Below are 72,089 nucleotides of genomic sequence, written 5' to 3'. Positions count from 1 at the left end.
CTCCCAGGACAGGTACAGCACGGGGTTAGATACAGAGTAAAGCTCCCTCTACACTGCCCCCATCAAACACTCCCAGGACAGGTACAGTACGGGTTTAGATACAGAGTAAAGCTCCCTCTACCCTGTCCCCATCAAACACTCCCAGGACAGGTACAGCACGGGGTTAGATACAGAGTAAAGCTCCCTCTACACTGTCCCCATCAAACCCTCCCAGGACAGGTAGAGCATGGGGTTAGATACAGAGTAAAGCTCCCTCTACACTGTTTCCATCAAACACTCCCAGGACAGGTACATCACGGGGTTAGATACAGAGTAAAGCTCCCTCTACACTGTCCCCATCAAACACTCCCAGGACAGGTACAGCACGGGGTTAGATACAGAGTAAAGCTCCCTCTACACTGTCCCCATCAAACACTCCCAGGACAGGTACAGCACGGGGTTAGATACAGAGTAAAGCTCCCTCTACACTGTCCCCATCAAACACTCCCAGGACAGGTACAGCACGGGGTTAGATACAGAGTAAAGCTCCCTCTACACTGTCCCCATCAAACACTCCCAGGACAGGTACAGCACGGGGTTAGATACAGAGTAAAGCTCCCTCTACACTGTCCCCATCAAACACTCCCAGGACAGGTACAGCACGGGGTTAGATACAGAGTAAAGCTCCCTCTACACTGTCCCCATCAAACACTCCCAGGACAGGTACAGCACGGGGTTAGATACAGAGTAAAGCTCCCTCTACACTGTCCCCATCAAACACTCCCAGGACAGGTACAGCATGGAGTGAGATACAGAGTAAAGCTTTCAGTACACTGTCCCCATCAAACACTCCCAGGACAGGTACAGCACGGTGTTAGATACAGAGTAAAGCTCCCTCTACACTGTCCCCATCAAACACTCCCAGGACAGGTACAGCACGGGGTTAGATACAGAGTACAGCTTCCTCTACACTGTCCCCATCAAACACTCCCAGGACAGGTACAGCACGGGGTTAGATACAGAGTAAAGCTCCCTCTACACTGTCCCCATCAAACACTCCCAGGACAGGTACAGCACGGGGTTAGATACAGAGTAAAGCTCCCTCTACACTGCCCCCATCAAACACTCCCAGGACAGGTACAGTACGGGTTAGATACAGAGTAAAGCTCCCTCTACCCTGTCCCCATCAAACACTCCCAGGACAGGTACAGCACGGGGTTAGATACAGAGTAAAGCTCCCTCTACACTGTCCCCATCAAACCCTCCCAGGACAGGTACAGCATGGGGTTAGATATAGAGTAAAGCTCCCTCTACACTGTTCCCATCAAACACTCCCAGGACAGGTACATCACGGGGTTAGATACAGAGTAAAGCTCCCTCTACACTGTCCCCATCAAACACTCCCAGGACAGGTACAGCAGGGGTTAGATACAGAGTAAAGCTCCCTCTCCATTGTCCCCATCAAACACTCCCAGGACAGGTACAGCACGGGGTTAGATACAGAGTAAAGCTCCCTCTACACTGTCCCCATCAAACACTCCCAGGACAGGTACAGCACGGGGTTAGATACAGAGTAAAGCTCCCTCTACACTGTCCCCATCAAACACTCCCAGGACAGGTACAGCAGGGGGTTAGATATAGAGTAAAGCTCCCCTACACTGTCCCCATCAAACACTCCCAGGACAGGGACAGCACGGGGTTAGATACAGAGTAAAGCTCCCTCTACTCTGTCCCCCATCAAACACTCCCAGGTCAGGTACAGCACGGAGTTAGATACAGAGTAAAGCTCCCTCTACACTGTCCCCATCAAACACTCCCAGGACAGGTACAGCACGGGGTTAGATACAGAGTAAAGATCCCTCTACACTGTCCCCATGAAACACTCCCCAGACAGGTACAGCACGGCGTTAAATACAGAGTAAAGCTCCCTCTACATTGTCCCCATCAAACACTCCCAGGACAGGTACATCACGGGGTTAGATACAGAGTAAAGCTTCCTCTACACTGTCCCCATCAAACACTCCCAGGACAGGTACAGCACGGTGTTAGATACAGAGTAAAGCTCCCTCTACACTGTCCCTATCAAACACTCCCAGGACAGGGACAGCACGGGGTTAGATACAGAGTACAGCTTCCTCTACACTGTCCCCATCAAACACTCCCAGGACAGGTACAGCACGGGGTTAGATACAGAGTAAAGCTCCCTCTACACTGTCCCCATCAAACACTCCCAGGACAGGTACAGCACGGGGTTAGATACAGAGTAAAGCTCCCTCTACACTGCCCCCATCAAACACTCCCAGGACAGGTACAGTACGGGTTTAGATACAGAGTAAAGCTCCCTCTACCCTGTCCCCATCAAACACTCCCAGGACAGGTACAGCACGGGGTTAGATACAGAGTAAAGCTCCCTCTACACTGTCCCCATCAAACCCTCCCAGGACAGGTACAGCATGGGGTTAGATACAGAGTAAAGCTCCCTCTACACTGTTTCCATCAAACACTTCCAGGACAGATACAGCACGGGGTTAGATACAGAGTAAAGCTTCTTGTACACTGTCCCCATCAAACACTCCCAGGACAGGTACAGCACGGGGTTAGAGAATAGAGAATAGAGAAATACAGCACAGAACAGGCCCTTCGGCCCACGATGTTGCGCCGAACTTTTGTCCTAGGTTAATCATAGAATTTTGGACAATTTTTCATGGCCAATCCACCCAACCTGCACATCTTTGGACTGTGGGAGGAAACCGGAGTACCCGGAGGAAACCCACGCAGTCACGGGGAGGATGTGCAGACTCCACACAGACAGTGACCCAAGTCGAAATCGAACTTGGGACCCTGGAGCTGTGAAGCAATTGTGCTATCCACAATGCTACCGTGCTGCCCTTAAGAAGTTAACCTACACTCCATTATTCTACCCTAATCCAAGTACCTATCCAATAGCCGCTTGAAGGTCCATAAATTTTCCGACTCAACTACTACCACAGGCAGTGCATTCCATGCCCCCACTACTCTCTGGGTAAAGAACCTACCTCTGACATCCCCTCTATATCTTCCACCATTTATCTTAAATTTATGTCCCCTTGTAATGGTGTGTTCCACCCGGGGAAAAAGTCTCTGACTGTCTACTCTATCTATTCCCCTGATCATCTTATAAACCTCTATCAAGTCTCCCCTCATCCTTCTCCGTTCTAATGAGAAAAGGCCTAGCACCCTCAACCTTTCCTCGTATGACCTACTCTCCATTCCAGGCAACATCCTGGTAAATCTCCTTTGCACCTTTTCCAAAGCTTCCACATCCTTCCTAAAATGAGGTGACCAGAACTGCACACAGTACTCCAAATGTGGCCTGACCAAGGTTTTGTACAGCTGCATCATCACCTCACGGCTCTTAAATTCAATCCCTCTGCTAATGAACGCTAGCACACCATAGGCCTTCTTCACAGCTCTATCCACTTGAGTGGCAACTTTCAAAGGGTCTATGAACATAGACCCCAAGATCTCTCTGCTCCTCCACATTGCCAAGAACCCTACCATTAACCCTGTATTCCGCATTCAGATTTGTCCTTCCAAAATGGACAACCTCACACTTGTCAGGGTTAAACTCCATCTGCCACTTCTCAGCCCAGCTCTGCATTCTATCTATGTCTCTTTGAAGCCGACAACAGCCCTCCTCACTATCCACAACTCCACCAATCTTCGTATCATCTGCAAATTTACTGACCCACCCTTCAACTCCCTCATCCAAGTCGTTAATGAAAATCACAAACAGCAGAGGACCCAGAACTGATCCCTGCAGTACGCCACTGATAACTGGGCTCCAGGCTGAATATTTGCCATCCACCACCACTCTCTGTCTTCTATCGGTTAGCCAGTTTGTTATCCAACTGGCCAAGTTTCCCACTATCCCATGCCTCCTTACTTTCTGCATAAGCCTACCATGGGAACCTTATCAAATGCCTTACTAAAATCCATGTACACTACATCCACTGCTTTACCTTCATCCACATGCTTGGTCACCTCCTCAAAGAAGTCAATAAGACTTGTAAGGCAAGACCTACCCCTCACAAATCCGTGCTGACTATCCCTAATCAAGCAATGCCTTTCCAGATACTCAGAAATCCTATCCCTCAGTGCCCTTTCCATTACTTTGCCTACCACCGAAGTAAGACTAACTGGCCTGTAATTCCCAGGGTTATCCCTATTCCCTTTTTTGAACAGGGGCACGACATTCGCCACTCTCCAATCCTCTGGTACCACCCCTGTTGACAGCGAGGACGAAAAGATCATTGCCAACGGCTCTGCAATTTCATGCTTCCCATAGAATCCTTGGATATATCCCGTCAGGCCCGGGGGACTTGTCTATCCTCAAGTTTTTCAAAACGCGCAACACATCTTCCTTCCTGACAAGTATCTCCTCAAGCTTATCAGTCTGCTTCACGCTATCCTCTCCAACAATATGGCCCCTCTCGTTTGTAAATACTGAAGAAAAATACTTGTTCAAGACCTCTCCTATCTCTTCAGCCTCAATACACAATCTCCCGCTACTGTCCTTAATCGGACCTACCCTCGCTCTAGTCATTCTCATATTTCTCACATATGTGTAAAAGGCCTTGGGGTTTTCCTTGATCCTACCCGCCAAAGATTTTTCATGCCCTCTCTTAGCTCTCCTAATCCCTTTCTTCAGTTCCCTCCTGGCTATCTTGTATCCCTCCAGCGCCCTGTCTGAACCTTGTTTCTTCAGCCTTACATAAGTCTCCTTCTTCCTCTTAACAAGACATTCAACCTCTCTTGTCAACCATGGTTCCCTCACTCGACCATCTCTTCCCTGCCTGACAGGGACATACATATCAAAGACACGCAGTACCTGTTCCTTGAACAAGTTCCACATTTCACTTGTGTCCTTCCCTGACAGCCTATGTTCCCAACTTCTGCACTTCAATTCTTGTCTGACAGCATTGTATTTACCCTTCCCCCAATTATAAACCTTGCCCTGTTGCTCGCACCTATCCCTCTCCATTACTAAAGTGAAAGTCACAGAATTGTGGTCACTACCTCCAAAATGCTCCCCCACTAACAAATCTATCACCTGCCCTGGTTCATTACCAAGTACTAAATCCAATATGGCCTCCCCTCTGGTCGGACAATCTACATACTGTGTTAGAAAAGCTTCCTGGACACACTGCACAAACACTACCCCATCCAAACTATTTGATCTAAAGAGTTTCCACTCAATGTTTGGGAAGTTGAAGTCACCCATGACTACTACCCTGTGACTTCTGCACCTTTCCAAAATCTGTTTCCCAATCTGTTCCTCCACATCTCTGCTGCTATTGGGGGGCCTATAGAAAACTCCCAACAAGGTGACTGCTCCTTTCCTATTTCTAACTTCAACCCATATTACCTCAGTAGGCAGATCCCCCTCGAACTGCCTTTCTGCAGCTGTTATACTATCTCTAATTAACAATGCCACCCCCACCCCCCCACCTCTTTTACCATCCTCCCTAATCTTGTTGAAACATCTATACCCAGGGACCTCCAACAACCATTTCTGCCCCTCTTCTATCCAAGTTTCCGTGATGGCCAGCACATCGTAGTCCCAAGTACAGATCCATGCCTTAAGTTCACCCACCTTATTCCTGATGCTTCTTGCATTAAAGTATACACACTTCAACCCATCTCCTTGCCTGCAAGTACTCTCCTTTGTCATTGTTACCTTCCCCACTGCATCACTATGTGCTTTGGCGTCCTGACTATCGTCTACCTTAGTTGCTGGACTACAGATCCGGTTCCCATTCCCCTGCCAAATTAGTTTAAACCCTCCCTTTACAGAGTAAAGCTTCTTGTACACTGTCCCCATCAAACACTCCCAGGACAGGTACAGCACGGGGTTAGATACAGAGTAAAGCTCCCTCTACTCTGTCCCCCATCAAACACTCCCAGGTCAGGTACAGCACGGAGTTAGATACAGAGTAAAGCTCCCTCTACACTGTCTCCATCAAACACTCCCAGGACAGGTACAGCACGGGGTTAGATACAGAGTAAAGATCCCTCTACACTGTCCCCATGAAACACTCCCCAGACAGGTACAGCACGGGGTTAATTACAGAGTAAAGCTCCCTCTACATTGTCCCCATCAAACACTCCCAGGACAGGTACATCACGGGGTTAGATACAGAGTAAAGCTCCCTCTACACTGTCCCCATCAAACACTCCCAGGACAGGTACAGCACGGGGTTAGATACAGAGTAAAGCTCCCTCTACATTGTCCCCATCAAACACTCCCAGGACAGGTACAACACGGGGTTAGATACAGAGTAAAGCTTCCTCTACACTGTCCCCATCAAACACTCCCAGGACAGGTACAGCACGGTGTTAGATACAGAGTAAAGCTCCCCTCTACACTGTCCCCATCAAACACTCCCAGGACAGGTACAGCAGGGGGTTAGATACAGAGTAAAGCTCCCTCTACACTGTCCCCATCAAACACTCCCAGGACAGGTACAGCACGGTGTTAGATACAGAGTAAAGCTTCCTCTACACTGTCCCCATCAAACACTCCCAGGACAGGTACAGCACGGGGTTAGATACAGAGTAAAGCTCCCTCTACACTGTCCCCATCAAACCCTCCCAGGACAGGTACAGCAGGGGGTTAGATACAGAGTAAAGCTCCCTCTACACTGTCCCCATCAAACACTCCCAGGACAGGTACAGCACGGGGTTAGGTACAGAGTAAAGCTCCCTCTACACTGTCCCCATCAAACACTCCCAGGACAGGTACAGCACGGGGTTAGGTACAGAGTAAAGCTCCCTCTACACTGTCCCCATCAAACACTCCCAGGACAGGTACAGCACGGGGTTAGATACAGAGTAAAGCTCCCTCGACACTGTCCTCATCAAACACTCCCAGGTCAGGTACAGCACGGGGTTAGATACAGAGTAAAGCTCCCTCTACACTGTCCCCATCAAACACTCCAGGACAGGTACAGCACAGGGTTAGATACAGAGTAAAGCTCCCTCTACACTGTCCCCATCAAACCCTCCCAGGACAGGTACAGCACGGGGTTAGATACAGAGTAAAGCTCCCTCTACACTGTCCCCATCAAACACTCCCAGGACAGGTACAGCAGGTGGTTAGATACAGAGTAAAGCTCCCTCTACACTGTCCCAATCAAACACTCCCAGGACAGGTACAGCACGGGGTTAGGTACAGAGTAAAGCTCCCTCTACACTGTCCCCAATCAAACACTTCCAGGACAGGTACAGCACGGGGTTAGATACAGAGTAAAGCTCCCTCTACACGGTCCCCATCAACCACTCGCAGGACAGATCGAGCACAATGTGGACTGACCCCCCCCCCCCCCCCCTGACTGTGCGGCGCTCCCTCTGCACTGGTGGCTCTACCTGTGGGCTCCAGTCGTTGGTGGGGGACCCGGACCCCAGATTGTGATTCAATATCAATACCAACTGATATCCGAAACAGCCCTTTCGGCCCAAACAGTACAATGGTGGTTGTTTATTGAACCAACCATCCAAACTGTATTTAAATGCTCACCAACTGCACAATCTCCTGACCTTCTGGGGAACACCAGGCACGGCGACCCGGGGCCGGGATTCGAACCCGGGTCCTTGGCGCCGTGAGGCAGCAGTGCTAAACACTGCGCCACCCCTGGGACCTTCATGAACGATCTCAGCCGGCACAGGGGAAATCGAACCCGGCCTCGATATGCGTCGCAAACCAGCTATCCCGCTCAACCGCACGCGCCGCCCACCCTTAGCTTCTGGATTTGTGAGCCGGTCGGCCTTGAACCCGCAAAAACATCTGAGTCAACAGGCCCAGTTTCTGCAAATCGAACAACAAAGGAAACAAGTCCTTGTGACTCCCCAGGAAAAAACAAAGCCATGTCTAGGTAACCCGTCTCGCCAGCTCGCCACCTTGTCCGGTGGGGGGGGGTAGGGGGGTAGTCTTTCCAACCCCGCCTCTCTCTTCCAAATCAAAACACACAACGCTAACGCATCATCGCCCCAATCAGAAAAATGCAAACACCATCAGACGTTGTGGCAGAGGGATCCTAGGACCCGGTCTGTCAACAGACCAGACACGTCGGGTCCATCTACACGGAGGCAAGTCGAATTTCAAAACCGTGCCCACCCCCCCCCCCTCCCTCAGAGAGAGGGCGAGGGGCACGAGGGCGAGGGACACGAGGGCGAGGGACACGAGGGCGAGGGACACGAGGGCGAGGGACACGAGAGCGAGGACTAAAGCCAACCACCCCCCCCCCCCCCGTACAAGTTTGAGGATAGACCCTGTAAAAGAGAAATTGTTATTGTTGGGAGGGGGAAAGAGTGAGAGGAGAGGGTACAAGCTCAAGAGAGGTAGGTACCAGAGGAAGGTTGGTCACTTCCCCTGGTTGATGTGTGAATAGAGGGACCAGGTCAGCAACACACACACACGCACACTAACCTTCCATTTGGGGGTCCTGTGGGTGATGGTAGTAGGAGGGGGGGGGGGGGAGATCCACACAGTTTGGGGGGGGGGGGGGGGGGTGGCACCTCTGAATGGCAACACAGAGAGGGAGTGAGGATAGGGAGGGAGAGGAGTGGGGATGGAGGGAGCCCCCTCCGTCAATTTCTCCCTGTGTTATTCTATTGAAACACGGAAATGCCCTGGGCATGACGTCACCGCCGGAAAGGAACCCTGCCGAATTGTTACAACGTTCGGCAACAATGTATCCACGTTCTACGTTCCACTCCGCTTCCCGCGCCGGGATTCCATTCAGAAAAATCAAATAAACCATTTGCTGCCCAGATCTGCCCCCCCCTCTCTTGCCCCCTACACCCCCTCCCCAGAGGGTGGGGCCAGGGGGCTGACTCAGCCAACATGTTCCAATTTTTCCCTCCAACAGGCAATGCCTTGCCAGGGTGGTAGCAAATGGTCCTGAGGCTAGAGGGCCAATCCTGGGAGGGGGGGTTCGAAACCCTCGCCATGGCGTCCGGGGGCTGGGGGGGGGGGTATTTATCCAGCGGATGGAGTCGGTACAAACCTCCCCCCCCCCCCACCTTGGTGGGGAGCAGGGAGGGGAGCCACGGCACCGCCGACTTGGACGACCTGCCCGGGTTCGATTCCAGCCTCCGGAGGGGATCACTGTCTGCGCGGAGTTTGCACACCCCCCTCTCCCCGCGCCCGCGTGGGTTTCCTCCAGGTGCTCCGGTTTCCCGCCAAGGATTAGGCGGATTGGCCGCGCTAAAATTGTCCGTCAGTGTCCAAAGACGTGCAGGTTAGGTGGATTGGCCGTGCTAAATTGCCCCTTAGTTGCCAAAGATGTGCAGGTTGGGTGGAATGGCCGTGCTAAATTGTCCCTTTGTGTCCAAAGATGTGCAGGTTAGGTGGATTGACCGCGCTAAATTGTCCCTTAGTGTCCAAAGATGTGCAGGTTAGGTGGATTGACCGCGCTAAATTGGCCCTTAGTGTCCAAAGATGTGCAGGTTAGGTGGATTGGCCGTGCTAAATTGTCCCTTAGTGCCCAAAGATGTGCAGGTTAGGTGGATTGGCCGTGCTAAATTGTCCCTTAGTGCCCAAAGATGTGCAGGTTAGGTGGATTGGCCGTGCTAAATTGTCCCCTAGTGCCCAAAGATGTGCAGGTTAGGTGGATTGGCCGTGCTAAATTGTCCCTTAGTGCCCAAAGATGGAAAATTATGAAAAAAGTTAGCGTGGAGAAGAACTCAGGAGGTGTTATGAATGGAGGTGCTATGATTCGAAAAGACGGTTCTAAAAACTAGCACAAGGACACTTTACCTGATAAATCATCGCATTCGAAACAAGATAAATCAGTTGACGGCACAAATCATCGCAAATGAGTCTGATTTTGTGGCCATTACAAAGAGATGGTTGCAGGGTGGTCATGACTGGGAGTTAATTATCCAGGCGTATCAGACTATTCAGAAGGACAGACAGGAAAGTAAGGGAGGTGGTGTAGCTCTGATATTTAAGGATGACATCAGGGCGGTAGTGAGGGATGATATAGGTTCTATCGAGAAAAAGGTTTGGGTGGAAATTAGAAATAGTAAGGAGAAAAGATCACATGGGAGTCGCCTATAGGTCAACAAATAATAACATCACGGTGGGATGGGCAACAAACAAAGAAATAACTGATGCATGTAAAAATGGTACGGCAATTATCATGGGGGTTTTTAAATCTACATGTCGATTGGTCAAACCAGGTCGGTCATAGAATGTATCCGTGATAGTTTCCTCGAACTGTATGAAATGGAACCTACAAGGGAGCAAGATATCCTAGATCTGGTCCCGTGCAATGAGACAGGATTGATTAATGATCTCATAGTTAGGGATCCTCTCGGAAGGAGCGATCACAGTATGGTTGAATTTTAAAAACAGATGGAGGTAAAATTCAATACCAGTGTCTTGTGCTTAAACAAAGGAGACTACAGTGGGATGAGGGAGGAGTTGGCAAAGGTAGATTGGGAGCAAAGGTAGTATTGGGCAAGCTAATGGGGCTAAAGGTGGACAAGTCTCCTGGCCCTGATGGAATGCATCCCAGGGTACTAAAAGAGATGGCTAGGGAAATTGCAAATGCATTCGTGATAATTTACCAAAACTCGCTGCACTCTGGGGCGGTCCCGGCATTTTGGAAAACAGCAAATGTGACGCCACTGTTTAAAAAAGGAGGTGGACAAAAGGCGGGTTACTATAGGCCAGTGAGCTTAACTTCTGTCGTGGGGACAATGCTTGAATCTATCATCAAGGAAGAAATAGCGAGGCATCTGGATAGAAAGCACGGTAGCATTGTGGATAGCACAATTGCTTCACAGCTCCAGGGTCCCAGGTTTGATTCCGGCTTGGGTCACTGTCTGTGCGGAGACTGCACATCCTCCCCGTGTGTGCGTGGGTTTCCTCCAGGTGCTCCGCTTTCCTCCCACAATCCAAAGATGTGCAGGTTAGGTGGATTGGCCATGATAAATTGCCCTTAGTGTCCAAAATTGCCCTTAGTGTTGGGTGGGGTTACTGGGTTATGGGGATAGGGTGGAGGTGTTGACCTCGGGTAGGGTGCTCACTCCAAGAGCCGGTGCAGACTCGATGGGCCGAGTGGCCTCCTTCTGCACTGTAAATTCTATGATAATCTATGATAAATTGTCCCATTGGGCAGACGCAGAATGAGATCATGAATGGCAGGCCATGTTTGACTAATTTACTGGAATTCTTTGAGGATATTACAAGTGAGGTTGACATCGGGGAACCGGTGGATGTGGTGCATCTGGATTTCCAGAAGGCATTCAACAAGGTGCCGCACAAAAGGCTGTTGCATAAGATAAAGGTGCATGGTGTTACGGGTAATGTATTAGCACGGATAGAGGATAGGTTAACTAACAGAAAGCAATGAATGAGGATTACTGGGTGATTTCTGTTAGGCGATCAGCGGCTAGTGGTGTGCCTCAGGGATCAGTGTTGGGACTGCAATTGTTTACAATTTCTATAGATGATTTGGAGTTGGGGACCAAGAGTAATGTGTCAAAGTTCGCAGATGACACTAAGATGAATGGTAGAGCAAAGTGTGTAGAGGACACTGAAAGTCTGTGGGATATAGACAGTTTAAGTGAGTGGGCTAAGGTCTGGCAGGTGTTGGTAAATGTGAGGTCACCATTTTGGTAGCAATAACAGCAAAATGGGCTATTATTTAAATGGTAAAAAATTGCAGCACACTGCAGTGCAGAGGGACCTGGGTGTCCTTGTGCATGAATCGCAAAAAGTTGGTTTGCAGATGCAGCAGGTAATTAAGAAGGCGAATGGAATTTTGTCCTTCATTGCTCGATAATAATAATCTTGATTGTCACACGTGGGCTTCCATTAACACTGCGATGAAGTTACTGTGAAAAGCCCCTAGTCGCCACATTCCGGCGCCTGTTCGGGTACACGGAGGGAGAATTCAGAATGTCCAATTCACCCGACAAGCACGTCTTTCGGGACTTGTGGGAGGAAACTGGAGGAAACCCCACGCAGGCACGGGGAGAACGTGCAGATTCCGCACAGACAGTGACCCAAGGTCCGCCGTTAACTCTTCTCCATTGCCTCTGTGTTCAGTCTTCGCTGAGGAGAATCTCTGGGTGTCCCTTCCCAACCCCCTTCTAGAGGTTTCCCTGGCCCTCAGCCAATGAGGTCACGGGGAGGGGGACGCAACACCCAATGGAGTTGCCGATCGTAACTCTGCCGGACACCAGGAACCCCCCCCCCCCCCCCCAGGAGCATTGCCCACACGTAACCGTATCCCATATAAAGTAATGGTGGGAAATCTGGGTGCCATAAAGTCTGGTTTCACCTGGGCAATCCCCAACAATCGATCCATGGGAATTGTGCCGATTATCTTCCGATGTAGGACAGGCCCAGACTTGCCCCGGCTGCCTGTCTCTATCCAGTGTATTCAAATTTGGCTGTTTGACTTCCCATCAGGCCTGTGGGACTGTGCCTTTAATGAAAGGGTTCAATTCTGTATCGGGCCTAAGATCCAGGCTGTTGGCCATTTTACCACAGTGGGTTACGAAGGTAGATTTGGATGGGGAAAGATGGGGGGGAGGCTGGGATGGGCTGGTCCTTGCCCTGAATGAACATCTGGACTTTCAGCAGGCGCTCGATAAAGTATCCCGTAACAGATTTATTTGGAAACCAGAGGCCTGTGGCTGGAAAAGGATGCCGATGGCCTGGGCACACAATTGGCTCAAGGCGAGTCAAGGTGGGAGGAATGAGAGGCGGAACATTCTGGAAAGGCTCGGCGGGTCTGGCGGTACCTGTGGGGAGAGAGAGAAGCGGAGTTAACCCCTTGTGTGGCTCTTCTCCATGGGGAAAGGATGCTTTCCTGACTGGAGCGATGCTTGCCGTGGGGTCGGCCAGGGGTGGCGGTCGGGACCATTGCCGTCCTTGACTCCATGGTCAGGCGTTGGCGCAATTTTGGAGTTTGGTAACCTTGCCGTTAGTGGGCAGGATAGGCGCAGACCCCTAGGGGGACACTGGCAGTCTGGTCAGATGGGCAGCCACACGGCTGACACAGTTTAGTGCAGATATCTGTGAACTCTGAGAACGTAGGGATGTCAGATACAGGGGTATATATATAGTGTGTGACATGCACTTGGTGCGGTAAGGGTTAAAATCCTGGGTTAGTGTGCGTATGACCGCTGCAGTCACGTTAAAAAAAAAAATCTTGTTTACAAGACCAGCAGATGCATTGGCTACAGAGGTGTAATTAAAGCATTGTAAAAATGAGATCATCATTCATTCCAACCATGGATATTGTTTGCAGAAGTTGGACTGATGGAATTTTGTTTGTATAAAGAAGGTTCCCTGGGGAATAGATAATTATGAAATGAAAAATGAAATGAAATGAAAATCGCTTATTGTCACAAGTAGGCTTCAAATGAAGTTACTGTGAAAAGCCCCTAGTCGCCACATTCCGGCGCCTGTTCGGGGAGGCTGGTACGGGACAAATCCAGTAAAAGTGCAGGGAGCAGCATCAACCTCTGTACTTGGCCTTCTTCGATCTCGCAAAGGCCTTCGACTCTGTCAACTGTGAGGGATTGTGGAATCCTCAGATTCGTCACAGGACATAGGAGCAGAATTAGGCCACTCAGCCCATCGAGTCTGCTCCTCCATTCAATCATGGCTGATACTTTCTCATCCCCATTCTCCTGCCTTCTCCCCATAACCCCCGACCCCCTTATTGATCAAGAACCCATCTATCTCTGTCTTAAAGACACTCAGTGATTTGGCCTCCACAGCCTTCTGCGGCAAAGAGTTCCACAGATTCACCACCCTCTGGCTGAAGAAATTCCTCCCCATCTCTGTTTTAAAGGATCGTCCCTTCAGTCTGAGATTGTGTCCTCTGCTTCTAGTTTTTCCGGCAAGTGGAGACATCCTCTCCACGTCCACTCTATCCAGGCCTCGCAGTATCCTGTAAGTTTCAATCAGATCCCCCCTCATCCTTCTAAACTCCCAACGAGTACAGACCCAGAGTCCTCAACCGTTCCTTATCCGACAAGTTCTTAGAGTACCCAATTTTTTTCCAATTAAGGGGCAATTTAGTTTGACCAATGCACCTACCCGGCACATCTTTGGGTTGTGGGGGCGAAACCCACGCAGACACGGGGAGAATGTGCAAACTCCACACGGACAGTGACCCAGAGCCGGGATCGAACCTGGGACCTCGGCGCCGTGAGGCAACAATGCTGACCACTGCGCCACCGTGCTGCCCCCAGGGATCATTCTTGTGAACTTCCTCTGGACCCTTTCCAAGGCCCCAGCGCATCCTTCCTTAGATACCAGAACCAAGACCACCCCGACCTCTGTCATCGAGCTGCCATACGCAGACGACGCCTGTGCACGCGCACATTCAGAGGCTGAGCTACAATCCATCACCGAGGCACATGAGAGAATGGGCCTCAGACGAAACATGCAGAAAACAAAGGTTCACTCCCAGCCCCGCTCCTGCCCCCTGACCATCAAGATCCACAGTGAGCGCCTGGACAACGCGGATCATTTCCCCGAGCTCGTGAGCCCTCCTCTCGACATTGACGACGAACTCCAGCACCGGCTCCAATGCGTCGGTGCAGTCTTCGGATGCCTGAGCAGCAGAGTGTCCGAAGAGCGAGACCTCAAACCCAGCACCAAGGTCACGGTGGACAGAGCAGCCGTGGTCCCCCCCCCCCCCCCCCCCCCCCCTGTATGCACCAGAAACATGAAACAACGTACAGCCTCAAATCCCCGGAGAGACATCACCGGCATTGCCTCCGCAGAATCTTGCAAATCCACTGGCAGGATAGGTGTAGTAATGTGAGAGTCCTCTCCCAGGTCAATATCCCCCAGTACCGAGGCACTGTGTAGCCACCTGGGGTGGCCACGTCCCGATTACAAAATGGACACTTTGCAGAGAATGATGGGAAAATGGACAATGCTGAAAAAGCAAGCAGGCGCGAGGTTTGTCTGTGGACTGGAGTTTGCAGCTCCCAGACAAGACCGATACTGCAAAGCCATTACCATACTAATGAGCCATCCCCGGGGACAAAGGAGAGACATTTAAGCAAACGATACCAAAGCAGACACCCCGGCGCCAGAGGAGACTAGAACAAAGCCGGCCAACGGCCACCTAGGGTCCGCCCAGCAATCAGGGCACCCAACCCTATATTGGAGGACATCGATACCAATGATTAGGAAATGGTCCAATTAATTGGGACCAAGTTCAAGGCCCGCCCAAAAGCGTGCAAAGCCCCCTTTGGGTATAAGAAGAAGCCCCCAAGAGAGAATCGCTCTCTTGGCCTTGGCTCTCAGCGACGAGAGGCCTGCCCAGAAGCTGCACCAGAACAAGTAAGCCCAAAGTCAACGCACGCTATGGGACAGACGCTCCTAGCTACTATTCCATACCAGCTCCACCCCAGCAGCCTCAGAACCGGACAACGGCCATTGTTCCTCTGACTGAGTGGGCGCCCGAAGCTAAGTATAGGCTTTAGCAGTAGTGATAGTTTAGTTGGTAGAGTTTTGCGCATGAGTATATTTGACTGTGTGTGTACATAAATGAGCATTGATTTCGAACTTACTAACTGGTGTATCGAGTCTTTGATCAGTATTCGGTTTTGAACCTTGTGGCGGTATCTAAAAGATACCTGGCGACTCTTGAGCAAAGGTAATTACAATTAAGGAAGGCGACCATATTAACCGCCGTAAACAGAGCCAATTAAAGAGAGAACACAACGGGCAACAACTGGTCATGCTTGACCAGCTGTGATGGGCATTGCCCGATACAAGACTCCGCGAAACAAGTGCTTCACTCCGAGCTCTGCAAGGGCAGAGGAAACGCTACAAGGACATTCTGCAAACCTCACTAAACAATTGCAACATCCCCACTGACATGTGGGAAAAAGCGTCAAGGGAGGCGCGAATCACCTCGGGCGTCGCAGGGCGGAGCTCGTGGGGGCCAAACTTAAAGCGGAAAGGGAGCGCAATATCCAGAGCGTCCCACCCACCCCACCTCATCAACACCCCCCCCCCCCCCCCGCCAAATCCTTAGCAGAGTCTGCAGATCCAGGATTGGACTATTCAGTCGCCATAGAACCCAGCACCCCAGAGTGGAAGCAAGTTACCCTTGACCCCGAGGGGCTTCCCAAGAGCAGAGAAGAGAGATTGTTTGTAGAAGTTGGGTTCACGGGATTTTGTTGATATGGAAAGGGTTTCCCAGGGTCAATTTCTGTGGTCGGAAACGAGACTCCCGAATGGTGTGGTGCACGGGTCAGGGATGTCTCAGATCGGCTGCAGGACATACTGAATGGGGAGGGAGAACAGCCAGTTGTCGTGGTGCATATAGGCGCCAACGATATAGGTAAAAAACGGGATGAGGTCCTACAATCAGAATTTAGGGAGTTAGGAGATAAGTTAAAAAGTAGGACCTCAAAGGTAGTAATCTCAGGATTGCTACCAGTGCCACGAGACAGTCAGAGTAGGAATTCAAGAGCAGTCAGAATGAATACATGGCTTGAGAGATGGTGCAGGAGGGAGGGGTTCAGATTTTTGGGACATTGGAACCGGTTCTGGGGGCGGTGGGACCATTACAAAACGGATGGTCTTCACCTGGGCAGGACTGGAACCAATGTCCTTGGGGGTGCTTTTGCTAACACTGTTGGAGAGGTTTTAAACTAATGGGGCAGGGGGTGGGAACCAGATTAGGAAGTTAGAGATCACTAAAGAGGCAGCAACTAAAGCCAGTAAGTTACTACATAATAAACTCAATGTGACTAAGGGGAAGAGTAGACAGGGAAGAGATGATGAACGCAAAGGGACAGATGGTCTGTGGTGCATTTGTTTTAATGCGAGAAGTGTAGCAGGTAAGGCAGATGAATTTAGGGCTTGGATCAGTACCTGGGAATATGATGCTATTGGTATTACTGAGACTTGGTTGATGGAAGGGCAAGACTGGCAATTAAATATCCCAGGGTATAGATGCTTCCGGAGGGATAGAGAGGGAGGTAAAAGGGGTGGAGGAGTTGCAATACTAGTCAGAGATGATATCACAGCTGTGATTAAGGAGGGCATGATGGAGGATTCGAGCACTGAGGCAATATGGGTAGAGCTAAGAAATAGGAAGGGTGCAGTAACATTGTTTTGACCTTACTACAGGCCTCCCAAAAGCGAGCATGAAGTAGAGGTACAAATATGTAGACAGATTATAGAAAAATGTAGGAGCAATAGGGTGGTTGTGATGGGAGATTTTAACTTCCCCAACATTGAATGGGATTCGTGTAGTGTTGGAGGCGTAGATGGAGCAGAATTTGTAAGGAGCATCCAGGAGAGTTTTTTAGAGCAGTATGTAAATAGTCCAACTCGGGAAGGGGCCATACTGGACCTGGAATTGGGGAATGATCCCGACCAGGTGGTTGATGTTTCAGTCGGTGATTACTTTGGGAATAGTGATCACAATGCCGTAAGTTTTAGAATACTCATGGACAAAGACGAGAGTGGTCCTAAAGGAAGAGTGCTAAATTGGGGAAATACAGAGTATAACAAAATTCAGCAGGAGCTCGGGAATGTGGATTGGGAGCAGCTGTTTAAGGGTAAATCCACATTTGAAATGTGGGAGTCTTTTAAGGAAAGGTTGATTAGAGTGCAGGACAGACATGTCCCTGTGAAAATGAGGGCTAGAAATGGCAAGATTAGGGAACCATGGATGACGGGTGGAATTGTGAGACTAGCTAAGATGAAAAAGGAAGCATACATAAGATCTAGGCGACTTAAAACTGATGAAGCTTTGGAGAAATATCGGGAAAGTAGGACAAATCTCAAATGCGCAATAAAGAGGGCTAAAAGGGGTCATGAAATATCTTTGGCTAACAGGGTTAAGGAAAATCCCAAAGCCTTTTATTCGTATATAAGGAGCAAGAGGGTAACTAGAGAAAGGATTGGCCCACTCAAAGACAAAAGAGGGAATTTATGCGTAGAGTCAGAGGAAATGGGTGAGATTCTTAATGAGTACTTTGCATCGGTATTCACAAAGGAGAGGGACATGACGGATGTTGAGGCTAGGGATGAATGTTTAAATACTCTCGGTCAAGGTCATACGGAAGGGGGAAGTTTTGGGTATTCTAAAAGGCATTAAGGTGGACAAGTCCCCAGGTCCGGATGGGATCTATCCCAGGTTACTGAGGGAAGCGAGGGACGAAATAGCTGGGGCCTTAACAGATATCTTTGCAGCATCCTTGAGCACGGGTGAGGTCCCAGAGGACTGGAGAATTTCTAATGTTGTCCCTTTGTTTAAGAAGGGTAGCAGGGATAATCCAGGGAATTACAGACCTGTGAGTTTGACGTCAGTGGTAGGAAAACTGTTGGAGAAGATACTGAGGGATAGGATCTATTCACATTTGGAAGAAAATAGACTTATCAGTGATAGGCAGCATGGTTTTGTGCAGGGAAGGTCATGTCTCACAAACCTTTTTAAAAAAATGTTTTTTTATTGAGTTTTCATATTTTATATACAACATATTACAAATTATTAGAGAAAAAAAAACAACACACGCAAAAATTAACATGTATATTTACAGGTAAGCATCTTCATAATAACAACTGTGGCCGCCCCTTTAGCCGGCATACATATTTTACATTCCCCAATATGGCCGAGGCACATGATTATAGGCATTTATTTATAGTTTGGTTTTGGGCCTTAGCTAGCCATCAAACCCCCATAACGACCCCCCCCCCCCCCCCCCCCCCCCCCCCCCCCGGCTACCTTCCCCCGATTCCCGTCCATTTTCCCCTGATTCTTGGCCACCCGACTATTCTTCCTCTTGTACGTTGGCCACAAACAGGTCCCGGAACAATTGCATGAATGGCTCCCACGTTCTGTGGAAGCCGTCGTCTGACCCTCGGATGGCGAATTTGATTTTCTCCATTTGGAGAGATTCCGAGACAGCCAGTCCGCAGCTCTGGGCGGTGCTGCTGACCGCCAGCCAAACAGGATTCTACGGCGGGCGATCAGGGTAGGCAAAGGCAAGGGCGTCCGCCCTCCTCCCCAGGAATAGATCTGGCTGGTCTGAAACCCCGAAGACCGCCACTATCGGGCATGGCTCCACCCTCACCCCCACCACTTTGGACATAGCCTCGAAGAAGGCTGTCCAGTACTCCACAAGTCTGGGGCAAGACCAGAACATGTGGGCGTGGTTGGCCGGGCCTCCTTGGCACCGTTCACATCTGTCCTCCACCTCCGGGAAGAACCTACTCATACGGTTTCTTGTTAAGTGGGCTATGTACCACTTTTAGTTGCGTCAGGCTGAGCCTTGCGCACGTGGAGGTGGAGTTGACCCTATGCAGTGCTTCGCTCCAGAGTCCCCACCCTATCTCCATCCCCAGGTCGTCCTCCCATTTCCTTCTTGTTGCGTCCAGTACGGTGTCGTCCCTTTCTACCAGTCGGTCATACATGTCACTACAGTTCCCTTTCTCTAGGATACTTGCGTCCAGTAGGTCTTCCAGTAGTGTCTGTCGTGGCGGTTGTGGGTACGTCCTTGTCTCCTTTCGTAGGAAGTTTTTGAGTTGCAGGTACCGTAGCTCGTTCCCCCCAGCTAGTCGAAATTTCTCTGTCAGTTCGTCCAGTGTTGCGATCCTGTCGTCCGTGTATAGGTCCCTGACTGTCAGTGTCCCTCTTTCCTGCCTCCACCTTTTGAAGGTGGCGTCAGTCAGTGCTGGTGTGAACCTATGGTTGTTGCAGATGGGAGCTTTGTCCGACATTTTGGTCAGGCCAAATTGCTGCCGCAGTTGGTTCCAGGATTGGAGGGTGGCTGCCACCACTGGGCTGCTGGAGTGTTTTTTGGGTGGGGATGGGAGTGCTGCCGTGGTGAGGGCCCGGAGGGAGGTCCCCATGCAGGAGGCCTCCTCCGCATGCACCCACTCGGCTTCTGGCTCCTGGATCCATCCCCTTACTCGCTCGGCTGTTGCCGCCCAGTGGTAGAATTGTAGATTCGGGAGGGCTAGCCCCCCCCTGGATTTTGTTTTTTGTAGGACCTTCTTTGGGATCCTAGCATTTTTACCCCCCCCCCCCCCCCACATACGAACGCCATGATAAGTTTGTCCAGCACTTTGAAAAAGGCCTTGGGGATGTAGATCGGAATGGATCTAAACAGGAAGAGGAACCTGGGCAGTACGTTCATTTTGATCGTCTGGACTCTCCCCGCGAGGGAGAGTGGGAGTGTGTTCCATCTTTGCAGGTCCTTTTTTACTTCCTCCGTCAGGCTGGTGAGGTTCCACTTGTGGATCCCTTTCCAGTCATGGGCTATTTGGATCCCCAGGTAGCGGAATTTATGTCGGGCTTGTTTGAACGGCAGCCCCTTTAGTGCTGCCCCCCCCTTGCGGGTGTACTGGGAAGATCTCGCTTTTGCTCATGTTGAGTTTGTAGCCCGAGAAGGCTCCAAACTCTTTCAGGAGCGCGATGATTCCGTCCATGCTGCTTTGTGGGTCCGAGATATAGAGGAGCAGATCATCTGCATAGAGTGAGACTCTGTGCTCTCTGCCTCCCCTTCGGATCCCCCTCCAATGTCTTACAAACCTAATAGAATTCTTTGAGGAAGTGACAAAGTTAATTGATGAGAGAAGAGCTGTGGATGTCTTATACATGGACTGCAGTAAGGCGTTTGATAAAGTTTCCCATGGCAGGTTGATGGAAAAAGTGAAGTCGTATGGGGTTCAGGGTGTACTAGCTAGATGGATAAAGAACTGGCTGGGTAACAGGAGACAGAGAGTAGTGGTGGAAGGGAGTGTCTCAAAATGGAGAAGGGTGACTAGTGGTGTTCCACAGGGATCCGTGCTCGGACCACTGTTGTTTGTGATCTACATAAATGACCTGGAGGAAGGTTTAGGTGGTCTGATGAGCAAGTTTGCAGATGATACTAAGGTTGGTGGAGTTGCAGATAGCAAGGAGGACTGTCAGAGAATACAGCAAAATATAGATAGATTGGAGAGTTGGGCAGAGAAATGGCAGATGGAGTTCAATCCAGGCAATGCGAGGTGATGCATTTTGGAAGATCTAATTCAAGAGCGGACTATACGGTCAATGGAAGAGTCCTGGGGAAAATTGATGTGCAGAGAGATCTGGGAGTTCAGGTCCATTGTACCCTGAAGATGGCAACGCAGGTCGATAGAGTGGTTAAGAAGGCATACAGCATGCTTGCCTTCATCGGACGGGGTATTGAGTACAAGAGTCGGCAGGTCATGTTACAGTTGTATAGGACTTTGGTTCGGCCACATTTGGAATACTGCGTGCAGTTCTGGTCGCCACATTACCAGAAGGATGTGGATGCTTTAGAGAGGGTGCAGAGGAGGTTCACCAGGATGTTGCCTGGTATGGAGGGTGCTAGCTATGATGAAAGGTTGAGTAGATTAGGATTGTTTTCGTTGGAAAGACGGAGGTTGAGGGGGGGGGACCTGATTGAGGTCTACAAAATTATGAGAGGAATGGACAGGGTGGATAGCAACAAGCTTTTCCCAAGAGTCAGTTACAAGGGGGTCACGATTTCAAGGTAAGAGGGGGAAAGTTTAAGGGAGGTGTGCGTGGAAAGTTTTTTACGCAGAGGGTGGTGGGTGCCTGGAACGCTTTACCAGCGGAGGTGGTAGAGGTGGGCACGATAGCATCATTTAAGATGCATCTAGACAGGTACATGAACGGGCGGGGAACAGAGGGAAGTAGATCCTTGGAAAATCGGCGACAGGTTTAGATAAAGGATCTGGATCGGCGCAGGCTGGGAGAGCCGAAGGGCCTGTTCCTGTGCTGTAATTTTCTTTGTTCTTAATTATCGCCTTTATAAGACGTGGTACCTGACCGTGGTACATGCTCACTCCAGATGTGGCCGGGCCGAGATTTCCTCGGATTGAAGCATCGCGACCTCCTTCCCATCGAATTGCCGATCACCCAACTTTGTGTGAATGGAGAGAGGCGGATACTCAGCGAGACCTTGGTGTCCTTGTGCATCAGTCGATGAAAGTAAGCGCGCAGGTACAGCAGGCGGTAAAGAAGGCCAATGGTGTGTTGGCCTTCATAGCGAGAGGATTCGAGTATAGGAATAGGGATGTGTTGCTGCAATTGTCTCGGGCATTGGTGAGGCCACACCTGGAGTATTGTGGGCAGTTTTGGTGTCCTTCTCTGAGGAAGGATGTTCTTGCTATGGAGGGAGGGCAGCGAAGGTTTACCAGGCTGATTCCTGGGATGGCGGGGCGGTAATATGAGGAGAGACTAAACCGGTCGGGATTATATTCATTGGAGTTTAGACGAGTGAGAGGGGATCTCGTAGAAACCTATAAAATTCTGACAGGATTGGACAGGGTAGATTCAGAAAGAATGTTCCCGATGGTGGGGGAGTCCAGAATAGGGGTCATAGTTCGAGGGTCAGGGGTTAACCGTTTAGGACTGAGGTGAGGAGAAATTTCTCCATCCAGAGAATTTGCTACCACAGGAAGTAGTTGAGGCCAAAACGTGGTGTAATTTCGAGAAGGAGTTGGATACAGCTCTTGGGGATAAAGGGATTGAGGGATATGGGTGAAGGCGGGATCAGGGTATTGAACTTGATGATCAGCCATGATCGTAAGGAATGGGAGCAGGCTCGATGGGCTGAATGGCCTCCTCCTGCTTCTATCTTCTGTGGATATTTCTGCGGCCCAGTCGCCTATCTCAGCCCGTCTTCGTTGGCTGACATTGGTTCCCGATCAAGCAACATCTTCAGCGCATCCCGCTCCTCCAACCCTCCAAGCTGGATTGATATCACCTCATGTAACCCGATATCAATCTAGGAACAGGAGTCAGGCCACTCGGCCCATCGAGCCCGCTCCACCACCCAATATGATCGTAGCCGAATGGACACTTCGCTGCCCTTTACACCCAGTGTCCCCATAACCCTTCCCATTATTGTCAATCAGACAACTACCATTGTCTGCTTTAGACACACTCCATAGAATCCCTACCGTGCAGAAGGAGGCCATTCGGCCCATCGAGTCTGCACCGACCCCTCTGAAAGAGCACCCTAACTCGGCCGCTCACTCCCCCCCTGCCCCATCCCCGTAACCTCACCTAACCTGCACATCACTGGACACTAAGGGGGCAATTTATCACGGCCAGTCCACCTAACCTGCAGATCTTTGGACTGTGGGAGGAAACCGGAGCACCCGGAGGAAACCCACGTAGCAAAGGGGGAGAAGGTGCAGACTCCGCACAGTCTCCCCCCCCCCCAAGGCCGGAATTGAACCCCGCTCCCTGGCGCCGTGAGGCAGCAGTGCTAACCCCTGTGACCTCCCCCTCAATGACTGAGTTTCCACAGCCCCCTGGCGATGGATAATCCCAAAGATTCGCAATCCTCTGCGTAATGGGAGTGACCCTTCATATTGTCCCTCAATTTATTAATTGCCCGAATGGTTTGCTCAAAGGACTACACACAAGTTGTTGTTCTATCTGAGTTCTCTCGCTGTGAAGACCTGCCTTCCCTGAACTTGTGAGGTTATCTTGTTAATATTAATCATCTGTTTCCCTGGTCTCCGAACTCCCTAATGGGGCCCCCCACCATCTCCAGCTCTTCCACGTGGAGGTCTGGATCAATTTTAGCCCACCTGCAGCCCATGTGGAGGGAGATAGAGAACATAGTGGTGAGGTGCAACGACAATAATCTCTCCCTCAATGTCAGGAGCTGGTCATCGACTTCAGGAAGCCAAGTGTCCTCCGCCCCCCCCCGTCTGCATCAACGGGGCCGAGGTGGAGATGGTCGACAGCTTAAACGTCCTGGGTGTGCACATCACCAACCATCTGTCCTGGTCCACCCACGTCGCGCTATCACCAAGAAAGCACAACAGCGCCTAGACTTCCTCAGGAAACTAAGGAAATTCGACACGTCCGCATTGACCCTTACCAACTTTTACAGATGCACCATAGAAAGCAGCCTATCGGGCTGCATCACAGCCTGGGTATGGCAACTGCTCGGCCCAGGACTGTAAGAAACTTCAGAGAGTCGTGAACACAGCCCAGTCCATCACACGAACCTGCCTCCCATCCATTGACTCTGTCCACACCTCCCGCTGCCTGGGGAAAGCGGGCGGTATAATCTTTTTTTTTCCCAATTAAGGGGCCATTTAGCGAGGCCAATCCACCTACCCTGCACATCTTTGGGTTGTGGGGGCGAAACCCACGCAGACACGGGGAGAATGTGCAAACTCCACACGGACAGTGACCCAGAGCCGGGATTCGAACCTGGGACCTCAGCGCCGTGAGGCAGCAGGGCTAACCCACTGCGCCACCGGGGCAGCATGATCAAAGACCCCTCCCACCCGGCTTACTCACTCTTCCAACTTCTTCCATCGGGCAGGACATAGAACATAGAACAGTACAGCACAGAACAGGCCCTTCGGCCCTCGATGTTGTGCCGAGCAATGATCACCCTACTTAAACCCACGTAACCCGTATACCCGTAACCCAACAATCCCCCCATTAACCTTACACTACGGGCAATTTAGCATGGCCAATCCACCTAACCCGCACATCTTTGGACTGTGGGAGGAAACCGGAGCACCCGGAGGAAACCCACGCACACACGGGGAGGACGTGCAGACTCCACACAGACAGTGACCCAGCCGGGAATCGAACCTGGGACCCTGGATCTGTGAAGCATTGATGCTAACCACCATGCTACCGTGAGGCCCCTAAGAAGTCTGAGAACACGCACGAACAGACTCAAAAACAGCTTCTTCCCCGCTGTCACCAGACTCCTAAACGACCCTCTTATGGACTGAACTGATCTCTCCACACATCGTCTCGACTGAGTAATACTACGTACGCTTCACCCGATGCCTGTGTCTCTGTATTTACATTGCGTATTTATCGTATGCCCTCTGTTTTTCATGTACGGAGCGATCTGCCTGGACTGTAATCAGAACAATCCTCTTCACCGTACCTCGGTGCCCGTGACAATAAATCTAAATCTCAACGTGCGAATGGACACTCCAGAGAACCACAAGGAGGCACGGGGAATGGTCATGTTCCATTTGGCCCTTTATTGAAATGGCGGTTTCGAGACTTTGGGGGGGGGGGGGGGTTTACAGGGCGGGAGGTCTCGCCGGTACTGACGGAAGGCTCAGTCGCAATCTGACCCACTGATCGCCTGAGCGAACCCAGCCTCCGCTTCGCCTGCTCACAGCTCCGAGCGATCGTCGGTGACTTGACACACCGCAGGGTCCACGCGGGTGAATACGTCCATTCCAGCCCTGTATCAAACACAGAGACAGAGAGAGAGAGACAAACCATTGAGAAGAAATGGACAGATATAGTTCACAGTCCTGTTCCAGGGTTCAATATTTCATCAATATTTTGGAGAGGCACAGATCAGACATTGTAATCTTACTCCCCAGACCATAATTTTAAAAGATTCCATCATCAAACACTCCCAGGACAGAGACAGCACAGGGTTAGATACAGAGTAAATCTCCCTCTACACTGTCCCCATCAAACACTCCCAGGACAGAGACAGCACGGGGTTAGATACAGAGTAAAGCTCCCTCTACACTGTCCCCATCAAACACTCCCAGGACAGAGACAGCACGGGGTTAGATACAGAGTAAAGCTCCCTCTACACTGTCCCCATCAAACACTCCCAGGACAGGTACAGCACAGGGTTAGATACAGAGTAAAGCTCCCTCTACACTGTCCCCATCAAACACTCCCAGGACAGGTACAGCACGGGGTTAGATACAGAGTAAAGCTCCCTCTACATTGTCCCCATCAAACACTCCCAGGACAGGTATAGCACGGGTTAGATAGATACAGAGTAAAGCTCCCTCTGCACTGTCCCCATCAAACACTCCCAGGACAGGTACAGCACGGGGTTAGATACAGAGTAAAGCTCCCTCTACACTGTCCCCATCAAACACTCCCAGGACAGGTACAGCACGGGGTTAGATACAGAGTAAAGCTCCCTCTACACTGTCCCTATCAAACACTCCCAGGACAGGTACAGCACGGGGTTAGATACAGGGTAAAGCTCCCTCTGCACTGTCCCCATCAAACACTCCCAGGACAGGTACAGCACGGGGTTAGATACAGAGTAAAGCTCCCTCTACACTGTCCCCATCAAACACTCCCAGGACAGGAACAGCACGGGGTTAGATACAGAGTAAAGCTCCCTCTACACTGTCCCCATCAAACACTCCCAGGTCAGGTACAGCCCGGGGTTAGATACAGAGTAAAGCTCCCTCTACACTGTCCCCATCAAACACTCCCAGGACAGGTACAGCACGGGGTTAGATACAGAGTAAAGCTCCCTCTACACTGTCCCCATCAAACACTCCCAGGACATGTACAGCCCGGGGTTAGATACAGAGTAAAGCTCCCTCTACACTGTCCCCATCAAACACTCCCAGGACAGGTACAGCACGGGGTTAGATACAGAGTAAAGCTCCCTCTACACTGTCCCCATCAAACACTCCCAGGACAGGTACAGCACGGGGTTAGATACAGAGTAAAGCTCCCTCTACACTGTCCCCATCAAACACTCCCAGGACAGGTACAGCACGGGGTTAGATACAGAGTAAAGCTCCCTCTACACTGTCCCCATCAAACACTCCCAGGACAGGTACAGCACGGGGTTAGATACAGAGTAAAGCTCCCTCTACACTGTCCCCATCAAACACTCCCAGGACATGTACAGCACGGGGTTAGATACAGAGTAAAGCTCCCTCTACACTGTCCCCATCAAACACTCCCAGGACAGGTACAGCACGGGGTTAGATACAGAGTAAAGCTCCCTCTACACTGTCCCCATCAAACACTCCCAGGACAGGTACAGCCGGGGTTAGATACAGAGTAAAGCTCCCTCTACACTGTCCCCATCAAACACTCCCAGGACAGGTACAGCACGGGGTTAGATACAGAGTAAAGCTCCCGCTACACTGTCCCCATCAAACACTCCCAGGACAGGTACAGCACGGGGTTAGATACAGAGTAAAGCTCCCTCTACACTGTCCCCATCAAACACTCCCAGGACAGGTACAGCACGGGGTTAGATACAGAGTAAAGCTCCCTCTACACTGTCCCCATCAAACACTCCCAGGACAGGTACACCACGGGGTTAGATACAGAGTAAAGCTCCCTCTACACTGTCCCCATCAAACACTCCCAGGACAGGTACAGCACGGGGTTAGATACAGAGTAAAGCTCCCGCTACACTGTCCCCATCAAACACTCCCAGGACAGGTACAGCACGGGGTTAGATACAGAGTAAAGCTCCCGCTACACTGTCCCCATCAAACACTCTGACCATGGACGGGATTCTCCGTTTCAGCCGCAGGTCAGCGCTCATTCCAGCCGAGGAAATGGCAGCCCCGCTTCGCCGACGCGGCGCTCGAGACCCTGAGACCCTGTAGGACGCCATGGAGGAAAGGCGGGACACCCTGTTCCCCGGGGTGGAACGGAGGCTCCCCCCCCCCCCAGCTGCCGTTCACCATGCCTGAGCGCAGGCCTCAAGAGGCCGTTATCCCCACTTTCAGCACTGCTGCCTCACGGCGCCGAGGTCCCAGGTTCGATCCCGGCTCTGGGTCACTGTCCGTGTGCGGAGTTTGCACATTCTCCCCGTGTCTGCGTGGGCTTCGACCCACAACCCAAAAACACGTGCATTTTTTAAAAAAGCAGTGCCGTAAAAATCGGCCCGGTCCCCTCGGGGCGGCCAGGGTGAGTAACCCAGCTCCGTACCCCCGCCACCAATCCCTCCCCACCCCCGCCAGAGGGGCAACCAAACCCCACATGCCGTCAGTCTACTCAAACCTCTTGGGTTGACAACGCGAGCTGTTAGAACAATGCCCTCCTTACAAAGTGGCCCCCCAGTTGTCCTTTGGATCTTGTCGGTTTAGTCGGAGTAACCACATGGTATTCAGCTGTTCTTTGCCTCCGCCGTTGTAGTACTGCCCAGCCCAAACTGTGACGCTGTCTGCAGGTGCTGAGGGAGGAAATTAGAAACAGCACGATTGTTAGGAGGAGGTGTAGCTCTGACCTCGCGCAGATCAAACCAAACACTGGGGGTTCCTGACTGGGGGTTTTCAATTGGGAAGCAGAGACGGTGACGTGAATTCATACCGCACCTCGGTTCCACCACACCTGGAGTTCCCGCAAACAGCCCCGGTCGCCATGTTATAGAAAGGACATGGAGGCACTGGAGAAGGTGCAACAGTGGGTGAGCACCGCTGCCTCACGGCGAGTTCGAATCCCGGCTCTGGGTCACTGTCCGTGTGGAGTTTGCACGTTCTCCCCGTGTCTGCGTGGGTTTCGCCCCCACAACCCAAAGATGTGCAGGGTAGGTGCATTGGCCACGCTAAATTGCCCCTTCATTGGGAAAAATGAATTGGGTACACTAAATTAAAAAAAAACCAAATGATTCGCTAGACAGGGACTTGTTTCTCCAGGAAGAGAAAGATTGACCTGGTGGAGGGCTTTGTCAGATCAGTCGGCAGGTCCTCTTGAGAGGGTGGTGGTCAGCGCCAGATTGTCGCTCCCCTCGTTGTGTTTTTACACAGCTCTGGAGCTTGGCCTGTGTGACCTGTTGTCGGAGCCCTTCCTCGCAAGCCAGGACTGAGAGGAGGGTAGGAACCAGCTCCTCTCCCAATGGCATTGTGGCGAACCTTCATCAAGTAGCAGACGGAAAAGCTCAGAGATATTAAAACAGCTTCTCCGCTTGGGGGCGAGTGAGGTAAGTGGGTAAGGCTGGCAGAGCGAGTGGAGCGACAGGGCGATGAGCTCAGGTCAGGTTGCGTGAGGGAGTGTCAGAGCACTGGGAGGGTCAGAAGGGGCTGGCGGGGTCCGGGGAGGTGTGAAGTTCAGTGTCGCGGAGCCTGCTCTACCCAAGACCGCAGGAAACTACAAAGAGATCGTGAATGTAGCCCAGTCCATCAGGCAAACCAGCCTCCCATCCATCGACTCTGTCTACAATTCCTGCTGCCTCGGGAAAGGGCAGCCAGCGTAATTAAGGGCCCCACGCACCCCGGACATACCTTCTTCCGTCAGGAAAAAGATACCAAAGTTTGAGGTCACGTACCGACCGACTCAGGAACAGCTTCTTCCCTCCTGCCGTCAGACTTTTGAATGGACCCACCTCGTATTGAGTTGATCTTTTCTCTACACCTTGCTATAACTGTAACATTATATTCTGCAGTCTCTCCTTCCTTCCCTATGGACGGTATCCATTATTTGTACAGCATGCAAGAAACAATACTTTTCACCGCATACTAATACATGTGACAATAATAAATCAAATCAAATCAAAGGGGGAGATCGGGTGTCTGAGGTGGACCAGGTGGGGAGTCGGGGAGGTCAGTTTCAGAATTACCCCGGAGTTGATACAATTTATGCCGATCTGACATTTCCAGGTGATTAAGACAGAACCGTTCGCAGTCTCTGACCAACTCAGAGTTATTATTATGCCTGTTTGCGTGTGTTTTTTTTGTGAAACGAAAAAGTATATTCACTGTGTGCATTTCTTAGTGGATGGTGCAAAAGTGAAAAACGAAACCATCTTGAAGTTGGTGGTTTATTTTTTTTTTCTTGGGGGGAGGTGTCATGTGAGAGTACCTTTAAGAATTGGATGTTTAAGAAATGTACCTTGAAGAAAGCTTGGGTGTGGCTGTGAGCTGCATTGCTGGTGACCTCTGCCATGAAGGACTATCTCTTAATCCTTTGGTGAAATCGGAATTGTAAAAAGGTCTCAGTATTGAATATAAATCTAATGTGCTTCTGTTTGAAGGATTTGTTCAGTCTTTTGGATGTGTAAAGGAACAGTTTGCAGGATTGGGTGGTGTTGTATTATTTTGGGGGTTATCTTTGAAGTAAGGGGTGTTAAGTGATCCAATGTTTATTTAAAAGGTTAATTTGAGTTCATGGAATAAACATTGTTTTGTTTTAAAAACCACGTGTCCATAATTGTAATACTACACCTGGGGAACAAGCCGTGTGCTTCAAAAGCAACAATACATTAAAGGTGGGGGTTGGTTGAACTTCATGATACATTTTGGGGACTCGTTCCCACAGGGAGTGGGGAGAATGTGGGACTCGCTCCCACGGGGAGTGGGGGAGAATGTGGGACTCGCTCCCACGGGGAGTGGGGGAGAATGTGGGACTCGCTCCCACGGGGAGTGGGGGAGAATGTGGGACTCGCTCCCACAGGGAGTGGGGAGAATGTGGGACTCGCTCCCACGGGGAGTGAGGGAGAAAGTGGGACTCGCTCCCACGGGGAGTGGGGGAGAATGTGGGACTCGCTCCCACGGGGAGTGGGGGAGAAAGTGGGACTCGCTCCCACGGGGAGTGGGGGAGAAAGTGGGACTCGCTCCCACGGGGAGTGGGGGAGAATGTGGGACTCGCTCCCACAGGGAGTGGGGGAGAATGTGGGACTCGCTCCCACAGGGAGTGGGGGAGAACGTGGGGCTCGCTCCCACAGGGAGTAGGGAGAATGTGGGACTTGCTCCCACAGGGAGTGGGGGAGAATGTGGGACTCGCTCCCACAGGGAGTGGGGCAGAATGTGGGACTCGCTCCCACGGGGAGTGGGGGAGAATGTGGGACTCGCTCCCACGGGGAGATAGAGGAATAGAAGGTCCTGGAGATGGGGGTGAGTCACTGTGCTCCCACTGGAGGAGAGGTTGGTGAAACGACCAGAGGGAAAGTTGGAAGGGGAGTGAGCCGGGGAGAGTTTGGAATGGCAGCAATCAGGAACACAGCCCTTCCGTTAAATAAATACTTTGCATTACCAGTGGCCCACTTCACCACAAACCCAAAGGTTGGTTGGGTGATATCCTGCTGGTATCCAACAATGTCTCCTCGTGAAACCTCTCCACTCACTGACGCTTTGGACGTGTAGGAACCTTCGAAACCCCCAGCGTCCATCACATTGATCCACACGATGGACCCGAGTTCGTTGGTCCAACATCCAGCCAGCGCCATGTCCTGACAGAGACACCACATTGTTAGCCACCATTAACTCGGCCGAGATAAAGGACGATCGGCGTTTGTAGAGCGCCTTCCGTGATCTCGGAGCCGCGCCCCCAAAAGTGCCCCGGAACCCCGGACGTACCTGCCTCAGAGAGCATCATGGGAAAACGCGGCAGCCCGTCTCCGCACAGCCAACTCCCACTAAAGGTCACGATGACCAGTTCTGAGCAAAGGGTCAGACCTGCTCGAGCAGCGTATCCCGTGTAGTCTGACGCCATGTTCCCGCAGATACTTTTTATAAATTTAGAGTACCCAATTATTTTTTCCAATTAAGGGGCAATTTAGCGCGGCCAATCCACCTACCCTGCACATCTTTGGGTTGTGGGGGCGAAACCCACGCAGACACGGGGAGAATGTGCAAACTCCACACGGACAGTGACCCAGAGCCGGGATCGAACCTGGGACCTCGGCGCCGCGAGGCGGTTGTGCTAACCACTAGGCCACCGTGCTGCCCCTTCCCGCAGATACTTTATTCCCTGTTCAAACCTCCCATCACCTGGTGACCCTCGATCAGAATACTGAGCTGTGACGGTCAGGCTGCACCTGAATGAGATTTTCCTTCTTTGTCTGAAGCCGGGGGCACCTTGCCCGAGATTTAAGCTCTCTGCGATCGGAAATCAGGCGGACTTCCCTCTCTATGTAACATCTCCCCTACCCCCCCCCCCCCCACACCCCCGTCTCCTCACCAAGGTACCAGACTGACCCCAGACGGGGCGCAACACTGCGGACCATTGTCCACATTAGCGACTCGCACCATTTGGGGGTCTCCCGCTTTTCAGTTGATCTTTAGCTCCATTTCGGCAGGGGTCAAGTCAGATTCATTCCCCCCCCCCGCACGTCGTTTCAAAACCTGGGATCACAGCACGGTGATCAGGAATCCTGTCCGATTCACCCTCTCTCTCTCTAACCCCGGGATCACAGGACAGTGATCAGGAATCCTGTCCGATTCACCCTCTCTCTCTCTAACCCAGGGATCACAGGACAGTGATCAGGAATCCTGTCCGATTCACTCTCTCTCTCTCTCTAACCCAGGGATCACAGGACAGTGATCAGGAATCCTGTCCGATTCACTCTCTCTCTCTCTAACCCAGGGATCACAGGACAGTGATCAGGAATCCTGTCCGATTCACCCTCTCCCTCTCTCTCTCTCTAACCCAGGGATCACAGGACAGTGATCAGGAATCCTGTCCGATTCACTCTCTCCCTCTCTCTCTAACCCAGGGATCACAGGACAGTGATCAGGAATCCTGTCCGATTCACCCTCTCCCTCTCCCTCTCTAACCCAGGGATCACAGGACTGTGATCAGGAATCCTGTCCGATTCACCCTCTCTCTCTCTCTCTAACCCAGGGATCACAGGACAGTGATCAGGAATCCTGTCCGATTCACCCTCTCTCTCTCTCTCTAACCCAGGGATCACAGGACAGTGATCAGGAATCCTGTCCGATTCACCCTCTCTCTCTCTCTCTAACCCAGGGATCACAGGACAGTGATCAGGAATCCTGTCCGATTCACTCTCTCTCTCTCTCTAACCCAGGGATCACAGGACAGTGATCAGGAATCCTGTCCGATTCACTCTCTCTCTCTCTCTCTAACCCAGGGATCACAGGACAGTGATCAGGAATCCTGTCCGATTCACCCTCTCTCCCTCTCTCTCTAACCCAGGGATCACAGGACAGTGATCAGGACCACAAGACCATCAGCTGCAAGTAGGCCATTCGGCCCATCGAGTCTGTTTTGCCATTCAATCACGGCTGCTCTGATATAATGCTCAACCCCACTTGTCCCGCCTTCTCCCCGTGATCCTCGATTCCCTTGAGCAGGAGCAGGAATCCTGGCCGAATTCTAACCGGCTAACTGTCCCTGCCCCCCCCCCCCCCCCCCCCCCCCCCCCCCCCCCCGTTCCCCCCCCCCCCCCCCCCGCCCCATCGTCCGCTTCCCTACAGGGACTAACTCTCCCTGGACTCACCAATCCTGCAGTCGATACGCCGACGATGGCACACACTGATAGCAAGGTAGCCAGCCGCAACATCCCGGCCTGCATGGTGCCAAGCTAGGTGCTGCTCCTCTCACTCTGCTGTCGGGCGTGGTGGTGGGGCTGTGCTTTAAAGAGCCCCGTTCCCTCGGATAGGCCGGCTCGAGGTCACGTTGGGCAAAGGTTGAGTCAGAGTATTTCCAAGAAAGGAACGAACTGCTGAGGACACGCAAAAACAGCCGGCTGTTGGCACATACCAGCCTCCCCGGTTTAACAGGGAAGATGCATTACCACAGGAAGTAGGTGATGGAACCATTAATTCACCAGACACATGTTTCCAATGTGAATCTAGGCTTTAATCGACTTACCTCAGAGCCAGCCTGTTACCCGTTGATGAACTCGTAGTGACCCAGGCTGACTCTGGACACGGATACTTAGACAGCTGCGCTACGGGGAGGAGTCGTGTGCGGAACCAAGGGTGGAGCCCAGTACAAGTTCCTAAGTGCTCCCAGGGCTACTCCCCCTAGTGGTAGGATGGCGCTACTGCGCTTACAATAACAGTGTGAATTAGTATATATACATTCATATATTACATTCACCACAGGAGGTGACACCAAAACTTGGAATATATTCAAGAGACGGCTAGATACGGCACTTGGGGAGAATGGGATCAAAGGCTATGGGGGGAAAGCAGGATTGGGCTATTGAGTTGGATGATCAGCCATGATGGTGATGAATGGCGGAGCAGGCTCGAAGGGCCAAAAGGCCTCCTCCTGCTCCTATCTTCTATGAATCATGTTCCCTCTTGTGGGAGAGTCCGGGACCACAGGTGACAATCTCAGGGTGAGGGGGCGTCCTGTTTGAGGCAGGGATGAGGAGGAATTTCTTCTCTCACAAGGCAGTGATTGTGTGGAGTTTTTGGTTCCACGGAGAGCTCGAGAGGCTGGGTCCTGGTATTCACGGCCGAGAGAGAGAGAGAGAGATCTTCAATCAGTGAGGGTGTCGGGGAAGAATGAGGGATAGTGGATTCGAGGATCAGTCACGGTCTCGTTGAACGGCAGGGCGGGGGGCAGTGTCGATGGGCTGAATGGCCCAATCCTGCTCAGTCAGGGTGACGCACAGTGGGAGGGGTCAGTACCTGTGTTTTTGTCCGCATGAACAACCTTTATTTTCTCTTTGTGGATTAAAGGCCAGGAATTTGCAGTGTACCAAATGGGGCCTCACGGTAGCATGGTGGTTAGCATCAATGCTTCACAGCTCCAGGGTCCCAGGTTCGATTCCCGGCTGGGTCACTGTCTGTGTGGAGTCTGCACGTCCTCCCTGTGTGTGCGTGGGTTTCCTCCGGGTGCTCCGGTTTCCTCCCACAGTCCAAAGATGTGCGGGTTAGGTGGATTGGCCATGCTAAATTGGTATACGGGTTACGTGGGTTTGAGTAGGGTGATCATTGCTCGGCACAACATCGAGGGCCGAAGGGCCTGTTCTGTACTGGACTGTTCTATGTTCTAAATCACCATGACAACACGTTCAGAGCGCAAGGCAAGTTGAAACTCGACGTGCGGGTTCCAGCTTCCAGGTAAAGTTAAAACAAACAAACAAAACCAGGTTCAAACCTAGATACTGTCACGGGGAGTGTCTCTCCGGGATGGAGCAGCGATCACACCAGCGATTTCGCAAACGTTTCCCCATAGCCCAGCACTAATAAAGGCAACTCTTGGCACAGGAAGAACATTCTAGAACGGCTGTAGTTATAATGGAAATGTTTTGGGCAGTGGTTAGCACTGCCGCCTCACAGCGTCGAGGTCCCAGGTTCGATCCCGGCTCTGGGTCACTGTCAGTGTGCAGTTTGCACATTCTCCCCGTGTCTACGCGCATTTCCTCCGGGTGCGCCGGTTTCCTCCCACAGTCCAAAGATGCACAGATGAGGTGGATTGGTCGTGCGAAATTGCCCTTCGTGTCCAAGGGTGTGTAGGTTAGGGGAGGTTACGGGGTTAGGGTGGGGGAGAGGACCAAGGGAAGGTACTGAGGGAGCTCCACCCTGTTGGAAGGGGATTATTGAGGGAGTGCTGCACTGTCAGAGGGTCAGTACTGAGGGAGTGCCGCACTGTCAGAGGGTCAGTACTGAGGGAGTGCCGCACTGTCAGAGGGTCAGTACTGAGGGAGCTCCGCTCTGTCAGAGGGTCAGTACTGAGGGAGCGCCGCACTGTCAGAGGGTCAGTACTGAGGGAGTGCTGCACTGTCAGAGGGTCAGTACTGAGGGAGAGCCGCACTGTCAGAGGGTCAGTACTGAGGGAGTGCCGCACTGTCAGAGGGTCAGTACTGAGGGAGTGCCGCACTGTCAGAGGGTCTGTACTGAGGGAGTGCCGCACTGTCAGAGGGTCAGTACTGAGGGAGTGCTGCACTGTCAGAGGGTCAGTACTGAGGGAGTGCTGCACTGTCAGAGGGTCAGTACTGAGGGAGTGCTGCACTGTCAGAGGGTCAGTACTGAGGGAGTGCCGCACTGTCAGGGGGTCAGTACTGAGGGAGTGCCGCACTGTCAGGGGGTCAGTACTGAGGGAGTGCCGCACTGTCAGAGGGTCAGTACTGAGGGAGTGTCACACTGTCAGAGGGTCAGTACTGAGGGAGTGCTGCACAGTCAGAGGGTCAGTACTGAGGGAGTGCCGCACTGTCAGAGGGTCAGTACTGAGGGAGTGCCGCACTGTCAGAGGGTCAGTACTGAGGGAGTGCCGCACTGTCAGAGGGTCAGTACTGAGGGAGTGCCGCACTGTCAGAGGGTCTGTACTGAGGGAGTGCCGCACTGTCAGAGGGTCAGTACTGAGGGAGTGCTGCACTGTCAGAGGGTCAGTACTGAGGGAGTGCTGCACTGTCAGAGGGTCAGTACTGAGGGAGTGCTGCACTGTCAGAGGGTCAGTACTGAGGGAGTGCCGCACTGTCAGGGGGTCAGTACTGAGGGAGTGCCGCACTGTCAGGGGGTCAGTACTGAGGGAGTGCCGCACTGTCAGAGGGTCAGTACTGAGGGAGTGTCACACTGTCAGAGGGTCAGTACTGAGGGAGTGCTGCACAGTCAGAGGGTCAGTACTGAGGGAGTGCCGCACTGTCAGAGGGTCAGTACTGAGGGAGTGCTGCACTGTCAGAGGGTCAGTACTGAGGGAGTGCCGCACTGTCAGAGGGTCAGTACTGAGGGAGTGCCGCACTGTCAGAGGGTCAGTACTGAGGGAGTGCTGCACTGTCAGAGGGTCAGTACTGAGGGAGTGCCGCACTGTCAGAGGGTCAGTACTGAGGGAGTGCCGCACTGTCAGAGGGTCAGTACTGAGGGAGTGCCGCACTGTCAGAGGGTCAGTACTGAGGGAGCGCCGCACTGTCACTCCGACAGTGCAACGCTCCCTCAATGAGCAAACGAGAAACGTTGTTTTCTATAATAATCATTGTGAAACTTTATTGTACTGTTGCTAATACAGCAAAACGTGAGGTAATTGAACGGAATGCATCAGAAAACCACAATCAAAATAACGGCGGAATCATTTCAAATGGCGCCGAATATATTCTCAGTCTAAGCTATGGCGGGGGGCCAGTTGCTTTTTCGAGGGGGGAGGGTGAAATTCAGGCGGAAGAGAAACGGTTTGCTTACTGTTCAAACAGAATTCTTGCGGCATTTCCCAATCTACGTGGGGCCCACAGGGCTGTCTGTCACTGGTCCCAGGATAAGGAGATGTTGGGGGAGGTGGGGTGGGGGGCCTGATAGACAAACTGGGGAATCAAATCAGCTAAAAAATTGGTCCGTCCCTTTCCCCAATCATCCTGGGAAAGGCCCAGGCTGAGGTCGCAGGTCAGGCCTGATTCCCCCCCCCCTCCCCTCCCCCGCACTCCTGCTAGGAAGAGGTCGCAAGCTGGGGTCGCCGGGTCAGCCGACAAGGCTGGGGCCCCCTCCGGTTTCTCGAGGCCTGAATTGTCCACTTTCGTCGCCCCCCCCCCACAGAACGCAAACAAACATTCACGAGGTTCCTCGTGGTCGGACCCACAGCTGCTCGGAGAGGCGCGCATTCAGGATCGGGCAGGTTCAAAGGTTGGCCGCGGGCGGGTCAGCTGACCTGCGGCCCGTTCCCGCGATTGGTCGGTCCCGCTCCTCCCACAGGGTCACGCCGTCGCACGAGCAGATCTTTTTCGGGTTCTGGAAGAGTCCGGCGGAGCGAGCGATAATTCCACAGGCCAAACTTTGTGGGAGAATAGGCAAGGAGAAGAGGTCAGATACAGCACGGGGTTAGATACAGAGTAAAGCTCCCTCTACACTGTCCCCATCAAACACTCCCAGGACAGAGACAGCACGGGGTTAAATACAGAGTAAAGCTCCCTCTACACTGTCCCCATCAAACACTCCCAGGACAGGTACAGCACGGGGTTAGATACAGAGTAAAGCTCCCTCTACACTGTCCCCATCAAACACTCCCAGGACAGGTACAGCACGGGGTTAGATACAGAGTAAAGCTCCCTCTACACTGTCCCCATCAAACACTCCCAGGACAGGTACAGCACGGGGTTAGATACAGAGTAAAGCTCCCTCTACACTGTCCCCATCAAACACTCCCAGGACAGGTACAGCACGGGGTTAGATACAGAGTAAAGCTCCCTCTACACTGTCCCCATCAAACACTCCCAGGACAGGTACAGCACGGGGTTAGATACAGAGTAAAGCTCCCTCTACACTGTCCCCATCAAACACTCCCAGGACAGGTACAGCACGGGGTTAGATACAGAGTAAAGCTCCCTCTACACTGTCCCCATCAAACACTCCCAGGACAGGTACAGCACGGGGTTAGATACAGAGTAAAGCTCCCTCTACACTGTCCCCATCAAAAACTCCCAGGACAGGTACAGCACGGGGTTTGATACAGAGTAAAGCTCCCTCTACACTGTCCCCATCAAACACTCCCAGGACAGGTACAGCACGGGGTTAGATACAGAGTAAAGCTCCCTCTACACTGTCCCCATCAAACACTCCCAGGGCTGGTACAGCACGGGGTTAGATACAGAGTAAAGCTCCCTCTACACTGTCCCCATCAAACACTCCCAGGACAGGTACAGCACGGGGTTAGATACAGAGTAAAGCTCTCTCTACACTGTCCCCATCAAACACTCCCAGGACAGGTACAGCACGGGGTTAGATACAGAGTAAAGCTCCCTCTACACTGTCCCCATCAAACACTCCCAGGACAGGTACAGCACGGGGTTAGATACAGAGTAAAGCTCCCTCTACACTGTCCCCATCAAACACTCCCAGGACAGGTACAGCACGGGGTTAGATACAGAGTAAAGCTCCCTCTACACTGTCCCCATCAAACACTCCCAGGACAGGTACAGCACGGGGTTAGATACAGAGTAAAGCTCCCTCTACACTGTCCCCATCAAACACTCCCAGGACAGGTACAGCACGGGGTTAGATACAGAGTAAAGCTCCCTCTACACTGTCCCCATCAAACACTCCCAGGACAGGTACAGCACGGGGTTAGATACAGAGTAAAGCTCCCTCTACACTGTCCCCATCAAACACTCCCAGGACAGGTACAGCACGGGGTTAGATACAGAGTAAAGCTCCCTCTACACTGTCCCCATCAAACACTCCCAGGACAGGTACAGCACGGGGTTAGATACAGAGTAAATCTCCCTCTACACTGTCCCCATCAAACACTCCCAGGACAGGTACAGCACGGGGTTAGATACAGAGTAAAGCTCCCTCTACACTGTCCCCATCAAACACTCCCAAGACAGGTCCAGCACGGGGTTAGATACAGAGGAAAGCTCCCTCTACACTGTCCCCATCAAATACTCCCAGGACAGGTACAGCACGGGGTTAGATACAGAGTAAAGCTCCCTCTACACTGTCCCCATCAAACACTCCCAGGACAGGTACAGCACGGGGTTAGATACAGAGTAAAGCTCCCTCTACACTGTCCCCATCAAATACTCCCAGGACAGGTACAGCACGGGGTTAGATACAGAGTAAAGCTCCCTCTACACTGTCCCCATCAAACACTCCCAGGACAGGTACAGCACGGGGTTAGATACAGAGTAAAGCTCCCTCTACACTGTCCCCATCAAACACTCCCAGGACAGGTACAGCACGGGGTTAGATACAGAGTAAAGCTCCCTCTGCATTGTCCCCATCAAACACTCCCAGGACAGGGACAGCACGGGGTTAGATACAGAGTAAAGCTCCCTCTACACTGTCCCCATCAAACACTCCCAGGACAGGTACAGCACGGGGTTAGATACAGAGTAAAGCTCCCTCTACACTGTCCCCATCAAACACTCCCAGGACAGGTACAGCACGGGGTTAGATACAGAGTAAAGCTCCCTCTACACTGTCCCCATCAAACACTCCCAGGACAGGTACAGCATGGAGTTAGATACAGAGTAAAGCTCCCTCTACACTGTCCCCATCAAACACTCCCAGGACAGGTACAGCACGGGGTTAGATACAGAGTAAAGCTCCCTCTACACTGTCCCCATCAAACACTCCCAGGACAGGTACAGCACAGGGTTAGATACAGAGTAAAGCTCCCTCTACACTGTCCCCATCAAACACTCCCAGGACAGGTACAGCATGGAGTTAGATACAGAGTAAAGCTCCCTCTACACTGTCCCCATCAAACACTCCCAGGACAGGTACAGCACGGGGTTAGATACAGAGTAAAGCTCCCTCTACACTGTCCCCATCAAACACTCCCAGGACAGGTACAGCACGGGGTTAGATACAGAGTAAAGCTCCCTCTACACTGTCCCCATCAAACACTCCCAGGACAGGTACAGCACGGGGTTAGATACAGAGTAAAGCTCCCTCTACACTGTCCCCATCAAACACTCCCAGGACAGGTACAGCACGGGGTTAGATACAGAGTAAAGCTCCCTCTGCACTGTCCCCATCAAACACTCCCAGGACAGGTACAGCACGGGGTTAGATACAGAGTAAAGCTCCCTCTACACTGTCCCCATCAAACACTCCCAGGACAGGTACAGCACGGGGTTAGATACAGAGTAAAGCTCCCTCTACACTGTCCCCATCAAACACTCCCAGGACAGGTACAGCACGGGGTTAGATACAGAGTAAAGCTCCCTCTACACTGTCCCCATCAAACACTCCCAGGACAGGTACAGCACGGGGTTAGATACAGAGTAAAGCTCCCTCTGCACTGTCCCCATCAAACACTCCCAGGACAGGTACAGCACGGGGTTAGATACAGAGTAAAGCTCCCTCTACACTGTCCCCATCAAACACTCCCAGGACAGGTACAGCACGGGGTTAGATACAGAGTAAAGCTCCCTCTACACTGTCCCCATCAAACACTCCCAGGACAGGGACAGCACGGGGTTAGATACAGAGTAAACCTCCCTCTACACTGTCCCCATCAAACACTCCCAGGACAGGGACAGCACGGGGTTAGATACAGAGTAAACCTCCCTCTACACTGTCCCCATCAAACACTCCCAGGACAGGTACAGCACAGGGTTAGATACAGAGTAAAGCTCCCTCTACACTGTCCCCATCAAACACTCCCAGGACAGGTACAGCACGGGGTTAGATACAGAGTAAAGCTCCCTCTACACTGTCCCCATCAAACACTCCCAGGACAGGTACAGCACGGGGTTAGATACAGAGTAAAGCTCCCTCTACACTGTCCCCATCAAACACTCCCAGGACAGGTACAGCACGGGGTTAGATACAGAGTAAAGCTCCCTCTACACTGTCCCCATCAAATATTTGACCCCAGCCACAGTGAAGGAACGGCCGATATATTTCCGAGTCGGGACGGCGAGCGGCTCGGAGGGAGGGGGGGGGGGGGGGGGGGAACTTGCAGGCGGGGGTGTTCCCCGTGCGTCTGCTGCTGCCCTCGTCCTTCTAGACGGTAGAGGTGGCGGGTTTGGAAGGTGCTGTCGAAGGAGCGAGTGGCTGCGGGGCGTCTTGTAGACGGTGCGCACGGCTGCCGCTGTGCGTCGGGGGGGTGGAGGGAGTGAATGTTTGTGGTCAGCGTGTCGATCGAGCGGGGCTGCTTTGTCCTGGATGGTGTCGAGCTTCTCGAGTGTCGTTGGGAGCCGCGCTCATCCAGGCGAGTGGAGAGTCCCTCACACTCCTGACTTGTGCCTTGTAGATGGTGGACAGGGGGGGGGGGGCACCGGCCCAAGCCCATGGGACTCCCGAGGGCCCGTGGGTCGCCAGGTCCCGCCCCGGGTGCAGGGTAAGCCACCCAATCCTCCTGCCTACCTACCGCTCTCCTGAGTTGCCTGTGCTTTGGGATAACGGGTGAGCACTCTTGCCCAAATCGTCCTCGCCACTATCAACCACCACCGATCGACCGATGATGTCCGTGACCTGTAAGGGGGAGGGGGGGGACATATTTAATGACAGACAGATGATTAACTCTTCCCCCCCCCCCCCCCCCCCCCAGCCCGCCAGGCGCCACCCCCTGCAGCCAACGGTCCCAGCCACCAAACCGTCCATTCACATCCCCTCACGCAGGCTCAGAGTGACGGCGGTGGATCGAATCTACCCCCCCCCCCGGGGTCGAGCGACAGGGAGACACAGAGAGGGCAACAGGGGGCACTGGCAGAGTTTGTGTGTGGGTGTGCATGAGTGTGTGTGGCTGTGTCTGTGTGTGTCTCTGCACGCGAGTGTGAGAGAGTGTGTGTCTGTGTGAGTGTGTGTGGCTGTGTGTGTCTCTGCACGCGAGTGTGAGAGAGTGTGCGTGTCTGTGTGAGTGTGTGTGGCTGTGTGTGTCTCTGCACGCGAGTGTGAGTGTGTGTGTGTCTGTGTGAGTGTGTGTGGCTGTGTGTGTCTCTGCACGCGAGTGTGAGAGAGTGTGTGTGTCTGTGTGGCTGTGTGTGTCTCTGCACGCGAGTGTGAGAGAGTGTGTGTGTCTGTGTGGCTGTGTGTGTCTCTGCACGCGAGTGTGAGAGTGTGTGTGTCTGTGTGAGTGTGTGTGGCTGTGTGTGTCTCTGCACGCGAGTGTGAGAGTGTGTGTGTGTCTGTGCGAGTGTGAGAGAAGCATGTGTGCAAGTGTGTCTGCGTGAGAGAGAAGCGTGTGCACGTGCGAGTGTGAGAGAGTGTGTGTGTGTGCCTGCGTGAGTGTGTGTGGCTGTGTGTGTCTCTACACGCGAGGGTGAGAGAGACTGTGCGTGTCTGCGTGAGCGTGAGGGAGAAGCGTGTGTGCGTGCGAGTGCGAGAGTCTTGTGTGTGGGTGTCTGTGTGAGTGTGCGAGTGAGAGAGAAGCGTGTGTGTGTCTGCGTGAGTGTGAGGGAGAAGCGTGTGTGGCTGTGTGTGTCTCTGCACGCGAGGGTGAGAGAGAGTGTGCGTGTCTGCGTGAGTGTGAGGGAGAAGCGTGTGTGCGTGCGAGAGAGTGTGTGCGGGTGTCTGTGTGCGTGTGAGTGTGCGCAGTGTCTGTGTGAGCGGCAAGAGTGTGTGTGTGACAGAGAGATTATGTGTGTCTGAGAGGTGCAAGTGTGAGGGAGAGAATGTGTGTGTGTGTGTGTGTGTCTGTAAGTGTGAGAAAGAGAGAGAATTTTTTTTATTGTCACAAGTAGGCTCACATTAACACTGCAATGAAATCCCCTCGTCGCCACATTCCGGCGCCTGTTCGGGTACACAGAGGGAGAATTCAGAATGTCCAATTCACCCAACAAGCACGTCTTTCGGGGACTTGTGGGAGGAAACCGGAGCACCCGGAGGAAACCCACGGAGACACGGGAGGGGAGAACGTGCAGACTCCGCGCAGACAGTGACCCGAGCTCGGGAATCGAACCCAGGTCCGTGGCGCTGTGAAGCAACAGTGCTACCTTGCCGTGTATTTGTGTGTGTGTGAGTGAGTGTGCGACAGAGAGACAGAGAGAGAGTGTGTGCGTGTGTGTGGACCTGGGCGGAGAATCTTTCACATCCCGCACCCCCTCCGATTGGGAGCCTCACCTTCAGACAGTCATCCTCAATGCGGAAGTTAGCTCTCCCAGCCTCGTCCGCTCGGATGTTTCCCAGGTCACCAGCGTGCTGCAAGAGAGGCAACGATAAGGGAATGTCGAGGGTCAGGAATCCGCAAGGTTCAGCAAACAAACGTGGCAGATCTCAGGACGACACGGGGTGAATGAGGTACAGCCTGGGATTCTGGCGACGAGGCCCAGAATAGATTACTCCCAGGAGAAAGTGAGTTAAAGACAGAAAGCGGATAGTGTGAGACTGACTGGGAATTTCAAAACAACATTTCCATCAAACACTCCCAGGACAGGTACAGCACGGGGTTAGATACAGAGTAAAGCTCCCTCCACACTGTCCCCATCAAACGCTCCCAGGACAGGTACAGCACGGGGTTAGATACAGAGTAAAGCCCCCTCTACACTGTCCCCATCAAACACTCCCAGGACAGGTACAGCACGGGGTTAGATACAGAGTAAAGCTTCCTCTACACTGTCCCCATCAAACACTCCCAGGACAGGTACAGCACGGGGTTAGATACAGAGTAAAGCTCCCTCTACACTGTCCCCATCAAACACTCCCAGGTCAGATACAGCACAGGGTTAGTTACAGAGTAAAGCTCCCTCTACACTGTCCCCATCAAACACTCCCAGGGCAGGTACAGCACGGGGTTAGATACAGAGTAAAGCTCCCTCTGCACTGTCCCCATCAAACACTCCCAGGACAGGTACAGCACGGGGTTAGATACAGAGTAAAGCTGCCTCTACACTGTCCCCATCAAACACTCCCAGGACAGGTACAGCACGGGTTAGATACAGAGTAAAGCTCCCTCTACACTATCCCCATCAAACACTCCCAGGACAGGTACAACACGGGGGTTAGATACAGACTAAAGCTCCCTCTACACTGTCCCCCATCAAACACTCCCAGGACAGGTACAGCACGGGGTTAGATACAGAGTAAAGCTCCCTCTACACTGTCCCCATCAAACACTCCCAGGACAGGGACAGCACGGGGTTAGATACAGAGTAAAGCTCCCTCTACACTGTCCCCATCAAACACTCCCAGGACAGGTACAGCACGGGGTTAGATACAGAGTAAAGCTCCCTCTACACTGTCCCCATCAAACACTCCCAGGACAGATACAGCACGGGGTTAGATACAGAGTAAAGCTCCCTCTGCATTGTCCCCATCAAACACTCTGGGGATTCCTGCAGGGTAAGCGGAGGATCCAGTTGAGTGACCCGGGCTCCCACTTACCCGGTCCCTGTCCCCCGGTCCGCCGTGCCTGTTCTTTCCCGGGTTGTAGTGGGAGCCGCAGCTGTGGAAAAAGAACAGGAGAGATTTGAACTGCCCCAAAAACGTCACCAAGCGGCTTAATCACAGCTCAGCAGGTAGAAAACCTGCCTCGCAGTCAGAGGACCCTGGGTGTGAGCCACTCCAGAGACTGCAGTGCATTACTGTATCCCCAGGTCAGTACTGAGGGAGTGCCGCACTGTCAGAGGGTCAGTACTGAGGGAGTGCTGCACTGTCAGAGGGTCAGTACTGAGGGAGAGCCGCACTGTCAGAGGGTCAGTACTGAGGGAGTGCTGCACTGTCAGAGGGTCAGTACTGAGGGCCCGCCGCACTGTCAGAGGGTCAGTACTGAGGGAGTGCTGCACTGTCAGAGGGTCAGTACTGAGGGAGTGCTGCACTGTCAGAGGGTCAGTACTGAGGGAGAGCCGCACTGTCAGAGGGTCAGTACTGAGGGAATGCCGCACTGTCAGAGGGTCAGTACTGAGGGAGCGCCGCACTGTCAGAGGGTCAGTACTGAGGGAGTGCCGCACTCCGCCGGCTGGCGTGAACGGCCTTTGGCGCCCCGCCAGCCGGGGCCGAAAGGACTTCGCCGGCCGGCGTAAGTCCGCGCATGCGCCGGAGCGTCAGCTGACGTCATACCGGCGCATGCGCAGGGGAGGGGGGTCACTTCCGCATGGCGGGGGGGGGGGGGGGGGGGGGGGGGGGGGGCGGAAGAAAAAGAGTTCCCCCACGGCAGAGGCCCGCCCGCCGGTCGGTGGGCCCCGATCGCAGGCCAGGCCTCCGTGGGGGCACCCCCCGGGGTCTGACTGCCTCCCTGGCTCTCCCCTCAACACTTTTCCAACCCCTGGTGCCCTTCATGCAACCCCAGGAGCGCCTGCGGAATCACAATCCCCTGCTTCCGCAGCGAAAATCCACTCGCGTCACTTAATTCTGCTGGAATATTGTGGGAAGGATCCTTTGGAAAATCCTGGAGCTCCTTTCTCACTTTCTGCAGGATAATGTCCGTGGCAGTCTCTTCTCAATTATTTTTTTGACTTGTCGAAATGCAGAGACCGTTTACGTGTGTCCTCATCGATAGGTCTGTGCTTTGGTTAATACATCTCACGTGCAGACAGATTATCATAAATTTTAGATTACCCAATTATTTTTTCCAGTTCAGGGGCAATTTAGCGCGGCCGATCCACCTACTCTGCACATTTTTTTGGGGTTGTGGGGGCGAAACCCACGCAGACACGGGGAGAATGTGCAAACTCCACACGGACAGTGACCCAGAGCCGGGATCGAACCCGGGTCCTCGGCGCCGTGAGGCAGCAGGGCTAACCCACTGCGCCACCGTGCTGCCCTTAGATCATCATAGAATTTACAGTGCAGAGGGAGGCCATTCGGCCCATCGAGTCTGCACCGGCTCTTGGAAAGAGCACCCTACCCAAGGTCAACACCTCCACCCTATCCCCATAACCCAGTAACCCCACCCAACACTAAGGGCAATTTTGGACACTGAGGGCAATTTATCACGGCCAATCCACCCTAACCTGCACATCTTTGGGCTGTGGGAGGAAACCGGAGCGCCCGGAGGAAACCCACGCACACACACGGGGAGGATGTGCAGACTCCGCACAGACAGTGACCCCAAGCCGGGAATCGAACCCGGGACCCTGGCGCTGTGAAGCGATTGTGCTACCCACAATGCTACCGTGCTGCCCCTACTGTGCTGCCCCTTTCGTGCCCCCGTTACCTAGGTTCAGTTGCCAGAAGCTTTGCGACGCGTTCGGTTTGCTGAAACAGGCTGCCCCTGCCATTTCACACATTAGGGGCTGGTTTAGCTCACTCAGCTAAATCGCTGGCTTTGAAAGCAGACCAAGGCAGGCCAGCAGCGAGGGTTCAATTCCCGTACCAGCCTCCCCGGACAGGCGCTGGAATGTGGCGACTAGGGGGCTTTTCACAGTAACTTCATTGAAGCCTACTCGTGACAATAAGCGATTTTCATTTCATTTCATTACCTCCTCCCTTTTTGGGATCGGGTAGTGTTCCTTTTCAATATTGGGATTCGAATCCTTCGGGTCTATGCAGATTCTCAAGTCTCCGTTGCGCTTCTTTGAACAGACCATGGAATGTCGGGACCTCAATACGCTTTAATGACACCCAAGGCAGTCATTCTCTCCAGCTCTGGTCCTTAGTTCATCCCTTAATGGCGGCGACGCATCTCTCGGCTCACGAATCACAGGCTCCGCATCGTCCGTCAACCGAATCTTGCACGTGGATGTTAACGTACCAAATTTCAGGGAAATCAAGTCAGTATGGAGTCTCCTCAGGAACGAGGGCCTGTTGCTGCACTGTCTGCACTGTAGACTCGTCGGACTAACTACAGCTCCTCGCTCGCCTCAACACCAAATAAAGACTCGCGGTCCACCAATTTCAATTTGTGAATTTTTTTTTTTACATCGAAATCAAGCTCCGAATGACGAGATTTCGTTGCCATGGTGATCTTTCAACTATACTGTTCTGGGGTGGCACGGTGGTTAGCACTGCTGCGTCACAGCGCTGAGGAGTGTAGCCACCTGGGGTGGCCACGTCCCGATTACAAAATGGACACTTTGCAAAGAATGATGGGAAAATGGACAATGCTGAGAAAGCAAGCAGGCGCGAGGTTTGTCTGTTGATTGGAGCTGGAGCTCCCAGACAAGACCGATACTGCAAAGCCATTACCATACTAATGAGCCATCTCCGGGGACTAAAGAGTAACATTTAAGTAAACAATACCAAAGCAGACACCCCGGCGCCAGAGGAGACTAGAACAAAGCCGGCCAATGGCCACCTAGGGCCTGCCCAGCAATCAGGACAGCCACCCCTTTATTGGAGGAAATCGATACCAATGATCAGGATACGGTCCAATTAATTGGGACCAAGTTCAAGGCCCGCTCAAAAGCACGTAAAGCCCCCTTTGGCTATAAGAAGCCCCCAAGAGAGAATCGCTCTTCTTGGTCTCGGCTCTCAGCGACGAGAGGCCTGCCCAGCAGCTGCACCAGAACAAGTAAGTCCAAAGTCAACGCACGCTACGGGACAGACGCTCCTAGCTACTATTCCGTACCAGCTCGATCCCAGCAGCCTCCAGAACCGGACAACAGTCATTGTTCCTCTGACTGAGTGGGCGCCCGAAGCTAAGTATAGGCTTCAGCAGTAGTGACAGTTTAGTTGGTAGAGTTTTGTGCATGAGTATATTTGACTGTGTGTGTACATAAATGAGCATTGATTGTGAACTCACTAACTGGTATATCGAGTCTTTGATCAGTATTCGGTTTTGAACCTTGTGGCGGTATCAGAAAGATACCTGGCAACTCTTGAGCAAACGTAATTAGAATCAAGGAAGGCGACCATATTAACCGCCATCAACAGAGCCAATTAGAGAGAGAAGACAACGAGCAACAGGACCCGGGTTCGATCCCGGCTCTGGGTCACTCTCCGTGTGGAGTTTGCACATTCTCCCCCGTGTCTGCGTGGGTTTCACCCCCACAACCCAAAAAAAAATGTACAGAGTAGGTGGATTGGTGCAGAAGGGACTTTAATTGGCGGATTAGTTGCCTTAATAACCTGTATTCATTTTAATCGGCTACTTGAATATATTTCGTGGAAATAGGCACTTGCAAAGCATGATGGATATTTAGCCTTATTTGTAGTCAAGACGTTCTGTATGAAACAGTCAGAAGGTCATACAATGTAAACAAGCGTACAGCTGCACACTGTTTTGCTGACAGCAGACAATTAGTATTTTTCTCAGGCGAAGAACTCAAGGCCTGTTATTAAACTCTTAACTCCGGCCTGCTCGATTTTCTGTCTTTTTGCTAATCTAAAGAATGCACTTTGTCCTAGATATTGCTCACTGTATCATATAAATTGCTTGCCTCACTTCTGCAAAGGGGGGACATTTGGAATGACTGTGGTCTCTCTAATCCCCCCACGAACTTTGTGTTAAATAAAGGGCCTTTAGCGAAAACTCAAAGTGCTGACTATTAATTTCTTCAACAATTGGCCACGCTAAATTGCCCCTTAATAAAAAAAACAATACCGTTCTATTAACTATTTTTGATTCAATTCGCAGCTTTCTTTTGTTTTAAAAACATTGGACCCGTTGATAAGGTTGACCCTCATACCGGTGTCGAGCACGACTGTTATCACTAAGCCATTTATCTTTTTTTAAAAATAAATTTAGAGTACCCAATTCATTTTTTTCCAATTAAGGGGCAATTTAGCGTGTTCAATCCACCTACCCTGCACATCTTTGGGTTGTGGGGATGAAACCCGCGCAGACACGGGGAGAATGTGCAAACTCCACACGGACAGTGTGGGTTCGAACACGGGTCCTCAGTGCTGTGAGACAACAGTGCTTAACCCGCTGCACCACTGTGCTGCTCCAAGCCATTTATCTTTAGTGCCACTGTCCACTTTTCCTTCTGATTATCTGCCTTCAATTCACTATTGCTGCAGATTGGTCCAAACACATGGTTATTTGGGCTGGCTTGATTCTCTTCGTCTTCACTGGAGATCACGTCGACGAAGAGTGTGGCCTCTAGGCGCGCATTATCAATAGCGCGGACACTCTTTTATTTGCTCAGGCCTTCTCCTGGAGTAACATTGAGTTGCAAAATGATTTCTGCCATTACAGATGCCATTAACCATAAGCAGGGCATTGCTGTGGTGAATGCCGTCTGCCACATAAAATGGAGGATCGGGCCGGCGCTCAAAATGGCCGCCCGCACTGGGAGCGCGTTTCTGATTCGGCTGCGTCACCGCACTAATGGCGTCTGCCGTCTCTTCCGCTTGCGCGCCACAATGCCGGAAACGTAAGGCGTCGAGCTGCTTTGCTGCAAGCTCGCTAACGGGAGATATTTGGGCCGCAGAGGTCGCCCGCGCACTTTATCGCCGGAGATCCCGAAAACTATCCAATCGGCGATCGTTGACGGCTGGAGTGGGCCGAGGTTGCACAACTGCGCCTCCAACCCGCAGGTCTGTGAGGAAGCTACGGAATGCCTCTCCCGCGTTCTGGTTGCGCGTGCGGAATATATCGCGCCCAAGGTGTCAGGGGAGTAACGCTGGTCGAATTGTTCAAGAACTTCGTCGAAGCTTTTGCTGTCTTCAAAGATAAAAGTGGTGAAGATCTCAATTGCTTGGGGACCTGCTACAGCGAGCAGCGACCCGATACGCCTCTCATAGAGCTGTGCCCGCAGACTAAGGGCTGAAACTTAAGAGTTTAAACTGTTGCTTAAATTGTTGCCAATTCTTCTCTACGTTACCGGTAACCCAAAGCTGTTGAGGGGCCTTGCATCCCAGGCTTCGGAGTTTTACCATGCGTTGAGCACCAGATCCCGGTAGCTTGCAAGGTTAGTAGCAAGGATACGTTTTCTTTCTTTTCCTTCAAATTTATCTTTAGTGGTTCGGATTTGTCCGTGCAGAATCTTCACGTTCCTTGTAAATCATCACTCCTGGTACCATGTCATGTTCTGCAGCGTGGCGAAGGGAACTACAGAACATCTAGTTTAAATAACTTATTATGGAATAACTGCGGGATAAAGATAACTAGGATGAACAAAATGATAAACTACTAACAGTGAGTAACTATTGTCGAGCCTCTGCAAAATGCGTTTATCCTCCAACACGATCGACTCCCAACTCCGCCGCCACAGGGTCAAGTGGTGGGTTTACACTGCCACCTTGTGGTTGAAGGTCGTGTGGAACATTATGTACAGAATTGCTTTATGCAGATCATCACATACTGCACCTCACTGTCTCCCTCACACCTCCACAGGCGGCCAACCTACCTCAGGCAGGAACTGGTCAGGTCTCCAAACTCATGCACATGCAGGCCGTGTAGTCCGGCTTTCAGTCCGTCGATCGTCCCCTCGATGAGGCACAGCTTCTCCGACAGCTGCAGGAACCGCACTGCCCCCTTGATGTTGCCCTCTGGGCCTAACATCGCAACACCAGCACCCAGATCCTCTGTGGAGCAAGAACACAGAATAAAGCTCCCTCTACACTGTCCCCCATCAAACACTCCCAGGACAGGTACAGCACGGGGTTAGATACAGTGTAAAGCTCCCTCTACACTGTCCCCATCAAACACTCCCAGGACAGGTACAGCACAGGGTTAGATACAGAGTAAAGCCCCCTCTACACTGTCCCCATCAAACACTCCCAGGACAGGTACAGCACGGGGTTAGATACAGAGTAAAGCTCCCTCTACACTGTCCCCCATCAAACACTCCCAGGACAGGTACAGCACGGGGTTAGATACAGAGTAAAGCTCCCTCTACACTGTCCCCATCAAACACTCCCAGGACAGGTACAGCACGGGGTTAGATACAGAGTAAAGCTCCGTCTACACTGTCCCCATCAAACACTCCCAGGACAGGTACAGCACAGGGTTAGATACAGAGTAAAGCTCCCTCTACACTGTCCCCATCAAACACTCCCAGGACAGGTACAGCACGCGGTTAGATACAGAGTAAAGCTCCCTCTACACTGTCCCCATCAAATACCCCCAGGACAGGTACAGCACGGGGTTAGATACAGAGTAACGCTCCCTCTACACTGTCCCCATCAAACACTCCCAGGACAGGTACAGCACGGGGTTAGATACAGAGTAACGCTCCCTCTACACTGTCCCCATCAAACACTCCCAGGACAGGTACAGCACGGGGTTAGATACAGAGTAACGCTCCCTCTACACTGTCCCCATCAAACACTCCCAGGACAGGTACAGCACGGGGTTAGATACAGAGTAACGCTCCCTCTACACTGTCCCCATCAAACACTCGCAGGACAGGTACAGCACGGGGTTAGATACAGAGTAAAGCTCCCTCTACACTGTCCCCATCAAACACTCGCAGAAGGGCTCGGCCTGAACCCTGATACCAGCCGGTAGTTTGGGATATACTCACTGAAGCTTGAAGGGCCCATTCCCTTCAACACGGCCCGTCTCCCTGAGCTCTCGATTAGCGCCTGCACTTCCCCGGATGTCAGTGTTGTGTCAATTAGAACCTGCTCCGTGCCGACATTAATATCCACGCCGTGGATCCCTGCAACATAACAAAGAGCGGTGAGTGAGCGCACACTTCCTGCATCAGTCTCCAATCCCTACACACTGGCCAGATGGACCGGCTGAAGGCAGGCTCTCACAGTTATCAGTATACCTCCCATCTCCTGCTAACCAGCCCCACCCTCAAAGTGCCAACTCGTCCAATTAGTGCAGTTTCTAACAGAGCATCTTTGATTCCGCAGACTTTTGGAAAGGGGGTGCACACATTCACACTCAAGTCACACACACTCACATGCAGAACACCCACACTCACACACACAACACTACGTGTACCTACACACTCACTCACACACAGAACACCATGTGTACACACACAGAACACCATGTGTACACATACACTCACTCACACACAGAACACCATGTGTACACACACTCACTCACACACAGAACACCATGTGTACACACACACTCACTCACACACAGAACACCATGTGTACACACACTCACTCACACACAGAACACCATGCGCACACACACTCACTCACACAGAACACCATCTGTACACACACACACTCACATGCAGAACACCCACACTCACACACACAACACTACGTGTACCTACACACTCACTCACTCACACACAGAACACCATGTGTACACACACAGAACACCATGTGTACACACACACTCACTCACACACAGAACACCATGTGTACACACACTCACTCACACACAGAACACCATCTGTACACACACACACTCACATGCAGAACACCATGTGTACACACACTCACTCACACACAGAACACCATCTGTACACACACACACTCACATGCAGAACACCCACACACACACAGAACACCATGTGTGCACACACTCACACACTCAGGACACCATGTGTACACACACTCACTCACACAGAATACCATGTGTACACACACTCACTCACACAGAATACCATGTGTACACACACTCACTCACACAGAATACCATGTGTACACACACTCACTCACACAGAATACCATGTGTACACACACTCACTCACACAGAATACCATGTGTACACACACTCACTCACACAGAATACCATGTGTACACACACTCACTCACACAGAATACCATGTGTACACACACTCACTCACACAGAATACCATGTGTACACACACTCACTCACACAGAATACCATGTGTACACACACTCACTCACACAGAATACCATGTGTACACACACTCACTCACACAGAATACCATGTGTACACACACTCACTCACACAGAATACCATGTGTACACACACTCACTCACACAGAATACCATGTGTACACACACTCACTCACACAGAATACCATGTGTACACACACTCACTCACACAGAATACCATGTGCACACACACTCACACAGAACACCATGTGTACACACACAGAACACCATGTGTACACACACTCACACAGAACACCATGTACACACTCACTCACACGGAGAACACCATGTGTACACATACCCTCACACAGGACACCATGTGTACACACACTCACTCACAGAACACCATGTGTACACACACAGAACACCATGTACACACACACACACAGAACACCATGTGTACACACACTCAGAGACCATATGTGTACACACTCTCACACACAGAACACCATGTGTACACTCACTCACACAGAACACCATGTGTACACACACAGAACACCATGTGTACACTCACTCACACAGAACACCATGTACACACACTCACACACACAGAACTCCATGTACACACACTCACACACACAGAACACCATGTACACACACACACACACACAGAACACCATGTACACACACTCACACACACAGAACACCATGTGTACACACACTCACACACAGAGAACACCATGTGTACACACACACTCACAGAGAACACCATGTGTACACACACACTCACAGAGAACACCATGTGTACACACACTCTCACACACAGAACACCATGTGTACACACACTCTCACACACAGAACACCATCTGTACACACAGTCTCACACACAGAACACCGTGTGTACACACACTCTCACACACAGAACACCGTGTGTGCACACACTCACTCACACAGAACACCATGTGTGTACACACTCACACAGGACACCGTTTGTACACACATTCACTCAGACAGAACACCATGTGTACACACACTCACTCACACACAGAACACCATGCGCACACACACTCACTCACACAGGACACCATCTGTACACACACACACTCACATGCAGAACACCCACACTCACACACAGAACACCATGTGTGCACACACTCACACACTCAGGACACCATGTGTACACACACTCACTCACACAGAATACCATGTGTACACACACTCACTCACACAGAATACCATGTGTACACACACTCACTCACACAGAATACCATGTGTACACACACTCACTCACACAGAATACCATGTGTACACACACTCACTCACACAGAATACCATGTGTACACACACTCACTCACACAGAATACCATGTGTACACACACTCACTCACACAGAATACCATGTGTACACACACTCACTCACACAGAATACCATGTGTACACACACTCACTCACACAGAATACCATGTGTACACACACTCACTCACACAGAATACCATGTGTACACACACTCACTCACACAGAATACCATGTGTACACACACTCACTCACACAGAATACCATGTGTACACACACTCACTCACACAGAATACCATGTGTACACACACTCACACAGAATACCATGTGTACACACACTCACTCACACAGAATACCATGTGCACACACACTCACTCACACAGAATACCATGTGCACACACACTCACACAGAACACCATGTGTACAGACACTCACTCACACAGAATACCATGTGTACACACACTCACTCACACAGAATACCATGTGTACACACACTCACTCACACAGAATACCATGTGTACACACACTCACTCACACAGAATACCATGTGCACACACACTCGCACAGAATACCATGTGTACACACACTCACTCACACAGAATACCATGTGCACACACACTCACACAGAACACCATGTACACACTCACACGGAGAACACCATGTGTACACACACACACTCACACAGAACACCATGTACACACTCACTCACACGGAGAACACCATGTGTACACACACTCACTCACACGGAGAACACCATGCGTACACACACTCTCACACAGAACTCCATGTACACACTCACTCACACGGAGAACACCATGTGTACACATACCCTCACACAGGACACCATGTGTACACACACAGAACACCATGTACACACTCACTCACACGGAGAACACCATGTGTACACATACCCTCACACAGGACACCATGTGTACACATACCCTCACACAGGACACCATGTGTACACACACAGAACACCATGTACACACACACACACAGAACACCATGTGTACACTCACTCACACAGAACACCATGTGTACACACACACACACACAAACACCATGTACACACACACACACAGAACACCATGTGTACACACACTCAGAGACCATATGTGTACACACTCTCACACACAGAACACCATGTGTACACTCACTCACACAGAACACCATGTGTACACACACAGAACACCATGTACACACACACACACACACACAGAACTCCATGTACACACACTCACACACACAGAACACCATGTACACACACTCACACACACAGAACACCATGTACACACACTCACACACACAGAACACCATGTACACACACTCACACACACAGAGAACACCATGTGTACACACACACTCAGAGAACACCATGTGTACACACACTCTCACACACAGAACACCATGTGTACACACACTCTCACACACAGAACACCATGTGTACACACACTCTCACACACAGAACACCATGTGTACACACACTCTCACAGAACACCATGTGTACACACACAGAACACCATGTGTACACTCACACACACAGAACTCCATGTACACACACACACACACACACACACACAGAACTCCATGTACACACACACACACACAGAACTCCATGTACACACACACACACACACACAGAACACCATGTACACACACACAGAACACCATGTGTACACTCACTCACACAGAACACCATGTACACACACACAGAACACCATGTGTACACTCACTCACACAGAACACCATGTACACACACTCACACACAGAACTCCATGTACACACACACACACACACACACACACACACACAGAACACCATGTACACACACTCACACACACAGAACACCATGTACACACACTCACACGTTTACACAGAACACCATGTACACACACACACACACACAGAACACCATGTACACACACTCACACACACAGAGAACACCATGTGTACACACACACTCACAGAGAACACCATGTGTACACACACTCTCACACACAGAACACCAGGTGTACACACACTCACACACAGAGAACACCATGTGTACACACACACTCACAGAGAACACCATGTGTACACACACACTCACAGAGAACACCATGTGTACACACACACACACAGAACTCCATGTACACACACTCACACACACAGAACACCATGTACACACACTCACACACACAGAACACCATGTACACACACTCTCACACACAGAACACCATGTGTACACACACTCTCACACACAGAACACCATCTGTACACACAGTCTCACACACAGAACACCGTGTGTACACACACTCTCACACACAGAACACCGTGTGTGCACACACTCACTCACACAGAACACCATGTGTGTACACACTCACACAGGACACCGTTTGTACACACATTCACTCAGACAGAACACCATGTGTACACACACTCACTCACACACAGAACACCATGCGCACACACACTCACTCACACAGGACACCATCTGTACACACACACACACATGCAGAACACCCACACTCACACACAGAACACCATGTGTGCACACACTCACACACTCAGGACACCATGTGTACACACACTCACTCACACAGAATACCATGTGTACACACACTCACTCACACAGAATATCATGCGTACACACACTCTCACACAGAACTCCATGTGTACACACAGAACACCATGTACACACACACACACACAGAACACCATGTGTACACATACCCTCACACAGGACACCATGTGTACACACACAGAACACCATGTACACACACACACACACAGAACACCATGTGTACACACACTCAGAGACCATATGTGTACACACTCTCACACACAGAACACCATGTGTACACTCACTCACACAGAACACCATGTGTACACACACAGAACACCATGTACACACACACAGAACACCATGTGTACACTCACTCACACAGAACACCATGTGTACACACACAGAACACCATGTACACACACACACAGAACACCATGTGTACACTCACTCACACAGAACACCATGTGTACACACACAGAACACCATGTACACACACACACACAAACACCATGTACACACACACACACACACAGAACTCCATGTACACACTCACACACACAGAACACCATGTACACACACTCACACACACAGAACACCATGTGTACACACAGTCTCACACACAGAACACCATGTACACACACTCACACACACAGAACACCATGTACACACACTCACACACACAGAGAACACCATGTGTACACACACACTCACAGAGAACACCATGTGTACACACACTCTCACACACAGAACACCATGTGTACACACACTCTCACACACAGAACACCATGTGTACACACACTCTCACAGAACACCATGTGTACACACACAGAACACCATGTGTACACTCACTCACACAGAACACCATGTACACACACTCACACACACAGAACTCCATGTACACACACACACACACACACACACACAGAACTCCATGTACACACACACACACACAGAACTCCATGTACACACACACACACACACACAGAACACCATGTACACACACACAGAACACCATGTGTACACTCACTCACACAGAACACCATGTGTACACACACAGAACACCATGTGTACACTCACTCACACAGAACACCATGTACACACACTCACACACACAGAACTCCATGTACACACACACACACACACACACACACAGAACGCCATGTACACACACTCACACACACAGAACACCATGTACACACACTCACACGTTTACACAGAACACCATGTACACACACACACACACACAGAACACCATGTACACACACTCACACACACAGAGAACACCATGTGTACACACACACTCACAGAGAACACCATGTGTACACACACTCTCACACACAGAACACCAGGTGTACACACACTCACACACAGAGAACACCATGTGTACACACACACTCACAGAGAACACCATGTGTACACACACACTCACAGAGAACACCATGTGTACACACACACACACAGAACTCCATGTACACACACTCACACACACAGAACACCATGTACACACACTCACACACACAGAACACCATGTACACACACTCTCACACACAGAACACCATGTGTACACACACTCTCACACACAGAACACCATCTGTACACACAGTCTCACACACAGAACACCGTGTGTACACACACTCTCACACACAGAACACCGTGTGTGCACACACTCACTCACACAGAACACCATGTGTGTACACACTCACACAGGACACCGTTTGTACACACATTCACTCACACACAGAACACCATGTACACACACACACAGGACACCATGTGTACACACACAGAACACCATGTGTACACACACTCTCACACAGAACACCATGTACACACACACACTGTCACACAGAACACCATGTACACACACACACACAGAACACCGTGTGTACACACATTCACTCTCACACAGAACACCATGTACACACACACACTGTCACACAGAACACCATGTACACACACACACACACAGAACACCATGTGTACACACACTCACTCACACAGAACACCATGTACACACACACACAGGACACCATGTGTACACACACTCACACACAGAACATCATGCGTACACACACCCTTTCACACACTTGGGTAGAATACCACATGCACACACTCACACACTCTCACACGCACGTCACACGCCTACAGAACGACACACGCACTGTGTCACACACTCTCACGCGCACAATGTCACATACACGGAATGACACACACACAGGATGACACGCACACTCACACACCCTCTCACATGCACAATGCCACACACACACACACAACGACACGCACATTCACACGCATAATGTCGCACACACTCACATGCACAATGTCACACGCACAGAATGGCCCATGCACACACTGTCTCACACGCACACACGCTCTCACAGGCACATTGCCCCCCACACGCACGCACGGACAATCCCGCTGCTGGCGAGGGCGTGCTGGAAAATGCAGCTGCCGAACCGGAGGTACCCGCCCAGTACGGTTTCTTTTCCCCAGCTCGTGTCGCTTTAAGGGTCTGTCAATCTGCTAATGAGTCAATTGATTCATTTGACTGTCCAAAAGGGTGCAAAGGGCGACTTCTGCAAGAAGGGGCTTTGGCAGGGGGAGGAAGCAGACAGACGTGTTATTGAAATCTACAGATAAATCCAGCATTAAGTAAATCTCTCCAGCCTGACACACTGACAGTGCAGTACTTTCTTTTAATATAAATTTAGTGTACCCAGTTCATTTGTTTCCAATTAAGGGGCAATTTAGCGTGGCCAATCCACCTACTCTGCACATCTTTGGGTTGTGGGGGTGAAACCCACGCAGACACGGGGAGAATGTGCGAACTCCACGCGGACGGTGACCCAGGGCCGGGATCGAACCCAGGACCGCGGCGCCGTGAGGCAGCAGTGCTAACCCACTGCGGTGCCCTCACAGCCCACCAGTGAAGGAGTGCTGCTCTGCCAGACGTGCCATTTTGTGGATGGTCTACATTTAACCCGCAGGGGATGTGGGCATCGTTGGGGGAATGCCCAGCGTTTGTTGCCCATCCCGAATTGCCCCCTTCGACGGAGTGTCGCGCTCGACCCATTTCAGAGGGGCTAAGAGAGAGAGAGAGAGAGAGGGGGAGAGAGAAACAGAAGGAGAGAGACGGAGAGGTTTGGGGAGGGGGTTTCAGAGTTTAGGGCCCCTCGACCACATTGCTGAGTGTGTGGGGGGGTGTCTGGAGTCACATGTAGGCCAGACCACAAGGTGTACCACAAGGATCTGTTTGGGGCCGCTGCTGTTTGTCATTTTTATAAATGACCTGGAGGAGGGCGTAGAAGGATGGGTGAGTAAATTTGCCGATGACACTAAAGTCGGTGGAGTTGCGGACAGTGCGGAAGGATTTTACAAGTTACAGAGGGACATAGATAAGCTGCAGAGCTGGGCTGACAGGTGGCAAATGGAGTTTAATGCAGAAAAGTGCGAGGTGATTCATTCTGGAAGGAATAACAGGAAGACAGAGTACTGGGCGAATGGCAAGATTCTTGGTAGTGTGGACGAGCAGAGAGATCTCGGTGTCCGTGTCCATAGATCCCTGAAAGTTGCCACCCAGGTCGAGAGGGTTGCTAAGAAGGCGTACGGTGTGTTAGCTTTTATTGGTAGAGGGATTGAGTTTCGGAGCCCTGAGGTCATGTTGCAGCTGTACAAAACTCTGGTGCGGCCGCATTTGGAGTATTGCGTGCAGTTCTGGTCGCCGCATTATAGGAAGGATGTGGAAGCATTGGAAAGGGTACAGAGGAGATTTACCAGGATGTTGCCTGGTATGGAGGGAAGGTCTGATGAGGGAAGGCTGAGGGCTGTTTTCGTTAGAGAGAAGAAGGTTAAGAGGTGACTTAATTGAGGCATACGAGATGATCGGAGGATTAGATAGGGTGGACAGTGAGAGCCTTTTTCCTCGGATGGTGATGTCCAGCACGAGTGGACGTAGCTTTAAATTGAGGGGAGATAGATATAGGACAGATGTCAGAGGTAGGTTCTTTACTCAGAGAGTAGTAAGGGCGTGGAATGCCCTGCCTGCAACAGTAATGGACTCGCCAACACTAAACGCTTTCAAATGGTCATCGGATAGGCATATGGACGATAAGGGAATAGTGTAGATGGGCTTTAGAGGGGTTTCACAGGTCGGCGCAACATCGAGGGCCGAAGGGCCTGTACTGCGCTGTAATAGAACATAGAACAGTACAGCACCGAACAGGCCCTTCGGCCCTCGATGTTGTGCCGAGCCATGATCACCCTACTTAAACCCATGTAACCCGTATACCCGCAACCCAACAATCCCCCCGTTAACCTTACACTACGGGCAATTTAGCACGGCCAATCCACCTAACCCGCACATCTTTGGACTGTGGGAGGAAACCGGAGCACCCAGAGGAAACCCACGCAGACACGGGGAGGACGTGCAGACTCCACACAGACAGTGACCCAGCCGGGAATCGAACCTGGGACCCTGGAGCTGTGAAGCATTGATGCTAACCACCATGCTACCGTGAGACCCACATAATCTTCTATGTTCTAGACCGGGCTAACGATGGCAGGTTTCCTTCATCTTCGAGAGGGACACCGGGGTGAGGGGTCAGATGGCAGTCACCGCCTCGTGTCCAGCATCCTGACGCAGGAGAGCAAACAGACTCTGTGTCGGTATAAATTGGAGAGACGCAACCTCAGGGCGAACCTACCATTGACTCCAGACAGGGTGCTCCGGATATCGTTGGCACAACTCTCGCAACTCATCTGCACTGCAAACTCCAGCTGAAAACACACACTGGCATTCAGATAGCAGCTCTTAATAAGGTCAAGCAGCCCAACGTCTCGTCGCCAAAATAAACACCCCAAGCATCATAACTGAATGTTCGCACAAGAGCTCACGCCGTCGGGCAAGGGACTCAGACTTAAGAAGCTTTGAGGGAGACAGAGACAGAGAGACAGAGAGAGGGAGACAGAGAGAGGGAGACAGAGACAGAGAGAGAGAGAGAGAGACAGAGAGAGGAGAGAGAGAGAGAGAGACACACACAGAGAGAAAGAGAGAGACAGAGAGAAAGAGAGAGACAGAGAGAAGGGGACAGAGAAAGGGAGAGAGAAAGAACGAGTATGAGAGACAGAAGGAGACACAGAGAGACAGAAGGAGACAGAAGGAGACAGAAGGAGACAGAAGGAGAGACAGAAGGAGAGACAGAAGGAGACAGAAGGAGACAGAAGGAGACAGAAGGAGACAGAAGGAGACACAGAGAGAGAGAAGGAGAGAGAAGGAGAGAGAAGGAGAGAGAAGGAGAGAGAAGGAGAGAGAAGGAGAGAGAAGGAGAGAGAAGGAGAGAGAAGGAGAGAGAAGGAGAGAGAAGGAGAGAGAAGGAGAGAGAAGGAGAGAGAAGGAGAGAGAAGGAGAGAGAAGGAGAGAGACAGAAGGAGACAGAAGGAGACAGGAGACAGAGAGAGACAGGAGACAGAGAGAGACAGGAGACAGAGAGAGACAGGAGACAGAGAGAGACAGGAGACAGAGAGAGACAGGAGACAGAGAGAGACAGGAGACAGAGAGAGACAGGAGACAGAGAGAGACAGGAGACAGAGAGAGACAGGAGACAGAGAGAGACAGGAGACAGAGAGAGACAGGAGACAGAGAGAGACAGGAGACAGAGAGAGACAGGAGACAGAGAGAGACAGGAGACAGAGAGAGACAGGAGACAGAGAGAGACAGGAGACAGAGAGAGACAGGAGACAGAGAGAGACAGGAGACAGAGAGAGACAGGAGGCAGAGAGAGAAAGGAGACAGAGAGAGACAGGAGACAGAGAGAGACAGGAGACAGAGAGAGACAGGAGACAGAGAGAGACAGGAGACAGAGAGAGACAGGAGACAGAGAGAGACAGGAGACAGAGAGAGACAGGAGACAGAGAGAGACAGGAGACAGAGAGAGACAGAGAAGAGAGACAGAGAGAGACAGGAGACAGAGAGAGACAGACTCTTGAAAGAGAGACAGACTGAGAAAGAGAGACAGACTGAGAAAGAGAGACCGAGAGAGAGAAGAGAGAGACCGAGAGAGAGACAGACCGTGAGAGAGAGACAGAGAGAGACAGAATGAGAGAGAGAGACCGAGAGAGAGACAGAATGGGAGAGAGAGACAGAATGGGAGAGAGAGACCGAGAGAGAGAGACAGACCGAGAGAGAGAACGAGAGAGAGAGAGAACGAGAGAGAGAGAGAACGAGAGAGAGAGAGAGAGAGAAACGAGAGAGAGAGAGAACGAGAGAGACAGAGAACGAGAGAGACAGAGAACGAGAGAGAGAGAGAACGAGAGAGAGAGAGAACGAGAGAGAGAGAGAACGAGAGAGAGAGAGAACGAGAGAGAGAGAGAGAAACCGGGAGGGTTGTAGAGGCTGAAGGAGGTTACAGAGATAAGGGAGGGTTGTAGGGGCTGGAGGAGGTTACAGAGATAAGGGAGGGTTGTAGGGGCTGGAGGAGGTTACAGAGATAAGGGAGGGGTGTAGTGGCTGGAGGAGGTTACAGAGATAGGGAGGGTTGTAGGGGCTGGAGGAGTTACTGAGATAGGGAGGGTTGGGGCTGGAGGAGGTTACAGAGATAGGGAGGGTTGTAGGGGCTGGAGGAGGTTACAGAGATAGGGAGGGCTGTAGTGGCTGGAGGAGGTTACAGAGATAGGGAAGGTTGTAGGGGCTGGAGGAGGTTACAGAGATAGGGAGGGGTGTAGGGGCTGGAGGAGGTTACAGAGATAGGGAGAGGTGTAGGGGCTGGAGGAGGTTACAGAGATAGGGAGGGTTGCAGGGGTTGGAGGAGGTTACAGAGATAGGGAGAGTTGTAGGGGCTCTGGAGGAGGTTACAGAGATAGGGAGAGGTGTAGGGGCTGGAGGAGGTTACAGAGATAGGGAGGGTTGCAGGGGTTGGAGGAGGTTACAGAGATAGGGAGAGTTGTAGGGGCTCTGGAGGAGGTTACAGAGATTGGGACGGTTGTAGGGGCTGGAGGAGATTACAGAGATAGGGAGGGTTGTGAGGGTTGGAGGAGGTTACAGAGATAGGGAGGGGTGTAGGGGCTGGAGGAGGTTACAGAGATAGGGAGGGTTGTAGGGGACTGGAGGAGGTTACAGAGATAGGGAGGGTTGTTGGGGCTGGAGGAGGTTACAGAGATAGGGAGGGGTGTAGGGGCTGGAGGAGGTTACAGAGATAGGGAGGGTTGTAGGGGCTGGAGGAGGTTACAGAGATAGGGAGGGTTGTAGGGGCTGGAGGAGGTTACAGAGACAGACGTTTTTAATTAAACAGGTGGATGGTCAGATCTGTTGAAGGCTTGAATGAGGGTTTCATTAGCCGATGATGCGAGGCGGGGCCGAGGTTGAGGGCCGTGTTATGGTGGAACCTTTGGATGGGGTCAAATAGGGCAGCCATGTTGATTGAGTCTGGTCCACTCTGAGGGAATGGCCAGGGAGGTGACGCATGGTTTTGTTTACGATCGAAGACACACACCCTTCAGGCACAGCCGAAGTCTGCCAGACTGCTGTAGCCTGTCTCAAACTAGCAAGTCAACGGGGAAGAAAAAAACGCTTTAAAAAAAAAACAGTTTCCCTCCCCTCTCGAGGTGTCTCTCACCGTGGTCCCACTCCCAGGGGCGACCGCAGGACAGCCAATCCCAATGTGCAAATTGGAGGGCTATTCGACTGCGTGGGGCGTCACCCACCTCGGCCGTCAGGCCCAACCGCGCGCACGTCCGGGCGCAGGCTCACCCTCCTAGAGGAGCCGGCGCCTTCTGATCGGGAGCGGGAGCGAGGTGGGGTGCTCTTTCAGAGGGCCGGCGCAGACCCGATGGGCCGAATGGCCTCCCTTTCGGCACGGTCGGCATTCTGTGAATCTACGAGTCTGAGCGCCGACCCCGCCGCCGCCGCCGACCTGCCGCGTTGAGTGCTTGCCCGAGTCGGCGTGCCACTGAGCGCTACAGATGTGTGATGTCCACCTTGGTCGAACAACCGCCGTGGTGACCTGGATGCATTGCGTGCCAGAGTCTCTCTCTCTCTCTCTCACTCTCCTTCCCTCCCTCCCTCTCTCTCTCTGCACAGGGCTAAATCGCCGGCTTTGAAAGCAGACCCAGGCAGCCGCGGGTTCAATTCCCGTACCAGCCTCCCCGAACAGGCGCCGGAACGTGGCGACTAGGGGCTTTTCACAGTAACTTCATTTGAAGCCTACTCGTGACAATAAGCCATTTCTTCTTCTTCTTCTCTCTGTCACCATGACCCGGGCTTCCTGAATCGACGACCCCCACCTCGCCCCTCCGCCCTGCGCAAACCATGACTCTGCACGATTGCTTGAAACACTTCTGTGTTTGTTTCAACCCATTTCCCAGAAAGATTGCCCAGCCAAACACACACGCACGAATGAAATGGGGAAAGAGGTGGGGGTTTAAATGCCCCCTCCGTCTCCTGCCCGTCCCGCAGGGCGGGCGTGAGGTCGACGTGAAGCACAGGAGCGATGTACCCTGTCGCGAAACAGGGGCGTCGGACAGAGAAGCAAAGCGTCAAGAGGGGCTGCAGCCTGTAAATGTGGCTGCAGACCGGAAAGGATTTAACTGCATTCTACCCAGGGTCGGAGGCTGCTGTGCCTGGGGATCCGCCTCCTACCTTACTGCTCGCCGCACAGTCTGCCCCTGCCATATTGAGTGATCCACTTGAACCTTTCCCCTCCACGAGCTCTGACCCGGCAGCAAATCCCTCCCAGCTGTTGCCACTCAGTTAAAATACCTCCCCAATTTTGTGCTCAGAATCCTTAAAGGGACACTGCCCCCTGTAGCAATCTGACTCTGGCTGTGTGCACTCACTCGAAACAAACGCCCGCACCCTTTAATATCCCACCCAGTCTAATCCCACCCTCTCCCCCCCTCACCCGTTAAAATCCCACCCAGTCTAATCCCACCCTCTCCCCCCTCACCCGTTAATATCCCACCCAGTCTAATCCCACTCTCCCCCTCACTCCCCACACCCTTTAATATCCCACCCAGTCTAACCCCACTCACTCCCCGCACCCTTTAATATCCCACCCAGTCTAATCCCACTCCCCCCCTCACTCCCGCACCCTTTAATATCCCACCCAGTCTAACCCCACTCTCCTCCCTCACTCCCCGCACCCTTTAATATCCCACCCAGTCTAATCCCTCTCTCCCCCCCCCTCACCCTTTAATATCCCACCCAGTCTAATCCCACTCTCCCCCTCACTCCCCGCCCCCTTTAATATCCCACCCAGTCTAATCCCACTCCCCCTCACTCCCCACACCCTTTAATATCCCACCCAGTCTAATCCCACTCCCCCTCACTCCCCGCACCCTTTAATATCCCACCCAGTCTAATCCCACTCTCCCCTCACCCTTTAATATCCCACCCAGCCTAATCCCCCCTCTCCCCCTCACCCTTTAATATCCCACCCAGTCTAATCCCACTCTCCCCCTCACTCCCCACACTTTAATATCCCACCCAGTCTAACCCCATTCTCCCCCTCACTCCCCCCACCCTTTAATATCCCACCCAGTCTAATCCCACTCTCCCCCACTCCCCACATCCTTTAATATCCCACCCAGTCTAATCCCACTCCCCCCTCACTCCCCACACCCTTTAATATCCCACCCAGTCTAATCCCACTCTCCCCCCTCACCCTTTAATAACCCACCCAGTCTAATCCCACTCTCCCCGCACCCTTTAATTCCCACCCAGTCTAATCCCACTCCCCCCACACTCCCCGCACCCTTTAATATCCCACCCAGTCTAATCCCACTCTCCCCCTCACTCCCCACACCCTTTAATATCCCACCCAGTCTAATCCCACTCCCCCCACACTCCCCGCACCCTTTAATATCCCACCCAGTCTAATCCCACTCTCCCCCCTCACTCCCCACACCCTTTAAATTCCCACCCAGTCTAATCCCACTCTCCCCCTCACTCCCCGCACCCTTTAATATCCCACCCAGTCAAATCCCACTCTCCCCCCTCACTCCCTACACCCTTTAATATCCCACCCAGTCTAATCCCACTCTCCCCCTCACTCCCCGCACCCTTTAATATCCCACCCAGTCTAATCCCACTCTCCCCCTCACTCCCCACACCCTTTAATATCCCACCCAGTCTAATCCCACTCTCCCCTCACTCCCGCACCCTTTAATATCCCACCCAGTCTAATCCCACTCTCCCCCTCACTCCCCGCACCCTTTAATATCCCACCCAGTCTAATCCCACTCTCCCCTCACTCCCCGCACCCTTTAATATCCCACCCAGTCTAATCCCCCTCTCCCCCTCACTCCCCGCACCCTTTAATATCCCACCCAGTCTAATCCCACTCTCCCCCTCACTCCCCGCACCCTTTAATATCCCACCCAGTCTAATCCCACTCTCCCCCTCACTCCCACACCCTTTAATATCCCACCCAGTCTAATCCCACTCTCCCCCTCACTCCCCACACCCTTTAATATCCCACCCAGTCTAATCCCACTCTCCACCTCACTCCCCACACCCTTTAATATCCCACCCAGTCTAATCCCACTCTCCCCCTCACTCCCCCACCCTTTAATATCCCACCCAGTCTAATCCCACTCTCCCCCCTCACTCCCCGCACCCTTTAATATCCCACCCAGTCTAATCCCACTCTCCCCCTCACTCCCCGCACCCTTTAATATCCCACCCAGTCTAATCCACTCTCCCCTCCCTCCCCACCCCTTTAATATCCCACCCAGTCTAATCCCACTCTCCCCCTCACTCCCCACACCCTTTAATATCCCACCCAGTCTAATCCCACTCTCCCCCTCACTCCCCACACCCTTTAATATCCCACCCAGTCTAATCCCACTCTCCCCCTCACTCCCCGCACCCTTTAATATCCCACCCAGTCTAATCCCACTCTCCCCCTCACTCCCCACACCCTTTAATATCCCACCCAGTCTAATCCCACTCTCCCCCTCACTCCCCGCACCCTTTAATATCCCACCCAGTCTAATCCCACTCTCCCCCTCACTCCCTCACACCCTTAATATCCCACCCAGTCTAATCCCACTCTCCCCCCTCACTCCCCACACCCTTTAATATCCCACCCAGTCTAATCCCACTCTCCCCATACTCCCCACACCCTTTAATATCCCACCCAGTCTAATCCCAACTCTCCCCTCACTCCCCGCACCCTTTAATATCTCACCCAGTCTAATCCCACTCTCCCCCTCACTCCCCACACCCTTTAATATCCCACCCAGTCTAATCCCACTCTCCCCCTCACTCCCCACACCCTTTAATATCCCACCCAGTCTAATCCCACTCTCCCCCTCACCCTTTAATATCCCACCCAGTCTAATCCCCCTCACTCCCCACACCCTTTAATATCCCACCCAGTCTAATCCCCCTCTCCCCCTCACTCCCCGCACCCTTTAATATCCCATCCAGTCTAATCCCACTCTCCCCTCACCCTTTAATATCCCACCCAGTCTAATCCCCCTCACTCCCCACACCCTTTAATATCCCACCCAGTCTAATCCCCCTCTCCCCCTCACTCCCCGCACCCTTTAATATCCCATCCAGTCTAATCCCACTCTCCCCTCACCCTTTAATATCCCACCCAGTCTAATCCCACTCTCCCCCTCACTCCCCACACCCTTTAATATCCCATCCAGTCTAATCCCGCTCTCCCCCTCACTCCCCACACCCTTTAATATCCCACCCAGTCTAATCCCACTCCCCCCTCACCCTTTAATATCCCACCCAGTCTAATCCCACTCTCCCCCTCACTCCCCGCACCCTTTAATATCCCACCCTGTCTAATCCCACTCTCCCCTCACTCCCCGCACCCTTTAATAACCCCCCCAGTCTAATCCCCCTCTCCCCCTCACTCCCCGCACCCTTTAATATCCCACCCAGTCTAATCCTACTCCCCCCTCACTTCCCGTACTCTTTAATATCCCACCCAGTCTAATCCCACTCTCCCCCTCACTCCCCACACCCTTGAATATCCCACCCAGTTTAACCCCACTCTCCGCCTCATCCATTAATATCCCACCTAGTCTAATCCCGCTCTCCCCCTTACCATTAATAGCCCACCCAGTCTAATCCCACTCCCCCAATCTGATCCCATTCTCCCCCTCACTCCCCGCACCCTTTCATATCCCAGCCAGTCTAATCCCACTCTCCCCCCTCACTCCGCACCCTTTAATATCCCACCCAGTCTAAACCCACTCTCCCCCTACTCCCCGCACCCTTTAATATCCCACCCAGTCTAATCCCACTCTCCCCCTCATCCCCGCACCCTTTAATATCCCACCCAGTCTAATCCCACTCTCCCCCTCACTCCCTGCACCCTTAAATATCCCACCCAGTTTAACCCCACTCTCCGCCTCACCCATTAATATCCCACCCAGTCCAATCCCACTCCCCCGCACCCTTTAATATCCCACCCAGTCTAATCCCGCTCTCCCCCTCACCCTGGTTTAGCTCACTCGGCTAAATCGCTGGCTTTTAAAGCAGACCAAGCAGGCCAGCAGCACGGTTCGATTCCCGTACCAGCCTCCCCGGACAGGCTAAACCCACTCTCCCCCTCGCCCTTTAATATCCCACCCAGTCTAATCCCACTCTCCCCCATCATCCCCGCACCCTTTAATATCCCACCCAGTCTAATCCCACTCTCCCCTTCACTCCCCGCACCCTTTCATATCCCACCCAGTCTAATCCCTCTCCCAATCTGATCCCATTCTCCCCTTCACTCCCCACACCCTTTCATATCCCAGCCAGTCTAATCCCACTCTCCCCCTCACCCTTTAATATCCCACCCAGTCTAAACCAATCTTCCCTCACTGCCAGTGCTCCCTAATATCCCACCCAGTCTAAACCCACTCTTCCCTCACCCTTTAATATCCCACCCAGTCTAAACCACTCTCCCCTCACCATTTAATATCCCACCCAGTCTAAACCACTCTCCCCTCACCCTTTAATATCCCACGCAGTCTAATCCCACTCTCCCCTCCCTCCCCATACCCTTTAATATCCCACCCAGTCTAATCCCACTCTTCCCCTCACTCCCCTCACCTTAATATCCCACCCAGTCTAACCCTATTCACTCCCAACACCCTTTAATATCCCACCCAGTCCAACCTCACTCTCCTCCTCGCTCCCTGCACCCTTTCATATCCCACCCAGCCTTATCTCAATCTCCCTGCTCACTCCCCGCACCTTTTAATCCCACTCTCTCCACCCCCTTTAATATCCCACCCAGTCTAATCCCACTCTCCCCCCCTCACCCTTTAATATCCCACCGTCTAATCCCACTCTCCCCACACCTTTTAATATCCCACGCAGTCTAAAGCAATCTTCCCTCACTGCCAGCGCTCCTTCATATCCCACCCAGTCTAAACCACTCTCCCCTCACCATTTAATATCCCACCCAGTCTAATCCCACTCTCCCCTCCCTCCCCACACCCTTTAATATCCCAGTCTAATCCCACTCTCCCCCTCACCCTTTAATATCCCACCCAGTCTAATCCCACTCTCCCCTCCCTCCCCACACCCTTTAATATCCCACCCAGTCTAACCCCACTCTATCCCTCCCTTCCGCACCTTAATATCCCACCCAGTCTAACCCCTCACTCCCCACACCCTTTAATATCCCACCCAGTCCAACCTCACTCTCCTCCTCGCTCCCTGCACCCTTTCATATCCCACCCAGCCTAATCTCAATCTCCCTGCTCACTCCCCGCACCTTTTAATCCCACCCTCTCTCCACCCCCTTTAATATCCCACCCAGTCCAATCCCACTCTCCCCACAACCTTCTGTACCCCCCCCCCCCAGTCTATTTCCACATTCCCCCTCATCACTTCATAAATCCCCAGTCTAATCCCATTCTTCCTTTACTCCCACCACCCATTTACATTCCACAAAGTTTGGTGGAAGCACCACCGCATAGTGGTTAGCACAGTTGATTCACCACTCCAGAGTCCCAGGTTCGATTCCCAGCTTGGGTCACTGTCTGTATGTATGGAGTCTGCAGGTTCTCCCAATGTGTGCGTGGGTTTCCTCCCAAAGTCCAAAGACGTGCAGGTTCGGTGGATTGGCCATGATAAATTGTCCTTAAGTGTCCAAAAAGGTTAGGTGGGGTTACTGGGATAGGGTGGAGGTGTGGGCTCAAGTCGGATCCTCTTTCCAAGGGCCGGTGTGGACTCGTTGGGGCCAAATGGCCTCCTTCTGCACTGTAGATTCTATGATTCATTCCATTCTGTCTCCACATGCCCAGAAGGATCCCTTGTAACACCCCCGCTCCCCACATTTATTCAGTCTGTGTACTTCCTGTGACTTTTCCTCACCACCGCAAGCAGTCCCTCATCAGGTGACGTGCGGCAATGGACACAGGGATCAAAGATCACGACGGGAGACAACTTTACTCTGTTATAACAGAGTCCCCGTTTATCATTAAAGGACTCCCCCCCCCCCCCCCCCCCCCCCCCAATAAACCCTAGCACATGTTTATTCCCCGAGGCATGGTCAGCTCTACATAAACTGGTGCAAATCCATAACCATAACCACATAAACTGGTGCACATCCTCCCCGTGCCTGCGTGGGTTTCCTCCCACAGTCCAAAGATGTGCAGGTTAGGGTGGATTGGACATGATAAATTGCCCTTAGTGTCCAAAATTGCCCTTAGTGTTGGGTGGGGTTACTGGGTTATGGGGATAGGGTGGGGTTGTTGACCTTGGGTAGGGTGCTCTTTCCAAGAGCCGGTGCAGACTCGATGGGCTGAATGGCTTCCTTCGGCACTGTAAATCCTATAATTCTATGAAATACCGTCTCATCTTTCTTTTCCCGTAAAAATCTCCCTTTTCTAATTCCTCCTACCTCCACCCTCATGGCAGAAAGAGCGGAGGCCTGCTCAGAGATATGGCGCATCCATGTTTTTTCTTTAATCACCTTAACGTTCAGTGTCTGCCCTCACGTATCGCTGTTCCTCTACTGCTGCGTTTTTATCCAGAACTGTGATTTTATTCCGTGCGATTCCCAGGCCACACCCCGGTGTGCTCCTTCGCTTTGTCTGTCACTGGGACATTTTTACAGCCACCCAAGGGGGCTGACTGAGCCTCGCCTTTCAAAGTGCTCTAGTGGGTTCCGAGTTCACTTCATTTTCACTCAGGCTGCGGATGCGAAATAAAAACAAAAAATGCCGGGAAAAAACTCAGCAGGTCCGGCAGCACCTGTGGAGGGGGAAGACGGTTCGAGTCTTCTCCGAGGAGGAGTCACATTGGCCTCGAAACGCTCTCGATTCTCTCCACGCACATGCAGTTTAGGGAAAGGGGGGAGTGCGACGAGACCTGGGTGTCACGGTGGAACAGTCGCTGAAGGTTGGCGTGCAGGTACAGCAGGCGGTGAGGAAAGCCAATGGCATGTTGGCCTTCGTAGCGAGAGGATTTGAGTATCGGAGTAGGGATGTCTTGCTGCAGTGATACAGGGCCTTGGTGAGGCCACATCGCGAGTATTGTGCGCAGTTTTGGTCTCCTAGTTTGAGGAAGGACGTTCTTGCTGTTGAGGGTGTCCAGCGAAGGCTCACCAGACTAAACCCCGGGATGGCAGGACTGACATACGAAGAAAGACGGGATCGACTGGGCTGGTACTCACTGGAGTTTAGATGAGTGGGGATCTCATAGAAACATATAAAATCCTGATGGGACTGGGCAGGCTAAATGAGGGAAGAATATACCCGATGTCGGGAACGTGCAGAACTAGGGGTCATAGCCTATTAAGGGTTAAGCCATTAAGGACAGAGAGAAGGAGGAACTTCTTCTCTCAAGAGTTGAGAGGTTGTGGAATTCTCTACCGCAGAAAGCTGTTGGGGCCGGGTCGTT

General features: G+C 52.0%; 2 protein-coding genes across 2 annotated transcripts; both read right to left on the bottom strand.

The window, feature by feature from the left end:
* Positions 1 to 25,014: 25,014 nt before the first annotated feature.
* Positions 25,015 to 33,262, bottom strand: LOC119958955 (avidin-like). Its single transcript, XM_038787478.1, has 4 exons — positions 32,977 to 33,262; positions 30,768 to 30,963; positions 27,846 to 27,972; positions 25,015 to 25,249 (listed from the first exon to the last, which is right to left on the bottom strand). Exons 1-4 carry the CDS (start codon positions 33,049 to 33,051, stop codon positions 25,177 to 25,179), a joined length of 471 nt encoding a protein of 156 aa, XP_038643406.1. The 5' UTR covers positions 33,052 to 33,262; the 3' UTR covers positions 25,015 to 25,176.
* Positions 33,263 to 36,388: 3,126 nt separating this feature from the next.
* LOC119958954 (copper chaperone for superoxide dismutase-like) lies at positions 36,389 to 64,973 on the bottom strand. The gene is made up of 8 exons (XM_038787477.1): positions 64,863 to 64,973; positions 60,934 to 61,006; positions 51,157 to 51,294; positions 50,038 to 50,215; positions 44,189 to 44,249; positions 42,929 to 43,006; positions 41,238 to 41,341; positions 36,389 to 37,190 (listed from the first exon to the last, which is right to left on the bottom strand). The coding sequence occupies exons 1-8, from the start codon at positions 64,893 to 64,895 to the stop codon at positions 37,037 to 37,039; spliced, it is 819 nt and encodes a 272-aa protein (XP_038643405.1). The 5' UTR covers positions 64,896 to 64,973; the 3' UTR covers positions 36,389 to 37,036.
* Positions 64,974 to 72,089: the final 7,116 nt, after the last annotated feature.

This window comes from Scyliorhinus canicula, chromosome 31 (genome assembly GCF_902713615.1).
Source record: "Scyliorhinus canicula chromosome 31, sScyCan1.1, whole genome shotgun sequence".
In the NCBI taxonomy this organism is placed as follows: Eukaryota; Metazoa; Chordata; class Chondrichthyes; order Carcharhiniformes; family Scyliorhinidae; genus Scyliorhinus; species Scyliorhinus canicula.
This window is presented reverse-complemented; position numbering and strand designations above follow the sequence as displayed.

What these genes read in the sequence shown, in the direction of transcription:
- LOC119958954 (XM_038787477.1), bottom strand. Translation starts at nt 64,895, where the DNA reads ATGGCAGGGGCAGACTGTGCGGCGAGCAGTAAG. An exon ending in ACTGTGCGGCGAGCAGTAAG is followed by an intron (nt 61,007 to 64,862) that starts GTAGGAGGCGGA and finishes GTGTGTTTTCAG; the next exon opens with CTGGAGTTTGCAGTGCAGAT. An exon ending in AATGGGCCCTTCAAGCTTCA is followed by an intron (nt 50,216 to 51,156) that starts GTGAGTATATCC and finishes CTTGCTCCACAG; the next exon opens with AGGATCTGGGTGCTGGTGTT.
- LOC119958955 (XM_038787478.1), bottom strand. Translation starts at nt 33,051, where the DNA reads ATGCAGGCCGGGATGTTGCGGCTGGCTACCTTGCTATCAGTGTGTGCC. An exon ending in GCGTATCGACTGCAGGATTG is followed by an intron (nt 30,964 to 32,976) that starts GTGAGTCCAGGG and finishes TGTCTCTGTCAG; the next exon opens with GACATGGCGCTGGCTGGATG. An exon ending in GACAACTGGGGGGCCACTTT is followed by an intron (nt 25,250 to 27,845) that starts GTAAGGAGGGCA and finishes TGTTTGATACAG; the next exon opens with GGCTGGAATGGACGTATTCA.